The sequence below is a fragment of the Typopeltis vanoorti genome, chromosome 14 (assembly GCF_054136105.1).
Source record: "Typopeltis vanoorti isolate ZY-2024b chromosome 14, IOZ_Tvanoo_1.0, whole genome shotgun sequence".
In the NCBI taxonomy this organism is placed as follows: Eukaryota; Metazoa; Arthropoda; class Arachnida; order Uropygi; family Thelyphonidae; genus Typopeltis; species Typopeltis vanoorti.
In genome coordinates, this window is record NC_143562.1 from 52,044,751 (window position 1) to 52,116,839 (window position 72,089).

The 72,089-nt window shown below is 35.2% G+C and overlaps 1 protein-coding gene across 1 annotated transcript; it reads right to left on the bottom strand.

Moving 5' to 3' along the window:
- Nucleotides 1–8,892: 8,892 nt before the first annotated feature.
- On the bottom strand, nucleotides 8,893–52,881 carry LOC150099474 (chymotrypsinogen A-like). The gene is made up of 9 exons (XM_090404071.1): nucleotides 52,760–52,881; nucleotides 43,981–44,123; nucleotides 34,001–34,232; nucleotides 29,692–29,805; nucleotides 21,350–21,566; nucleotides 18,936–19,059; nucleotides 17,133–17,289; nucleotides 16,880–17,022; nucleotides 8,893–9,190 (listed from the first exon to the last, which is right to left on the bottom strand). Exons 1-9 carry the CDS (start codon nucleotides 52,824–52,826, stop codon nucleotides 9,011–9,013), a joined length of 1,377 nt encoding a protein of 458 aa, XP_090260197.1. The 5' UTR covers nucleotides 52,827–52,881; the 3' UTR covers nucleotides 8,893–9,010.
- Between the last annotated feature and the right edge of the window lie 19,208 nt (nucleotides 52,882–72,089).

The window sequence follows — 72,089 nt, forward strand, 5'->3', positions numbered from 1 at the left end:
GAACTTGAGAAGGATAAACAGCTTTCATTTCTAGATACTTTAATTAAAAAACAAATGGATGGACGTATCAGCCTTGCAGTTTACAGCAAACCAACCAACACAGGTCGATATTTGCACTTCACTTCTTCGCACCACATTTCTCAAAAACTGGGCATCGTACAGATGCTCAAAAATAGGGCTACTCGTATCACAATAGAAGAAAAAGATCTCAAAGATGAATTATCCCATTTATCAAAAACCCTGATAGACAATGGTTATCCAAAAAATCTGATCCATAAGATACTTTTCTGCGACCCCCACAACAACAACAATCTGAAGAAACACGTTACAAATCCTTCGTTGCCATTCTTATGCTGGGACAGTTTCAAAAACGTTTGCTACACTCCTCAAACCATTTGAAATACTAGTGACTTTCAAACCTATAAAGACAATCCGCCACTATTTAAGATCTCCGACAGAGAGTAATGCCTTCTTCAAATACGGCGGTGTCTATAACATCCCCTGTTCATGTTAATTAAACTACATGGGTCAGACCTCAAGAAGTTTGGAAATAAGGAAACGAGAACACATCGGAGATGTAAACAACAACAGAGAAGACAGCTCTGGGTTAGCCCTTCATTTCTCGAGTACTAACCATATCATCGAATGGGAGAAAAGCTCCATACCTATCTAGAGGAAGATTTACGCTCCCGAACGAAGCTATAGTAGTCATCCGTTCTAAACACAACCACAATAGAAATCAATGATTAATTCTAGCTGATATTTGCAAGACCCTCATCAGATCACTCGGTATGCCAGAGTTTAATTCTCTGCTAATTACAGAACGTTCCTACGTAACAATAATTGATATCATACACGCTCCATGCGTTTGATGTACGCGTTCTTTTGAATTTGTAAAAAAAAATACATTTGTATTCGGTTTACTCCTTCACAAACAGTTTAAGTTGTTTTGTATCACTTTTATACGCCCTGACGAAGCCAAACAACTAAGTTGGAAACTTGTCGGTGTTTTTTTACTTTATTTCTATTATTAAAATTCTTCGGACAATATGCAACCAAGTTTATGTTCATTTCTTGCATGAATGCAAGAAATGATCGCTATAAAATTCATGTTTTCTTTATTTATGTTGTGTCGTGTCTTCTATCATTGCAGATGCTCATTCAAAGGTCGTGCGTGGTGCATAGTGTGTATTCTCAAATCGTCTACTCAACCCCCCCCCCCAAAGATTAAATCCTGAGTGCGCTAGTGAATGAAGCCATGTTTACAAATGGTGCCCAGACATGGAATATCGCTACCCAACGAGCAGTTAATATCATCAATAGCTTTACGACAATATGCCTTCGAACTATGGCGAGGTTACATTCCTAATATTATCTTTCTTGAAGAAAGCCTAATAGAAACAACTCAGAAAACAAAACCGAGATAACTTTAAAAAAAAAAGCAAAAAAAATGTAAAACATGTAAACAACAAAATATGTGGGTGATGCAGGAAAAAGGAAGCACACATCATTGATTAATGATGTAAAAAACGCAAGCATAGCGACGAAATAGAAAAATAAATTAAAAATAAAATATGAAACCACATGCCAAGAACAAGCAGTCAGAATATATATATATATATATATATATATATATATATATATATATATATATATATATATATATATATATATATATATATATATTTAAATTCTGACATGTTTTTAAATGAAGTATTATTACACATATTTTTCAATTTTTTTATTTTATTATGCAATTTGGCCGAAGCATGATGAATTAAATTTTACAAACATTTGCTTTGAGCAAAAAAATATGGGCACGTTAAAAAGTTTTATCGGTTTTTGATGAGGGTATTTTGCTTCTGGTGAATATTCAGTATTTCGGACAAAATTCATACCAAATATTCGGTCTTCGGTCAAATCATACTTCTCCTGTTTATCATTATCGGGAAAGTCACTTCACTTTTTTTGTTGTTTTCAGTATATAAGGATTAATGTAAGAGAATTAATTGTTTGCATTTTGTCCCTAGTTAAAAGTATAACAAAACCCTCGATTTTGTTCGTTAACTTCGGAGTTAACGAACAAAATTTCCGGTCCGTATGTCACATGAAATTAACATCCTGTTAAGTTTAAAATGCTTTTAACCAAGATTTGCTTATAATTAAATTAACAGGTTATTTTTTGTTATTAATGAATCATTTGTTTTGTATATAAGAATAATTTAATTATAGTTTGCCTCTTACTCAATAGATGGTACTACTTGTCTCCTGTTTCTCATTATAGGGAAAGTCGCTTGACGTTTTTTTGTTTTTTGTTTTTTTGTTTTTTTTTTTTAGATAGTGCCGTCTGACATTCATATATTGGGATGCATAATATTTTCTCTATTGGTCTTTTGATTAGTTCTTATTTCTTTTCCCTACTCAAGGTCGACATTCTCTCAATGTCTGAGCTATTTCTTCTTTCTCATCTTTCATAATTTATTCATGATCTTATTTCTACATCGGTATTTTCATTTTCTGTTTTGTTTGACCACACCTTATGAATTCACAGAACTCTGAATACATCATGATGATTCCGTAGGCATGTTTGTTTCATAAAGTTATTTTAAATTTTTTTTTCAAAACATCTTTAAAAATGTATTTAAATTGAATATACTTGTTCAAATAATTTGAAAATATGACCAATATTGATACTTTAATAAATATATTTAATATTTATAAAAACACCTTTTTATTAATGACATATTATGCTATGGCATTGTTTATGTTAGACGATCATCGTTTATATTTTAACGGTAGCTATTGCAGAAAGCAAAGTTGTGAATTAAAAAAAAACTTTACCAGGTGTGAGATTCGTTCAGCGAAAGGTTAGGTTTCGCCATTATCGCCATTATTAATTTTCAGTCTTAGTAATTGACTAACCTCCCACCCCCATCAAAACCTACTAGATGTAATTATGGCCGAAATAGACACCGCCGCCCTGATAGAAACATTAGACATAGGACTGGCGCTAAGCCTACTCAAAAAATTACTAAAAAAAATTGAAGTGGAATGGCCAGGCTACTTGAACCTGTGTTCCACAACGAGGGACGATAAGAAAAGCGAGGAATACTGCTAATACAGAGGAAAAACTGGATTTGGTGGTTCCCCCCCCCCCAGGAACAAGGAGAGATCCACCCGCGGAAAAAACGCAAAACACAGACGACAGAACCACCCACAGATGAAGGCATGAAGGAAGACGGACAAAACTCTGCCTCCACTAAAGAGAAATTGCCCCCAATTATCTTAAGAGAAAAGAACAGGTGGACGGAACTAAGGGCCACTATGACTAATCTACAGATAGCATGCACAACAGCAAAGAATTTAGACGATGGTATCAAAATTCAACCTGCCACTATAATAGACTACCGCAGACTCACAAAAGAGCTAGACAATAAAGGTGTACAATACCACACCTTCTCCCTCGACTCCGAGAGGAGCCTGAAGGTGGTTCTCCGTGGAGTATCAGAGCACATACATACAGAAGACATAGCCTCTGATCTCTCCTACCAAGACCTACCACCCATCAAGGTCAGCAGAATGACCAGAGCAGACAAAAGTCCGATGCCACTCTTCTTAGTAGAGATCCACCAGGCATACAAAAACATATATGATCCAACATCAATTTGCGGGCTAAAAATCAGCCCACAACCATTAAAAAAAGGACCTCATCAGGACAGTGCCACAGGTGCCAAAAGTATGGTCATGCCCAGAGATTATGTAAAGCTGAATACAAGTGCTTAAAATGCTGTGAGAGCCACCCCACAAACACCTACACCAAGCCAAAATCCTCCCTGGCTAAATGTGCGAACTGCAGGGGCCCGCATCCAGCAAACTACAAAGGATGCATACAACACCCAAAAAACAGACGATCTGCTCCCTCTACTAATCTACAAAAACCAGTAACAGTAGCCCCAGCTCCTCAACCCACCAGAGGTCGACAAAACAATATAGAGAACCAACTGCCACAACCAGAAGCCCCAATCGAAGCAAACCACAAACGGCAGACGAAGACCTACGCAGATGTAGTCCACTCAACAAAGGCCACTCAGAAACAATACCACCCAAATTTAGCAGCCGTCATCAGAAACTCCCTCGCAAATATGCTGCAAGACTTCAGTAAATCTAACCCCACATCGGACTCCAGAAAAAGATTTCTACAAGAAACCCAATCCATCCTAGCAGCTCTCATAAATGCATAAAAACAAAAGCACCCCAGTTTCCCTACAGATCATCGCGTTTCACGCGATGATCTATAGGGAATTATGGAATTATGATTAGGGAAAAATAGGGATTATGAGAGAAGACTTAGAAAAAACAAGATTCTGGAACTCCAAGAATTCGTAGTGAGATACAACCCTGATATCATTCTAATCAATGAATCCCATTTAAGACCAGCAGACAAGCCCAAAGTTAGAGTATACCTCCTCCACAGAAATGACAGAATAAACTACAGAGGAGGTGGCACCGCCATTTTCATAAAAAGCCACATCGATGAGGGGCTGGTTACCACTCTGTAACCAGCCCCTCAACCGGAAATCTAGAGCTCACAGGAATAGTAGTACCCACTACCTCAGCTGGGAAACTAACACTTTATGCAGCTTACAATTCTCCACCAAAGAATCTGCTACATTCAAACCTGGATGCCGTCCTAGGTAATAAAGAGCAGGTCATCATTGCGGGTGACCTAAATGCGAAACACCCTGCATGGAACAGCAAAACCACCAACAGAAACGGCTACACCGTCTTCAGCTACTCCAGCTCAAACTATGCAGTGGCAGTAGGTCGCGCAGAACTAACACATCATAGTACGTATGGCACAGACGACATACTTGGCATTGCTATCCTACACAATATTAAGCTACAGTATAGCCTAGACTCTTTGAACGAGCTGACATCCGATCACAATCCAATCCTGCTCCAGCTGGGAAAGCAAGAACAACTGCTGCCTCCCCACCCCCACTCAATCATCTCATGGTTAAAACTACCAGAAGTACTGTCGGAACACATTGGACCTGTCCCTCACATCAGATCCATAAAAGAAATTGAAAATGCTGACAAAAGCCTGACTCAGCAAATCAACACAGCCATAAAGGTTGTCACCTCTACCAAAACCACTCTTAAGCCAAACTGACTACACGAAGACATCGTGGATTTAATTAGGGACAAAAACAAAGCAAGGAAAAGGTACCACAACACCCGTCCACCTCATGACAAAAAGATCCTCAACAAACTGAACAATGAAGTTAGAGAAGCACTTAAAGCTCACAGGAACGGAACATGGGAAGCCAAACTAGCCTCTATATCACCCGGCGAACACTCCATCTGGAACATATTAAGAAGCCTCAGAAACAAAAACCAAATCTCTTCCCCCACTCAAGTCAGGGGCCTAGTACACACGTACGCAGAAAAAGCTGAAGAGATAGCAAAGAACCTAGAAAAACAGTATAGCCTTGCATACGACAACTTGGACAACAAGCATGTCTATAAAATCCACCTCCATGTCAGACATGCACTGAAACTCACCGACACCTGCAACAACAAACCAGCAAACACCTCACCAGCTGAAATCTATGAAGTTCTAAAGAAGCTAAAGAATAAAAAAGCCCCTGGCCCAGATGGCATAACAAATAGAATAATTAAACTGCCCCGAAGAGCTGTCGTACATCTCACCACCATAATCAACGCCATGTTCTGATTTAGCTATTTCCTCAGCTATTGGAAAGTCTCAGATGTGGTCCCAGTGCATAAACCAGATAAAGATCCACACCTGCCTGACAGCTATCGACCCATCAGCCTAATCTCAAACTTAGGCAAAATTGCCGAAAAAATCATCCTCTCCAAACTTCAAGCCTCAATAAACGAGTTAAATATCCTTCCAAAGGAACAATTTGGCTTTCGACAACATTACAGTATTACTCAACAGATTCATAGGATAATTGAGTACATCACCACCGGCTACAATTGCCACCAACACACTGGAGCAGTTTTCCTCGACATAGCAAAATCTTTTGATAAGATATGGCACTTCGGATTACTACACAAACTCATCTCAGCAGGCATACCATTAAGAATTGTTCACCTAATTAAATCTTACCTCCACAAAATAAACGGAACAGTTTCAAGTCAGGGATGGATCTCTGCGGGAGTTCCCCAAGGTTCCCTGCTGGCACCGATCTTATTTTTGATATATATGGCAGACATCCCACACAACCCAAGTGAATCCGCAAAAGAGTATAGCGATACTTTTCACCAGAAGATTGGCAACTCCCAAGATCCTTTATCTATTCAACACCAAAATCCCCTGGTAAACAGAAACAAAGTATCTTGGGTTAATTCTAGACAAAAGATTAACGTTCAACGCACACATCAAAGCCTTATGCGCGAAAGCATCTAAAATCATCGCACAACTTTACCCTCTAATAAATAGAAAAAGGAAGCTAAATACCAGACTCAAAGTACTCCTCTACCTGCCAACGATCCGCCCCATAATAACATATGCATCTCCAGCCTGGAGCCACACATCCAACACCAACATCCTCAGGCTGCAGAGTGTGCAGAATAAGTGTTTGCACATGATCATGGATGCACCGTGGTTTGCGAGAAACGTCCAACTGCATAGAGATAAACATCCCTTACATCTATTCCTTCCTACAAACTACAGCGGAAAAATTCTTCTCAAAGATCTCTACACACCCCAACGATTTAGTTAAACAGGCAGCAAACTATCATGAAACTGACCTCTTCAAATGCAAGAGGCCAAAAGCCATCCAAAAGCAATCTAGACATCTTATTTGCTGTTTTTAGCAAAATTTAGCAACTCTGCATTTTTTCTGAGTCCGCGTTGTTTCTGATCGCTACAGTAATAGAATAAATACGTACATTCCTTGCTATAACAGCATGAAACTACAAGGGAGAGCTTACAGCTCATAAATCTTTCCTTCAATTCGTCCTCCCTATCAGACAACGGGGAATAAAAAAGTATTTTGCTTCACCCTTCTGTCCAGTGATGTTATGTTATTATTTTTCGTTTGTAGGTATCCCCGTGTGGTTTCCGGGATAAGAATAGCACCAATGTAGCTCATGCATGTCGTACGAGGCGACTAAAATTGCTACCCAGGGAGGGTAATGGATGGCAATGCTGTAGTCAATGAAGTTCTAACTGAGGCTCGGCTATTGCTGTTACCCTCTTTCCATGATAAAAGCTTTATAACTCAATAACACCGTATCCTTAAAGTGTCCTCTACAGATAACGGGGAAGATGAAAAGCATTCTTGCTTCGCCCCTTTAAGCCAGTCCTTATAAGTACTATCATCGTTTGTAAGCGCTTACTATGTTTGCTTCCTCCTAGCTGCTTTGCTAGTTTTTGCACCAATCTTTTATATTAAATAGCGATGTTCTGTCTTTTGGAGAAAAACACAAAATGTGCCGTTTTCATCTGCTGTCTTGTATTTTCTAGATAGTCCATTGTACAGAAAATTTTAACGTCGTTCTTTCTCTTACTATATGTGCAATCTAGACATCTTATTTGCTGTTTTTAGCAAAATTTAGCAACTCTGCACCTTTTCTGAGTCCGCGTTGTTTCTGATCGCTACAGTAATAGAATAAATACGTACATTCCTTGCTATAACAGCATGAAACTACAAGTAGCATTTGAGTGTTTCACTCACTTTTTTCCTCAACGTGATTCGATTATAATCGTCGTTAATTCTTAATGTCCTACTTTGATACCATAACAATCCGTTATTTATATCCTTGTTGGCACTTGGTGGAATGCGGAATCTTAATCTCTTCTCTTAGTGTCTAGAACAAGCAGGACAGGTATCTTTATGTACGTGTTTTTTCGGTGACAAGTTTTCTTGCTTTACATTTACGGACAGCTACAAATAAAATTAAAATAGCGATTTTGCGTTTTATTTTATTGTTTTATTTTCGTGAGAAATAACTTTTATATGGGTTTTCATGAATGTTTATGTAAAAGTAAATAAAAGATTTTTCCGTAAATTAAATAAAAAAAAAAGTTGTATAAAGGGGTGGCAACTTAAACCTTTAAATTACACTCTAATAAATGTCCTATCTTTCCCATTTGATAAACGTTTCTAATAAATATTTGCTGCCCTTTGTTACACACTTTCTAAACTCATTCTCCATGATAATGTGATGCTGCTGTTCTTTGATAATATTTGGGCATTGTTAAGCCTAATTTTATTTTTCAAGAATATAATAGTCCACGAATATAATTGAATTTCTGCATTTTCCTTGTCACGTTTGTATCCGTATTATATTTTATCTTAGGTAGTTAAAATGACATAATTATATAATTACGTTTTAGACTTCTGTCTGAAATGTAATTACTGGTATATAATTATTTCATATATAATTAATTAATAATATAATTAATAATTATAACAATATAATTATAATAATATAATAGTGTATTATTAATAATAATAACATAATTAATAATTATAATATAATTATTAATTATATTATGAAATTACTGCGAAAATATAAACTTCTGTGAGATATTTTTCGCCTTTTTGCCTGGGAAGTTTTTGTTGTTGTGTCTTGTATATTTTAGTATTCCTTTGATGTTTTAAAGATTTTTTATTGTTTTTTTTTATTTACAGATTTCTTGCAGTTTGCTCAATGATCATGCAATTCATATTATATACGCAACATTTGTGTAAGTATCTTGTAGCTATGGTTTCATCAGGTTACTTTAGCGAAAATATAAGATAAGCTTTTCCCACAGAATTATGTGTTGTAATTCCGAAAACTCTAAATAATTGTGTATTTCGTAATTATTTTATTTAAAACGTAATAACCAACAAATGGTTTTATTTATTTTTTTTGGCATTTTATTTCTTAATAAAGTTATTTTTGTACAGTTGAAACATCAAAATATATATATACAGTATATATTCAACGTTCCACTTGGTAAAGTTTTTTTAGAAGAATCACATGCAATTTAACTGTACATCCTGATCATATCATTGATCCAGTTTACTTTGGCAGAAATTCTGGTAAAGACTGTGGGAGAAATTGCACAAAGGCCACTTAAATAAGAGAAATCTGCACCAAAACTAACTGCTCCGTACAAATACCATCTATTGCCTTCTTTGTACACCAGAGGGCCTCCACTGTCACCCTGAAATAAAATAAACGGAAATTTTTTAACTAAAATATCCTCATTTATTCAAAAATTCCAATTATTGCTAAGTGTGCTAAATTCCTAAATGGTTGCTCACCAGTATATTAAACCACTGACTCAATTCCATATACCATAAAAAAGATACCACTATCTCACGGATTACCCAGTTGTAATTTAGTTCACTTTGCATGCCTACTTGCCTGTGGTAACGACTAACTTAGGAACTGTATAATAAACATTTTATTGTACAATGAAGCCTGTGGAGAATTCATGACTAAACAAACACACGTAATAACCACAGTCATAAGTTTTAATAAGTAAATATTTCATCCTAAATATCTTAGGACGTCGTCATAACAGTTAATTCAAACAATACTAGGAATAACATACGGATAAGGCGCATGATTACAAAGAATCCCAATATGCGTGCAGCAACGTGTTATAGAATTAAATTAAAACATATCTGGACTAAATAATAATAATAATAATAATAATAAAATAAAATAAAAAGATTATACGATACCGTATATATATATAAAAAAAATATTTTACACAATTTTGTATGACAATTTCCCATACTTTAGGAATAGCAAGAACGTCATTACGGTTTAGATTTGGTCTGTGAAGTAGGTCTTCAGCACTTTCTTTATATAAACGTTCATGTTTATATAAAGATCAATGTAGAAGTTTGGTCTTTTTCCAATGGATCCTATGGTTTGGGTCGTCAACTCCCTGTTGTGCGAGGCCAGATTTCTGTGCTTTGATAAGACGGTTATAGTCTTGTTGTTCCGAAATGAGTTTATGAACAGATCTACCTGTCTGTCCATATATAGTAAGACAATTTACAGGAACACGGAACCTCGTACACGCCAGGTAATAGCAGAGGTGAGAGTTTATCTTTAGGAGAAGGTAGCAAGTTATAGATCTGGTTGATTAGTTTGTAGGTAGCAGCAAGTTTGTATTTCTTCATAATTTTTTTGAAAGACGTTCGGTTTAGATGCCTTTGACATAAGGTATGGAAATTCTACGGGCTTGTTCTTTTCTCGGTTGATGTGTGGGGAAGTGACTGATGATTTTTTTGAGTTGTTTTAAGATTGCATCCATTTAGTATGACTGTATTTTTGATTATTTCCAATTCTTGGTTTAGAGATTCTTCAGAGGAGCAGAATCTGTGTGCTCTGGTTACTAATGATTTAGTGATGGCAATTTTTTGAGATGGATGATGAGCAGAAGAATTGTGAATGTAGTGATCTGAACCATCTTCTTTTCTTTGGATGTGTAAATCCAGAAAGGAGATAACCTGTGGAGTTTCTTTCTCTAGCGTGAATTTGATGCGAGGATGAAGAAGGTTTATTTTATCTAGGAACAGGGTGTAGTTCTTGTTCGGAATAACCCCAGACAGCAAAGAAGTCATTAATATATCGTAGTGAAATTTTTGGTTTGGGTTTAAACGTGAAAATGTTTTCTTCGAGGTATTCTAGAAACAGGTTGGCTACGTTTGGTGATAAGGGAGATCCCATTGCTGTTCCATCCTCTTGCTTGTAAATTTTCTCTTTCCAAGTGAAGTAACCAGAGATAATAACAAATTTGAATAATTCACAATATCAGATGGAAATTTTTGAGTTAAAACTAATAAAAACCTAATCATCACCAGAGCCAATAAGGGAAATACCACTGTCGTTGTAGATACCATATCATATGACCGAAAAATGAATCTACTACTCCGAGATCGAATTACATAACCAAAACTTGATTATGATCCTACAAAAAGACAGATCAAGAAACTCAGCAAGTTACTTAGTGAAACCACTTCCTTAGATGAAGAAACAATAAAAAAAAAAATACTCAGGACATACCATGCTAGGCTTTCTAGAATATACGATTTACCTAAGCTTCACAAGAATAATGTTCCACTCAGACCCGTCGTGGATTCTATCAGCAGCCCATACAAATTATCAATATTTTTATCTAACTTTTCCGTCCTCGCATAGGCCACTCAGCCTCATCAATTAAAAATTCAACAGTTTCACGCAAAAATAAAATACATTAAACTGTTGGAAACTGACATGTTGATTACCTTAGTCTCTCTCTTCACTAATATTCCCCATAAGGAAACGGTAGACTTGTTAACTCAAAAATTTTCATCCGATATTGTCGAATTATTGAAATTTGTTATTACGTCTAGATACTTCACTTGGAAAGAGAAAATTTACAAGCAAGAGGAAGGAAAAGCAGTGGAGTCTCCCTTATCACCGAACTTAGCCAACCTGTTTCTACATTGCCTTGAAGAAAAAATTTTCACGTTTAAACCCAAACCAAAAATTTCACTACGATATATTGATGATTTCTTTGCTGTCTGGGGTTATTCCGAACAAGAACTACACCTGTTCCTAGATAAAATAAACCTTCTTCATCCTCGCATCAAATTCACGCAGAAAAAGAATCTCCACAGGTTATCTCCTTTCTGGATTTACACATCCAAAGAAAAGAAGATGGTTCAGATCACTACATTCACAATTCTTCTGCTCATCATCCATCTCAAAAAATTGCCATCACTAAATCATTAGTAACCAGAGCACACAGATTCTGCTCCTCTGAAGAATCTCTAAACCAAGAATTGGAAATAATCAAAAATACAGTCATACTAAATGGATGCAATCTTAAAACAACTCAAAGATATCATCAGCCACTTCCCCACACATATCAACCGAGAAAAGAACATGCCCGTAGAATTTCCATACCTTATGTCAAAGGCATCTAAACGGAACGTCTTTCAAAAATTATGAAGAAATACAAACTTGATACTACCTACAAACCAATCAACCAGATCTATAACTTGCTACCTTCTCCTAAAGACAAACTCTCACCTCATGCTACCTGGCGTGTACAAGGTTCCATGCTCCTGTAAATTGTCTTACTACGGACAGACAGGTAGATCTGTTCACAAACGCATTTCGGAAAAACAAGACAATATCCTTCTTATCAAACAACAGAAATCTGCCCTCGCACAACACGCAGTTCAAAGCCCAAACCATAGGATCCTTTGGAAAAGGATGAAACTTCTACATTGATCTTTATATAAGCTACTTCACAGACCAAATCTAAACGGTAATGACGTTCTTGCTATTCCTAAAGTATGGTAAATTGTCATACAAAATTGTGTAAAATAATTATATATATATATATATATATATATGTGTGTGTGTGTGTGCGTGTGTGTGTGTGTGTGTATGTGTGTGTGTGTGTGTTATCTTATTATCTTTTTTTTCCTCCCTCCAGATATATTTTAATTTAATTCTATAACATGCTACTGCACGCATATTGGGATTCCTTTGTAATCATGCTTCCTAACTATGTGTTATTCCTAGTATTGTTTGAATTAACTGTACTGACGACGTCCTAACCTACTTAGGATGAAATATTTACTTATTAAAATGCATTACTGTGGTTATTACGTGTGTTTGTTTAGTCGTGGCTGATAAAAAGATCTAGAAAAACTTCCAGTCGCCCTAGAATCGAACTTAAATAATATGTTCAATTATTTATTTATTTCTCAGTTTCATATTGCGCTAAAATTGTACATAATAACATTATTAATCAAATGATTCTGTGGCTAACATCATTAATTGAGTATATAAATATTTATATATTTAAATATATAACTAAATATATAGTTATAAAATATATAACTATATATTTATTTTAAAATAAATAAATATTGAAAAATAGATTTGATATATATATGTTTTATCGTTTTCAAAATATGAGTCTTTGGACTCCCTGGAGGTGTCAAATAATAATAATAATAATAATGATAATAATAATAATAATAATAATTGTGCACTATAAAAAGAATATGCGATCTACTTGAATAACTTCAGCAACAAATTTTTTTTCTAAAACTTTTGTTCTTGAAGTCTCTTGATTAATTATCAAATATATATTGAACTCTACAGTATATTTTATATATTATTAAATTATTAAAAATAAAGACTGATAAAAATTAAATAGAAATATTCATCCATGTATTAGGCATTTTTATTTAATGGGAATTTCTTGAATAAATACAATTTCCTGTTTTGTTTAAGCTGACGGTATTAAACTGTTGACTAGATATAATTTGTTTTTCAACAATTAGTAGAATAGTAATTTTAATCGTATAAACGAATTAATATGCTCTATCTTTTCATATTCGTACACTCACTCTCTTCCCCTAAAATTTTATTTATTATTCATTTAATTATTTTGGGTCCATCAATCTGTAGATTGGTTGGTTGGAGCAGCACTGCTACTTTACTAGGGACACAAATAAACTGTAAGTTTTTGTGTCTGTAAATATGTGTCAATGTTGCAATGTGAAATGTTGAAATTGAAGACGGAGCTCTGGTTCGAACTTTTTTTTATAGAAATATTCGCTGAATATAAATATATGTCCACTAACGTTTCACAAATACGTGCAATTCTTTTAGCTGAACTTTTTTTTTTATTTTATTTTGGAAACTGGTTGTAGCTAAACTCTACCCTAGTCATCTATGATAGCCGAGTTCAAGGTTGTCGATGATTTCTAAGAAGTCGTAACGAGAGTAAAGCAGTCAAGTGCCGCTATTTCGTGACCGAGAAACCTATCAATCATTGTTTCTCCGCAATGGTGCGAATTCTATGGTCGATTTTCTTTAGTTGAGGAATTTCCGAGAGAGAAAAAAGAAACCTCCATGCCTACGACAAAGAATAAACACCATAGAAATTGAAATACAGAAGAGCTAGTAAAGTTCCTTTAGTCAGCAACTGAAATCAAACTTCCACTGGTGGTAGGTTTTTACTCTTTTTTCTGAAAGCCTAGCATTATGGAACAAGCAATGTTACCACAAGGCTACGCAGGTAGTGAGGGTAATTGGACATTAAATAACGCTTCCTCGAGAGAGAGAGAGAGAGAGAGAAACTCTGGTAATAAAAGGTCGGATGTGCTGCATGTTTTATACTGTAAAAGATATCATGTTCAACTGAACTAACAGCAGAACAACTGAACTCTGTAACCCACAAATCTTCAACCTATCCTCTTAGGGAGTATTCCACAGACATATCACCATCTTAGTCACTCGTCTTTGAATTTTTATGACCACTTCCTGGTCCCCAAGAAACCTAGGTGACGTAATCTGTGAGCAGTAGTCAAGATTTGACCAAATCATAGTCTTATAGAGAGGAATAATAACATCCTTATCTTTACTTGTTACCGTGTTTTTCAACATCGAATAATTCGTTGAGCTATTTTACCAACTTTTGCAATATGTCCTCTGAACTTCGACTCTTTGTCCACCATTATCCCCAAATCCCCAGCCTCATCAATTGATTCAAACCAATATCATCAATATGAGATACCATATGCAACCTTTTCAACCCAAAATGCTTAGCCTTACATTTTGCAACATTAAATTGACAATTATTATTCTTTGCCCACAATGTCAATTTATTTAAATCATCCTTCAGGATAACTACATTGCCTTTATCGACTATTGTTCTCCCTAGTTTGCATCATCATCAACATCAGCAAATGATTGATAAAGGGTTCTGTGGAGCGACAAATCACGATTCCAAATGTTTCATTCTGATGGTCGCGTTTTGGAGATTATCCGGGCAACGGTTCCAACAGGACAGCATAATCCAACTATTAAGTTTGGTAGAAGTTAGGTAATGATAAGAGGGGATTCAGTTCGATGGGACTTGGTCCACTGGAGGACGTGCCCAAAATTATGGCGTCTGTTGGACTGCTACCTGAACATCCTGGATAACTTTATGATTGGGCCACTATGGAACTATTTCAGCAGTGACTCTTGCATGTTTCAGCGCGACAATGCTCCATCCCATACTCCACTGCTTGTCCGAGACTGGTTCCTACAAAATTGAAGTATTGGACTGGCTGCTCGGATCTTGTCCAGGCTTCAATCCCATCGAACATCTTTGGGACGAATTAAAGTTGCTGATGCTGATAACGGCCGCTGTGGTCTGCGTTTCAGACCATCGCGGCTGTTATCAGCATCAGCAATAGGGATAGCTTTGTGCAAATAATGGAAGAATTCCTGTTGCGATTGTGTGTGTGTGTGTGTGTGTGTGTGTGTGTGTGTGTGTGCGTGCGTGCGTGCGTGCGTGCCTGCTATCTTTGGAACTCAGCCCGAGTTTTTCAGATGGGTGAGTAATATAACGCTATTACTCAACCATTACAGATAGTGTTATACACAGTGGTTGTTTTGGGACGGTATGGCGTATCAGCACCTTAAGTGACGTGTGATTTTATACAATTCTTAATGTATAAAATCCTATATACAATTTTTATCAAAATTATCTTATACATTTTACTTATTTTATATACCTGGACCATAAATTTATGCTTAATAAACTATGTTGTATATTTAATATCCTTCTTATTGCAGAAATATTATCACACTATGAAGTAAAAATAACCGAATTTTTTTTGTTTTAGTTTTTTTTTTTCCATATTCTTTTAATTTTCGTGTTTCCTGCTGGCAAAGAATGAGGACCAGCTCATATTGTGTTACAAAACAAAACCAAAATAAAAATAAAAATATGCCGGTTAGGCGTAATACATGTTGAAGAATTAATGTGCGTTTATCATCTATCCCATTTGTAGTCAAAGTGCAGGCTGAAATGTTTGCAGGTTGTTACTTCCTGGATTGTATGGCAAGGGTACGTTTTACTTGCTTTTAGGCAATATGAATTTATTTAAGAGTTAATGAGAGACCCTTGCAGAAGTTGTCCAATGACAATGAGTTGAGATTTATTGCTATTTAATAATAATAATAATAATAATAATAATAATAATAATAAATCCAATTACTGATATATACATATATATATATACTCACCCTCACAGCAAGTGTATAGGAAATAATAATAATAATAACAGATGTGTTATGATTAATACAATAACGCACAATCGAGTTATTTCTAAGCATTTCGATACAGTCCTAATATATATATACACTGCTTGGAAAAAAGTCAACGTACACACCCACATGGGCAAGGTGCATCGTGTTATGTAACGAGTCACTTTTTTGTAGCCGGTATTAATTGGAAGAATAAATATATAAATATATCACTTTTAAAACTGTCGATTCTGTTTGTAGGTATTCGTTTAATGAATTGGTCATTCGTTCTCCAAACATGACTGAATCAGGTTCTCTTATTTCTTATAAACAGCAGAATGTTGTGTCATTGAAACAGGTTTAGTAATTATTCCTTATGTCTTTGTTCGATATTTTTCTAATATTTTGATTATAAAATGGTCAAAAATCTTTCCTAATATTCTTCTTTCAAATGTAATAGGTTTTCTGTGACCTGTCTTTATTAATGACCATATCTCATAACTGGTTATTACTAAGCTGTAAATTGGAAGAGATTTTTTAATTTTTTTTTTGATAAAATTCCACATTTTAGAAGTCGTAGGATTATGGAGTAGATACGATTGACATTTTTAATTCTCTCCTGTATCTCTTGATGCATATTACTGTTGTCTTTAATGTTAATTCCAAGATATTCACTATCATCCGCTTGCTGAAAGGTATAATTATCAATAACCAAGTTGGATCGGTCCTGATAGGTTCTTGAATTGCATCTAAAGAAATAAAATTGCAACAGGAAAATCATTTTAAGAATATTGAACAAAATACTCACGTGACAAACACCAAACTTGTCTTCTAGGTTAGCAAGACAAAGCATCGAATCAGGATTTTGAGGAACAGGGTCGGTCTGATTACAGGTAGATGGAGACTGGATATCCATCGTAACCTGTTTTAAAACGTCACTTCCTCCTGTTCCTAAAGAAAGAATGAAATTATTAAATATTATTAAATATTATTAAATGAATTTAATCAATACACACTTCCAGAAATGATTAAACATCTGAAAAATAAAACAAATCACTAACCTCTTGTCATTCCCCATCCTGTAGAAACACACTTCGCACCCACTGGGAGCGTAGCTCCTTGAGTAGGAAGACATATTGGCTTCACGTGTTGGGTGAATTTTACAGGAGCAATCAATTTCATAAGAGCTATGTCGTGACTCATATCTGTTGGACCTACCTGTAGAAATTGCAAGAGAGAGAGAAATCACATGAAAATGCCAGCGTTAGCATTGTGTGGAAATCTGATCTAACAGTAAAAATATCAATTATTAATAAAAGAATAAATTTTTGTTAGATTGTCGATCAGTTTTCTCGTTGTGAGCGAAAGAGCAAAATTGTTAACGTCTGTTGTTGTTATTATTATTTAAACCTTTTAAATGCTGGTATAAATTTGCAATATCGATTTCCATGTTAACGGTGAATATACCGTTCTTTTGGAGATACTATTTCCATGTCAACAAATGCATGCATTTTAGAAATGTCATGTTTTCAAGCTATTGTCGTTTCCAATTTGAAATGGCACGAACCACGGGTTATTCGAAATGCATGCCGGTTAAATTTCAAGTCAAAATAATAGCATACAAAGGAGATAGTTGATATGCTGTGTCAATTTAGTCGGGAATGGCAAAATATCATACTTGTCGTTATTGGTTGCAACATCCTCAAATCACGAACATTGTTTCCCACTTGGAGAAAGATTAAATCATCAGTAATATTTAATACGATAGGGATACAATGAGTTAGTGGAACATTGATTATTTAGTCAAGGAAGATTACAGGAAATGTTTGTAGTTGTGTACAGTACTAAAAGGGGTACGTGTTTTATAGTTAACAAATTTCGAAAAGTTTATTTATCAAATTGTATTGTCCCATCTGCCAAGTATAGCAGCGATGTTATGGTATGGGGATGTTTTTCTTAGTTTTCACTATCGCACCCCCCTCCCCCCATCAGCTCCGAATGCTAAACATCAAACGAGAGTAAATGACATTTTTGGAGAATCTGTGTTGGCAGTGCAATGGCAATTCTATAGAAATCACTCGGCTGAATATTAAGTTTCAGCACCTTGTCTTTAGTGCAAGGGCTTCTCAATAATGTTTGAGGAAATGGGAACGAAGGTTCCCATTTCCTCAAACATTATTGAGAACATCATTTACCGTTACTTGTCTGATATTGTTTTCACTACCCAACCATTGCATCCATCTCTTGCAATTTCTATACGTAAAGGTTGCCATGATGCGAAATGTTAATTAAATTATAATACCATCAATATTTCATTGAAATAACGTGAATACGACGTTAAATATGAATGATATATCTCATCCGCTTGTACGGTTTTAATTTTAATTGAGAATGCTAAAGTACTATCTGAAATTTGATCATTTCCATACCAGCGACATCTATGCAACTGATTATGCAATTAATAAAGTAGCCGCTTTTTAAATAGCAACCGATCTCCTGCTTATTAGACATACCAAAAGTTTAATTAACGAACATTATTCGTTATCTAGTCTCTAGTGAAGCATGAGTCGTCACATTGATTTTTTCCTGCTAAATTGTTTACGCTTTCGGACGGATGGTTAATAAAATTTAATATTAAAAAAAAAGTCTTCTTTTATTTTTTTAATTGTAGAAAAAATCATTTCATAATGAATAAATAAATCTTTCGATATGTAATTTAAGTAAAAATGATTTGATTTGTATTTGCATTTATGCTAAATTACCTATCAGATTTCAGCTTCACCAAGTAGGAGAAACATTCGCTGTGTGCCGGTTAGTAAATATTCAATATAGCGCCATCTATAATATCGGTAAGGCATACTCACCATATTATCTGTATAGTTAGGATAAACAATAATGCGTTCAACTGAACGAGTCTGTTCCGAGGGTTCTGTAATATGTTTTTGATGATTTCCACAAATGACTATCCATTGAGCAGGATGTGTTAGTCTGAAAATCAAATGCAAATAAATAACAGAATATTAAAATAACACACTAATTAAAAACATACTACTAGCAGAGTGGAGTTGGCGCAGATATTTTCAGAAATAAATGTTAAAATATTAAAGTATCTTGCGCTATGCAAACCGCCTCGACCAATACTACTCTAAAATACTCTAAAGTAGAAGATATTAGCTTAAAAAGTTACATCGACAATGCAAAAAACCTGCTTCTCACTCCCTTGCTCACACCCTTCTTATACAGCTTCCATGGATGACCTCTTGTTCTCCTGCTATCCTCACCCATTCTGTGCAAAACCTCCCCGACATTAACCTCGTTATAAGCTGTTAAGAGGTTATCTCTCCTCCTCCTTCTATCCACCAATTTCTGCAAATTGCATTTTGTCAATCTATCTTCATTCCAGAGACCACACTCCAGAGACCAGAAACTACCTTAGTCAATCGCCTCTGAACTTTTTCCAACGCATTTTCTACTTTTTGAAAATCAGGTGACCAGATCTGTGCACAGTAATCCATATGTGGCCTGATCAAAGCCTTATACAAAGGAACCATAACATCCTTACTTCTACAAGTCAATGTGCTCCGCATCATTCCCATTATCCGTTGTGTTGTCTTCACAATTTTAGTAACATGTTCCCGAAATTTTAGGTCATTGCTTACAATCACTCCCAGATCTCTCATCTCCTTTACCTCCTTCAAGATATTTCCACGGACTGTGTATTTTACATCACATCTCTGCTTCCCAAATTTCAAAACCTTACACTTTGAAACATTGAATTGACATCCCCTCTCATTCACCCATTCAGCCAGTGTATTCAAGTCCTCTTACAACGTTACAGCATCCACACTACTCCTGATAGCTCTCCCCAACTTTGCATCATCTGCAAACAGCTGCATATCACGATTCAGACCTCTTCAAATATCATTTACATACAAATTAAACAGCAGTGGATCCAAAAAAGACCCTTGAGGTACACCACTAGTAATTTCCTCTTCTGGAATATCGCTCCTCCATAGACAATTCGATGATACCTATCAGACAGCCAATCTCCAATCCAGCGAATCAATCTGTGTGTCATGTGGCAATTTATCAAACGCCTTTGCAAAATCTAAATATATTTAGATTTTGCAAAGGCGTTTGGATAAGGATATATGCAACATCCTTATCCAAAGCATTTGTCACTTTATTATAAAAAGATATTTAAAAAAAACAGATGGAATTTATTCTAGCAGGAACAGGCATTTCAAACTAATGCAATCAAAGCAAAAATTTTGAACGTAAATAATAAACAGCAAATGCACATTATGATCATTAAAATGAGATTAAATCATCTAATCAGTGCCTATAGCAAGATAGTAGTAGTACGTTTGAACTATCGTAGTAGCAGTACGTTTGAACTATCGTAGTACTAGTATTAGTAACACTGTAGTAGATAGTTCATACGCCATGATCAAATATGGTTTTCCTATTTCTGATAACTGGCGGCAGCATAAAATAGAGACAGTATTGTAAAACGAAATAGCAAATATTCTCTCGGATTTTAGAATACAAACTGATCTGCATTTGGAACATAATAGACCTGACATCACAATTAGGGAACATTGACAAGTTTGGATAATCGATATCTCAGTACCAGTGATAACAACATTAACAACAAAACAACAAAGAACTGGAAAAAAATTACAAAATGTAGAGATCTGGCAATCGAAGTTTGCATGCTGCGGTTTAAACACACCAAAATCATCTCAATAGTTATCGGTGCACTTGGTGCAATTTCAAACAAGCTATTCAACTATTTACTGCAATTAAACATCAACGAAGTGACCCAAATATAATCTACAAAAAAAAAGGCATTACTTCGAACAGTCCGTATTTTACGACGCCATCTGACAGACATTCTTAGATTCTTGGGTAGAATCTGAATTGCTGTGTATCTCTAGTCAAATAGTTGTTTGAAAGATACGTATATTGCTTTGACTGTGTATCAATTATGTGAATAAAGTAATAATAATAATAAATAAAGGATTCTCTTATCCCACCTATCCTACTAATATACTATGGGTTTACAATCTTTCGTGGATAGGCATGACATAAGGGGTTAAAATGACAAATAACAGTCTTATAAATTTGCTCTTATCTGTTTCAAGAGCTAAAATATCACATTATAAAACTAGTGTCTATATTTGACTTGTTCCATTCACGAAAAATAAATTTCGATCTTAAATGACGCCAACTGATATAATAAAAAATAGAGATCGCCTCCAATAACTGAACCTACCCTTCGCAGCAATGAGCTGCTGTTACCACCCATTGAGCATTGACTAATGTTCCACCACACATGTGTCCATTAGGAGACATGAGTTTGCTTTGAAGATCTACTTGCCAAGGCCAGCTGCCAAGCTTAGCTTTTTCTCCACCTACTATACGGTCCATACCATCGATCACAGGTTGTATATCCGGCACACCACACTGTGTTTGTGGTAGAACTACTCCGCCTAGCAAAGGAAACAATTATGTAATACTCTGAATACATGAGTTTATTTTTTACTATATTTTAAAAAGGTATATGTGAAAACAAAAAATAAACAAGGTTGTTGTTGTTTCTATTATTATTATTATATGTTAATATAATAATACGTAGGAAACTAAACGTCAAACAACAAAACTGTTAGGAAGATTCCATTGGAATTCAGCAAAAAAGTTTAAGAGAGTATTACAAACGAATCGCGAAAAAAAGTTTTCAAATATCAAAAACATGATTAACATTAATATTTAATTTTTTGAACTTTGTTAACTTTCAAATAAATCACATGGCATTCTATAAACTTAGGCAACAATATTATAATTTCTTACATGTGATTCATTCAGACTACAGTTAATATCCTTATAATTTGCACAATGTGTTACGATATCAGAATAGTAACAATCACAATAATGGTTTGCAATTATACACTGTTTGGAAAGAAGTCAACGGACATCATACTGTGAGTAACATCTTATTAAGGTAGCGCCCACCTTAATAAGATGTGGGACATCCTTCCGCTGCGATGACTGAGGCAATCCTATGGGCATATTTCCATAAGCGTACAATAGCAATCGATGGGAATTTTAGATCGTTCTTCCTGTATACGTGTAATGTCCTCGACTGTTATGGGGAGGACGTTCCTTGACCTCACACGACGCTTCAGTTCATCCCACACATGTTCATGAGGGTTAAGATCAGGGTTCTGTGGAGACCAGTCAAGTGTGGTGATGTTCATGTCCACAAACTACGCAGTAACAGCAGCAGCGGCCTTATGACACGGTGCATCGTCTTGTTGAAAGAGGCAGCTAAACACAATGCACTGTGTCATAATTAAACATTCCGTAGAACGCAACAAAGTAGGAGACATTGCATTGTCTAGAATGTTCAAATACCTCGCTGAATTCAATGAATTCAATCAAACAGAGATCTGAGGCCAAAGCAGGGCCATACCATCACAACGCCATCTCCGAAATTCATAGTAGGGATTTCGCACTCTGTAAGAGACGTTCACCGGGCATCCTTCTCATCTCCATCCGCATAACGACTTGATGGTAGAGAACGTGATTCGTCGCTCCATAGCACAGCTTTCCAAGCTTCCATGTCTCACTGTTATACGCTTTTTTTTGCACCAATAAAGACGACGCTGTATATTGGTTCGGGTAATATGGGGGATTGCATATTGCTGTCCTACCATGGAAATACATCTTATGAAAATCAGTTCTGAATGTTTTTATGCAGATTTGTGTTCCAGTCGATGCCTGGAACTCGGCATTCAACGTGTAGGCAGACAATTGGCGGTTTTTACATATTATCATTCGTAGCACCTTTTTTTACATATTATCACCTACACCTAATTCCGTGAGCTTCCATCTCAGTATGTATCTGATTATTGACCAAAAATGGCCCAATTTGTCAACAAGTTGCCAAATAGATAGGCCTGCAACATGACATCATATCACAACATCTCTTTCAAACTCGGGTAGTTCCCTTCTCGCAGCTATTTCACCCGAACACAGATGCAGTGACTTGGAAGCAAGATATTCTTCCAAGTTATATCGACTACAAACACGTGACTCGTTACATGGCACGATGCACCTTGCCCATTGGGAGTGTCCGTTGACTTCTTTCCAAGCAGTGTATTGGAAAGAAGTCCGTTGACTTCTTTTCAATCATATTATGTATCTTGTGTAGCACACAGCTACACAAGATACATAATATGATTACATGTTGCATTTTAAATTTCTTTTTTTTTAAGTTTGACAAAGCGTTATCATACATATTATTTTTTACCTTTACATAACGCACATATATTTTATATTTAGTACAAACATACAGTACAAATATATTTGTGTTCTGTATGTTTGTAGACAGCTTCTACTACTACTACTACAAATTACCAGGTTGTGATAAAATTAGGTGTTCATAAAAATTTATTAATGATAAATTTAGTTATAAAGAATACTGATAGATATGAATTAAGGCAAAAACAATATTAAAATATGCACAAAGAGAGTGAAGCATATGTAACCAGTGATGAAACTCATTGTCGTAAAAATAAATAATATCTTTGAAGGTGAAGTACAGGGAGGAGGATGTTCTATAGATGGTTAAGGTAATGTAACCTGGATGTTTACTGCGGTCATAGAGTTATAATGTGACTTAATAATAATAATAATAATAAAGTATAAAATAAAATAAAATAAATAAATAAATAAAGGCGAAGATCGAAAAGATTTGTAATGATAGTAAATGCCGACTGTGCAGAGATAAAAAGAGATGGTGGATCATCTAATTAGTTCTTGCAGAAAGATTGCCCATACGGGATATAAACGGAGTCATGATCAGGTAGCAAAAGGTGTACAGTGGAGCTTATGCAGGAAATATGGTTTCCCAACTTGCAAACTCCCATAGAAACACATAACTGAAAAAGTTATTGAAAATGCCAAGATATTATGGGACTTTAAAATTCAGGCAGAGAGACATCTTGAACATAATATGCCAGACATCACTGTAGTACAATAACATGTGCGGTTTACTGATGTGGCAATACCAAGGAATAGTAGGATAGAAGAAATTGTGCATTGAAAATTGACCAAGTATAGGGATCTAGAGATTGAAATTCAACGACTTTGGAGCAAGAAAGCAATAACAACAGTTCCGATTGTTATAGAAGAGCTGGAAGCAATATCAAGAACATTTATGAAACATCTAGAAATGTTGAGCATCCTAAATAAACACCATTTGAACTCCAGAAAACTGCACGTGTAGGGACATCTCACATTGTACGACGATATCTAGTCGATTCCAAGACCTTTGGATTAGGTCCGAATTGGATTCATTTGCTCGTCAAAGATTTCATTATTCTATTTCATGTTTCTTACCACTCTTTGACTGTGAACTAAGTTAATTGAATATGATAATAATATGTTCTTTTAATTAATCTCACGATCTGCTGAGCTTTATTGCCGAACTTTGCATCATGAACACCGAACTTAGATTATTTAAGAATATGTTGAAGGACAAAAGATCCTAATACCGAATCCTGTGGCACCTCACACGATTTCTGTACCTATCAGAAAGAATCATCTACACATCACCTGTGGTCTATCAGTCAAACAGTTTTCCACCCATCTCTCTCTCTCTCTCTCTGATAATGATGATGATTAATACCTATTTATGTCCCAGTAAGTCGATAGGAGCACTACAAAAATGATTAATGGTGTTGTACCGTGGTTGGAGAAGTTGTTTATTATAATTATTATTATTATTATTATTATTATTATTATTATTATTATTATTATTATTATTATTATTATTGTTAAATAAATATTTTACTTTGTCCAGTCTGTAGTTACTCGTGAGCTTGCAAATTCTACTCGCCACAAGCTGGTGTATTTGTCGAACACTGGTCAATTTGGTCAATCTTATTAAAAAGCTAGCAGTGTTTATTCTACTATACTACATTGTAGTATAACATTGTATTCATTTGGATTTTACTTATCCAAAGAATCCAAAGAATTATAACTTGCCATCCATTTAACATATTTGGTTTGTAACAAAATGAAGTTCAAAATCATCGAGCCTTTTTATTCATAAAATAATTTATTCTAGGTTCCTAAAATAATCAAAACTTTGTCATTTAAATATTGTATATTATCACTTCATTTTCGTTTTAAATAAAGCTGAATGTTGTCAGTATTGTTATTTCATTGTAAAGCAGCCATATAATATAGAACAAACGCTGCAAAAACATTGTAGGTGAACTTATAAACCGATTCAGATAAATTTTGTATTTACTTAAACTAAAATGATTTATCGTGACATCGGATTAATTATGGTATCTCTTTACAAAAAAAGATCTTCGGTAACTAAAAAATGCTCGGTGCGTCACCCATCATGATATATTGAAAATTGCAGCCATGACCATTTTGGTATTGTTTTTGTGTATACATAAACTTAAAAATAAATAGCAAAATGAAAGCATACAGTAAAAAAAAAATAAATAAATAAATAAATATTAAATTTAAAAAAATGAAGAAAGGTAGTAAGTTTTTTTAGGGGAAATTTTGGCGCCTGCGGAGTCGAAGGCAGTCAGATATTTGCAGTAAACGCAGATAAAAAGGATTATGCAAATTTTACTGTGCGTACATGACAGCAGCGTCATCAATTACCGCAGATCATGATAAGCGTTTCTTGCCCGACCTCCATTCGGGCAAGAAACCTTACGTTTCTTGCCCGAATGGAGGTCGACAATGACTGGCCTTGATGAATATTGTGGAGGTAAGGAGGCTCATTTTGATGACACTCACAACTGCAGAATTTGGGCATCTGAACATCCCCAAGCGATCCAGCAAGTACCACTGCATTCTCCAAAAGTAACTGTGGTGTGGCTTCACAGCCGATTTCATAATAGGACTATACATTTTTGAGCGTGTTACCCGTACATGTCCTGTAACCTGCTCCATTACTGGAGAGATTTATCGACCAATGCTGGAAAATTTTGTCATTCCTTCATTGCAGCAAAGACAATGTTTGGACTCCATAATTTTTATGCAGGATGGAGCACGGCCACACATTGAACGTTCAGTACAGGCGCCTTTTACGCCAGCATTTCAGTAATGAGAGGGTTATCAGTCAGTTCTTTCAGACAGCATGGCCGCCTCGATTCCGGGACATCACTCCATGTGACTTTTGACTGTGGAAGTATTTGAAATCCGTTGTGTATGTTTGTGGCGTTCCCAACTTGCATGTCTTGAAAGATAACATAAAACGGGCTGTTATGAACATCCAATCCGACTCCTTACGCTCAGCTGTAGAACATGTCGCACACCGGATGCAACTTGTTGTACACAAGAAAGGTCAGCACATTGAAAATCGTGTATGTAGTCCAGGGACCCTGATTAGGATGAATAAAACATTATATCCTGTGAGTTCAATCACTACCTTAATTTCTGTGTCTCTCGTAAGTTGTTGTTTTAGTTTAATTATTCTTATTATCATTGTAACGCGCCACATATCCAGCTGGAATGAGTGACGCGGCTGTCGCTTACACCGTCGAAATGTTATTATTCCATTTTATCTGCCTTTAATGTAATTATTAATTATCTGCTTGTTTTCGGCTCCGCCAGCGCCAAAATTTCCCCTATCGACGACTTTTGGTATTAATTTTTTTTTTCGCGGAAAAAAGGTTATATATTGTATATATATACACCTTGTGTATATATATATATATCAACTATTAAAAAAATGCAAAACCTATAGCACCACGATGCCATGTGTGAACAAGTGTTAAGGAGAAAGCAAAAATATGTTGATATTTTTGTTGAACAAGTTAGAGTGTGTAGTTTTAGCAGAAAACAGTGTAAGGAAGGCTATTCCAGAGAAGAGCGGTAGATGTAATGAAAGAAGACAATAAGAAGGTAATTTGATTGTTGAATTGTGTATGGAAGTCATTAGCACTACTTGTGATTTTAGAAGCCGAGAGGAAAGTGGAAGAACGGTGGTGACCATGAAAACACCCACAGAAAATACGTATTACAGGAACAAAACATCCATGAGAAAATAACTAAAATGGGTTCGTGAGATGGAGGAAGATCCACCAATCAGATTTCCCCCTTTTGTAAATGTGAGAAATGGTTTATTTAAAATAAAGAGCCAAGAGGCTTCAAAAAAGGTCGAAACCGGTCTGCGTAGTGACCTTCTCTCATAATGTAGAGCAATAACACATCTCCTAGGAGCTGTTGTTTTACATTATAGGTAAATACCAAGAATAGTAATCGGAACTTGCTCCACCTTTGCAACGGGTTGCCCTGGCATTGCACTACCAGGTGTTGGCTTACGCTAGGACTCATCAAACTTTATATAGTTTCTATATTCGGCATGAAACTCTTAGATCAGATTTCTATCTCATCTCTGAGTTTCTTATTCGTCTTTGAAATAATGTGGGATTTAATATCCCCTTAATTTAAAAGTGAGAAATAGTGTTTCGAACGAAAATAACCAAGCTTCTGGGATCATAAATGCAATTTGTTGGAAACAATCGAAGTGTACGTCAGTATTTGATATGAACAGAATTTGATTTTTGTAGATGATGAAGAGTAGTGGTGAACGAATAAGATTGGGTTATTCTATTATTATAGGAAAACCTAACGAAAGAAAAATCATCCGCAATGACACGTAGTGTAAGAGGGATCTTGCGAACGAGTTTTTTTACCAAGTGGTCACCTCCATATCAGACTCAATCAAATGTCTTGGAAATGTCAAGAACGAGCAAATGCGTTTCTCCAAAATGTTTATGTCTTGTATCCAAAGATGGTAATTTTGGGTAAGAGATCTACTGGAGCAAGAGTCGTTGAACACAAATTAGTGGACCCAGCTGGCAGGTGATGATTATTTTCAAGAGAACTCACGTGAGGGAGGTGGTATAATTGGAAAAATGGCTTCCATCTCTAACAGAATGGGCTAGTTCTTTGAATTACTTTATCCTTTCTTTTTATAATGCATTAGCAAGTAAAAGTACATAATGATATAATGTTTTATTTAATATTACATGAATTTATTTTTATTTATCTGTTATTTGTTGATTTCGCCTGGTTACTGAACTTATGATTTGAAATACTTTTAAATATTCAGTTCATTAAAAAGTGAAAATCAATGCAATGCTCGTTAAATATGTGAAACTATAAAAAAAATATATTCATTGATTTCAGCGATATAAATTACGAAAACTAAATATAAATATTAGCATATTCAATACGTGCAGTCGCAAATGCAGAAGAGATTGTTCAACAATCGCTTCATAAAAGTAAAAAAAAAGTCATCAACTTGATGATAATGGAAACTGATGGGATATCAGAATGGATAATTGGCTGTTCCTTTGACCTAGCTCTAAAATTTGAGTCTCAGCACAGGGAAGATTCCACAGGAGCGGAAAGAATGCGTGATCATTCCATTGCACAAGAGTTCCAAAGACTGGTTTGCCCAACTATTTACCTTTCAGTCACTTTGGAATAGTGGTGAAGGTTATCGAAAAGTGGATAAGTGATGGCATACAGAAATGGGTTGATTGAGAATCTATAAGTTTCAATGAGCAACATGAGTTTACTATGGGAGGGTAGTGGACTTTGCTAAGGCTTTAGACAGAATAAAGCATAGAAGGCTGTAGCATAAGTTGGAAGATATGGGATTGAATTATAAATTAGTAGGTTGAATAGAAGGTTGGTTGAGTGACAAATATCAAAATGGGCATACTGGAGATGTGAGTCTACAAGATTTAAGGTAACTAGTGGTGCACCTCAGGGATTAGTCCTTGCTATTTGGTGATGATGCAAAGATTGGTAGGATAATTAGGAATGTGACCGACATGCACTAATTGTGGATTAATTTGAATAAGCTATAATTGTGCGTATGTGAAAAGGTTATCAGTTCAATGTCAGTAAATGGGGCTTTAGTGTAATCAGATATCCAATGGCGAATTATATTGAAAAGATTCTGCTAGAAGAAACTGGCCAGTCTAGAAATCTTCGAGTTTTAGTAGATAGGAAGTTGAAGTTCAGGACTCGGATAGCAAAAATTGTACATACAACAGGATAATTGCAATGCCGAAACGAACAATGGCATGATGTAAGAATAAGGAAGTCATTTTGCCTCTTTATAAGGCTTGGATACGACCTCACTTGGACTAGGTGCACTTATCCGCTCACCAGGTTTCCGAGTTTATGCAGATACAGTAGAGAGTGTGTAAAGAAGATACCGAAAAAACTTTGGAATGTAAATTATCAAGAGAGATTGAAAATTTGTGGACTGCAGACGCTAGACGACCGCTGAAAGAGTGGTGATATATTAGAGACCTACAAACTTTTGAAAGGATTGTACAAGATATGAAGAGATGGAATTTTTCATTTTTTGGAGGGCGGAAAGAGGATGACAGGGCATCGATGGAACTTGAGAATGAATGCAGTCAAGAAAGAGGTGAGAGCTACATTTTTCTCTCACAGAAGAGCGATGAGTGATTGAAATAGCTTGCTTTTAGAGGCTGTTAGTGTGATAGCGTGAATTGATACAATATAATGTTAGAAAATACTACAATTACTTACTACATCCAGCTTCGTCGGATCCATCACCACAATCGTCATTTCCGTTACACCAAGCGCTCTCATGAACGCAGTTTCTATTCTCGCACAGTATTTCTCCAGAGTTGCAGACATCTCCTAGAAATTAAGACAATTTCATTCTTCGCAACTTTGCAATATTAATCAATTAAGCACACAAGATAAACTGCAATTTTAATAAACAGTATAAGGTGATTTTGTAATATGAAGGGTGGGGATGGTCCTATAATATACGTTAACATAAAAATAATGTCAGTTACATAATAGCTATCGAAACAATAAAAGAAATTGCTTTATGAGCTTGGGTTACCTACTGGATTGCGTGTGTGTGGGGGTGGGTAGGTGAGTTTACACAGTGCCATAACGAGGGCGTGGCGAAAGAGGCGCCCGCCATAGGCGCAACTAGGTTTGAGGAGCAAAACATAAAAAATGTAAAAAATAAAAATAAATTAATAGATATAAAAGTCCGCTATTTTATATTTCGGCAATACGCCACTTTAGAAACAAATTCTGCAACACACTGCAACTGATTTTGATGGAGTTAATAGTAAGTATTTAACATATTGCATTTAGTAAAATTTAACTTGTTATATTTAAATTTTTCAAAATTTTTGTCATTTCTGGGTTAGGGGATCGCAAGTTAGACACTTGTCATAGGCACTTCATACCCTCGTTACTGTACTGGGTTCACATTACTCCATTCGCTGATCAATATCGCTTAATTCAATACCTGTCAAAAGCGGTTAAGTAAGTAGAAATATTTTTCACTTGTTACAAATTAAATTAAACTTGCCAAGAAATTATATTCTTTCATTCATTTATCCAAATGCAAACAAAGTTTCCGCTTGAAGTATCTTCACGATGAAGCTGTTTGTATGTAGAGGCTAATGACTTCACATCGATTGCCACAATGCGAAGCACACACTTTCAGACGTGTATAATGTTATGCATTGTGGGAAAAAAAAACAGACCGATTTCTGGGGTTTGGTTCCCATTGATGTGAACTCAATAAAGGTCGAAACAGGTCTGAGTAGTGACACTTCCCATAATGCACAGCATTATACGCATCCGAAAGTGTGTGTGTGTGTGTGTGTGTGTGTGTGTGTGTGTGTGTGTGTGTGTGTGTGTGTGTGTGTGTGTGTGTGTGTGTGTGTGTGTGTGTGTGTGTGTGTGTGTGTGTGTGTGTTTTGCATTATCGGATACCAAGGCAAATGATGTGAAGTCATTAGTCACTGTATACTGTATAAGTAGCCTAATCATGAAGCTTTGTTTGTGTACACTTGGATAAAGGAATAAACAAGAATATAATTTCTAATCAACTTAATGTTGCATGCACTCAAGAAATCACTCAGGGGAATAAGTAGGAGGTACTAAGGCTGTTGCATAAATTGAATATAAATTAGACAATGAAAATTGATGGGATATCAGCATGGATAATTGATTGTTCCTTTGACTGTTCCTAGCTCTAAACTTTGAGTGTCAGCACAGGTAAGATTCCACAGAAGTGGAAAGAATGTGTGATCCTCTCATTGCACAACAGTTGCAATAGGATGATATTTTGATCTTTTGATTTGATTTTGGAGGCTAAATCGATCATATTCTATTGAAAAAAAAATTTACTATGCTCAGAAACAACATATAAGATTGAAATTTTGCTCTATACTATATTGTAGTATTGTACAATATATAAAACATTGCTGTTTCAGCGAAACAAATCAAAGGTATAGAAAGTTTTTTACCTTGGGTATAATATATGTTAAAGATACCAAGGTATTATAAACTTGGTTTTAATCCTTTTTCCCAAGTAAGCAAACAGACAAATAAGTCAAGTTTGCGCATGCACGTAATGCAAGTCTAAGTGACCCGTAAAGTAGAACAAGTCTAGGCAACTCGTGGTAAAGGTGGAATAAGGGTAAACATTAAGGGTAAATATTAAGAATAGTGATCAAAGCTTATTCCACCTTTTCCACGAGTTGCCTAGACTTGTACTACTTTACGGGTCACTTAGACTTGCATTACGGTGCAGGTGCAAACTTGACTTATTTGTCTGTTTGCTTACTTGGGAAATGGAATAAAAAACCAGGTTTATAATACCTTGGTATCTTTAACAAATCAAAGGTAATTAAATACCGTATATACAAGCGTATCCCGGTTATACGAAACATTAGGTTCCATAGAGTGAATCGCTGCAGTTTTTTTTTTTCATTTCTCGATGTAATGGTTTAACAATTTGAAGCAGTCAAATATGTGCTTGAATTATGCAATATACGTAGGCTGTTCAATAAGTAATAAGACTATATTTATACAGAAAACAGATTACCTTTAATCGTAATCATTTACATGATCTTTTTCGAAATAACTACCGTGAGGCGCGATGCATTTGTCCCAACGTTGCGTCCTCTTCTTAAAGACATGTGAAAGTCCGTTTTTTGAGAGTTCTTTCAAAACCGCCTCCGCAGGTTTTACACATGCTTTGTTGCTTTCGAAATGGCGGCCTCTTAGTGATTTCTTGAGCTGAGGAAACAGCCAGAAATCGCACGGAGTGAGATCAGGACCGTATGGAGGGTGTGGTAGGATATCTATGTTGTTCTTCTGTAAAACGTCTACTACACCGCCAGCAATATGCGGCCTTGCATTATCGTGGCAATAAGATGCCATTCTTCAGCAATGGATGCTTCCTTTTCCTTACAAATGGATGCTTCCTTACAAAACGTGCTGTACCATTGTCCGTTAAACATCCGAATAGTAGGAGCCGTTTACAGTATTCCCGGGTTCTACAGCGTGTTGGTAAACAATGCCTTCGTAGTCAAAAAACATTATGGTCATAACTTTACCAAACGATTTTACAGTTTTTGCTTTCTTGGGGGTAGGCGAAGACGGATGCTTCCATTCACTGCTTTGTTGTTTCATTGTAGGGTCATAGTGATACAACCAAGCTTTATCTGCTGCAATGATGCGTTTTAAGAAGTTGTCACCTTCTTGTTCCAGTCTTTCTTTCCATTCTGTGCACACATCCACTCGATGCTGCATTTGCTCCGGTGTCAAGAGTTTGGGAATCCATCAGGTGCAAACACGTTTCAGTTTCAAATGTTCAGCCATGATTCAGTTAAACACTTCCCACAGAAATATTCAAGACAACATGCAGCTGACGTACTGTAATTCTGCGATCCTCCTTGATGATAATTGCTGCTGTGTTGATCATTGTCTCTGTGATGGACGATGAAGGTCTTCCCTCACGTTCAAGATCTTCCACATTTTGCCTTCCTTCCTTAAAAGTTTAATGCTAGCGAAAAACACTTGCCCTCGACATTACTCCATCGTGGAAAGCTTCGCGTATCATGTTAAAAGTGTGCGATGCCGATTTTTGCAAACGCACACAAAATTTAATCGCATAACGCTGTTGCAAGGACGCTTCCATTTCGACGACTGATCGCGGTCGAAGGTGCGCCTAAACAAGCTTGCGTTTAGTCATGTGATACTCTGGCACATCAGCCCGTATACGCCATCTATCAACCTCTTTTATTAATACAGACAGCAACATTTCTTTATTCCACAGAAATGAATATTGTGATGCGTGGTTTCGCGACAGTAAAATTAGTCTTATTACTTATTGAATAGCCCTCTTGTATATATATATATATGTGTGTGTGTGTGTGTGTTAAAAACAATAGCACCTTATCTCCAGGAAAAGGCTGCCGGTTCGAATCACGCCGTAGGCATGGATGTTTGTGATTGTCTGTGAAAGCACTAGTGGTGGTAGTCGGCGATAGATGGCATTAGTGTTGGAGTAGTGACATGAGGAGTTGTAGAGTTGATGCCGTCCCTCGATGAGTCTTTGGACTCTCTGGAGGTGTGATGCAATAACTTTACGCGTCTTCTTCTCTTCATTGCAAACAATAGCACCTTATTTTTAATTTCATCTGCCATTATTAACAACAGTTATAAACAGTTTATAACACAAAGCGAAACTCCAAAACACCGAGAGATACAGACAGTAACGATGTTACAAGCAAAGTTCACGAAAACTGCGCATCGGTTGATTCGCGGCAGCTCAATGAACTAAAACCGTCGTATTAGGGAATGTGGCGTCGTATAAATGAGCACTGTTCATAATTTAAGCGTCGTATGAGTGTATTCTCGTTAAGCGAAACCTCGTAAAGCAGAATATTACCGTACATATATATATATATATATCGCAGAAATTTAAGCATGGAACCACCTCTTTAAGCTAGCTCCCGGCGATTTGTTTTTTTCTTTATCGAATATTTCAGATAAACTGCAAATGTTGAATTACCGTTTGATATTTCCAGTTGAAGATGAAATCCTCGTCTGTTGATCATGAAGTCTGTCTGGAAGTAAATAAAGAGTTGATTCTGCAGAGAGACTATTGGCCTTGGTATTTCACTTGCACAGAACACACCATGTGCTGGACTACGAGCATTGTCTCCTTCGTGAATAGCTAATAAGTCATTCTGGCAATTATCTGATGCCTCGAGATCAAAACTTTTGAATGTTAATTTGATTCTCTGAAATTTTTAAAATTTCTTTTTTATTTGCAAAATATTTTCTTTTCACATTCAATTATTATTAGAACATTTTATTTTAATAGATTACAATACATCGCAATTATTACACAAACGTATTATTATTATTATTATTATTCATTAGATATACTGTAAATATTAAATAATAATAATAACAACAACAAATAAATACCTAAACAAATAAGTAATTAAATGCTGTCCTTAGTGGACCGCGTGGTTAATGTACCTACCCTTCTCTTCAACCAAGATACTGCGGGTTCGAATCCACAGTATCTTGGTTGAAGATGCTGCGGATTCGAACCCGCAGTATGCAAAAATACAAAAATCAATAAAAGTAAAAAAAAAAGGATTAAATTAAATTTAATTATTATTATTATTTATTTATTAGGCCTGCGTATCTCAGTGAAAATGGTGCTTGCATCCTCTGCACTATGCAGCCCGAAGATAGATTTAAGTTCAAGTTTAGTTGTTGACTGGTGGAACTTTTTCTAAGCCTATTCTTTGACTGATTCCTGAGTTAGTCGACCTCTGGCAGTGGCAAGCCGGATTTTTCTCCCGTAAACTCAAGAAAATCGTCCGTAAAACCTACATTTGTTTGCCAGTCTCTTCATCAGTGCCATCTATAATTAGTGATAGACATGGGCCAGTTATCACTGATTGGCTACCAGTGGCGATTGAACTGTCTCCACTCAGTCTCTAAAAGTTAGATAGGGATAAAAAAAACGCCTTGCCTAATTCACATAGGAGAATAAATGGCATTAACTGATTTTTTATTTTATTTTTTTGCATAGATTTGAAATCCTATTCTGCATGCCTAACAGAACTTTTTTCAAGGCTCCAATAAGTAGAGCAGTGGTCTTGCAACGTGCAATAAAATGCATCATTTAATCTAAGTATTGCTCACATGAACTATATATTTAAAGAAGGATCTATAAGTAATTTTAATTATATCATGCTTATCAAAAATCAATGCTCATTTAGGAATGTGATAGGAGCAGAAGAAATAGTTGAGTTATCAAGTAATCACTTTGTTGGGGTGTATCATCCAGGGAAGATTTGGAAATTACCAATGCGAATGCGACTGATATAAGAATTGAGGTATATGGACTGGAAATTCTCGGCATATTGAAAACTGTCAATGTGAATACAGCAGTGAAATTGGATGGCATGTCAGACCGTGTGTTATGAGTATGTGCAAGAGAATTAGCAGTACTTATGACGAAATTGTTTAATGTAAGTCTCAGCTCTGGCAAGGGAGTGGGAAAGAGAACATGGTAGTTTCATTATATAAGGATGACTCCAAGGGGTAAGTGGCCAATTATATACCAGTTAGTATCTTCTAGTTGTAATTAAGTTATTGGAAAAGTTGGTTATGGGTAGAATTCAGGAATGCACAGATAGGAATCAGATACGTTACAGTCCGCAGTATCAAGTAAAGGAAGATCCTGCCTTAGTAATCTAGTCACGTTTTACAACAAAGTGACAACTTAATTGGATAAAGGAAATGACTACAATATGGTACTGCTAAGACTTCGCAAAGGCAATTGATAGAATTCCTCGTGAAAATGTATATCAGGAGTATATCATCCAGGCTGTGATATTGCAGGAATGAGAGAACGAATGCTGATACAGGAAATTGAAATGAATGAAATGGAGGTGAATAGAATATTACAGGACCTTAATGTAAATACATCTGTGGGATTGGATGATATACGACCTCGAGTGTTACGTGAAGCGGCAAAGGAATTTTCAGTTCCCTTGACCATATTGTTTAATTTCAGTCTCAGCTCTGGGTTAGTCCTGAGGGGAGTGTGGAAAGAGGAGAAAATAATTCCACGACTGTTGTACAGGAATAGATAGATGAAAATGGGATACTGTTTGGAGGACAGCATGGTTTGTGAAGGGTAGATCATGCCTCAGTAACTTGCTCACGTTTTATAATACAGTGACGGGTGAATTGGATAAGAGTAATGGGTTTACAGTGATACTGCTGGACTTTGTTAAGGCCTTTAACAGGACACCACATGGAATTCTAATCAGTAAACTGCAGCACATGGGGATGGATATAGGGTTGATGAGATAGATAGGAGGGTGGTTGATGGATATATCAGAGAGAAGTTTATTCAGGAGTGGAGTCCAAAAGAAGGCCTGCTACTAGCGGTGTGCCATAGGGTTCTGTTCTTGCAGCACTGCTGTTTAATTTGTTCACTAATGATATGGAAAAGGATTTAAGAGGAACTGTTCATTTATTTGCCGATGAGGCAAAATTGGGTAGAGCAATAGTGAATGTACATGATATCAGAATTTTACAGGATGATTTGGATAGATTGGCAGTCTGGGCTAATGAGAATGGATGTCAGTTTAATCTAACAAAATGTAAGGTTATGCATTTTGGGGTGAACAAATTAGCAGCAGTATATCGAATTCGTGGAACTGTACTCCAGGAAGTTCATAAAGCCAGAGATTTGGGTGTGTTGGTGGATAGGGAGTTGAAGTTTAGGGGCACATAGCAAAAGTAGCTAAATCAGCTCATCAGATCACTTGGTTACTAAAGAATACTTTGACGAGCAGAGATAAGCAAGTTGTTGTTCCTCTTTATCGAGCCTTGATAAGACCCAATCTTCACTACGTCCAGTTCTGGATCCCTTGGTTTCTTCTTCATGGGGAGGGGGGAGGAGGAAGAGGAGATGGGGAGATAGAGAGGATCCACAGGCAAGTGACCAAGATGATAAAGTTCATTCCATAGCCTATGGAATGAACCTTACAAGAACAGGTTGAAGATCTGTGGGTTAACACAGAAATTGGTTGATAGGCGGAAAAGGGGCGACATGATTGAGACATTCAAATTACTGAAGGGTTTTTACAAGATTAATTCAGAAGAAATTCTTCAGAACAGGTCTGGTGATGGGAGAACTCGGGTCCACCCATGGAAACTGAGCAAGAGTGTAGTTAGCAGGGGTGTTAAAACTAGGTTTTTTACTTGGAGAGTGGTGAATGAGTGGAATAAGCTGCCAGAGTCTGTTGTGGGTGCCATGACTGTAAATGAGCTCAAAGCAAAGTATGATAGATACTGTGAGAATGCCGAGTATTTGTTCTTGGTATATTTAGGGCCTCCTTCGATGAGTCTAAGGACTCCTTGTTGGAGTTGCCCGTAGTAATAATAATAATAATAATCTATTCCATAAGTTGAAGCATATTGGAAGGGAGACGAGGCTGGTGGCATGGAAAGAGGAGTGGATGTCTGATTGACAGACATCAGAGGGTAGTATATGATGGAGAGGCATCTAAGATAATTCGATTAACTACTGGAGCCCCTCACACTTCTGTACTGCCCACTTCTGTTCTTATACCTCATTATAAGGCTTTGACTCAGCCTCAGTTTGACTAGAGGAAACCTCGCTTAGAGCTATTAATTTGTCCATCAATTAATGCACAATAAGCGAAATCGCGTTAAGCGAATACAATCACTAATAGGAATAATTATAATTCTTCCATCAGTTAGCGTAAATTTTCGGTAAATTACAGTATAAGCTACATTAGAGGATAAAAATCAATTGCTTAAATTTTTACTTAATGTCTAAACGTTTGATTGAGGTACTTTTTTTACAAAAAAAATTAAGTAAAGATGTTTGAATCGTATCGACTCTGTCATCTTGTCATGTAATATACGATAGCTGGTTATCGCTTGGTCAAGATTTTGGCTGACTTCGAAGCTTCGTTCCATGTCAGGATCAGCATCAAATAAAATTTCCTTAGAACACAATCAAGTTCTTTTGCAGTTAGCTTCTTAGCCGTAGCATTCTCTTCTTGTTCGCACTCCTTATCTTCTTCATATGCACGCTGTTCTTCTAGTTGAAGATCATTCTCGCTTAAATGTTCTGAATGGGAATCGAGCAAGTTTCTCACTTCTTATCCAGTTCATTAAATTCAATTTTTTTTCCAATTGTGCTGTTTTCTTCAATAATGTTAGATCTTGGATTTTGTGCAGGATAAACTGAAATAAGCTTGAGTTTAAAGTCGCCTTCCGCATTGCCTCCTAATAAAAGCGTAAGACGATCTTAAGATACTTTATATCCTGGTTGAGATGCTTCAGTTTTAGCTAGGAAAGTTTTCGTTGGCATACGCTTTCAAAAGAGACTAGTTTAGTCGAAGTTGAATATTTGCCGGTAGTCAAAATCACCCTCATGAATTATCCTTTGCAATTCTTCAGGAAACGTGGCCAGAGAATCCTTATCAGAACTAGCAGTTTCCTCAGTTATTCTTATGTTATACAGTCCAGTTCGATTTTTAAAACAGTCAAACCATCCTAAATTTGCAGTAACGCTTTCACATTCCTCTTGAAATTTGGTCTCTTTCAATGAGGTAAAATATTGAGAGCTTTTTCCTGAATATTCCCTGTACTAAGAGGTATTCTTTTTGGGTTACAATCCTCAATCCAGAGTAACAGGAAGATACTAAATGGCTCTTTTATTTCGGGTGATCTGCTGCTTAAAGAAACAGTAGCAATTTTTCCTTGTTCTTTGTATTCTTTGCTCTTATTTAATATAGTCCAAACTGTAGACTCGCTGTATCCCAGGTCTCACACAATCATTGTATTATTAGCGCCACTGTCATGTCTCTTAATGACTTCGAGCTATTTTCGCTAACTACAGATTGACGATAAAATTTCGCGTAACGCAAAATTTTGCATAACGTAAAAAATCGCGTTAACTGATTAATCACTCGCATAAAGCGGGAAATGGTATCATTTAACTCAATCGAGCGAACTGATCACCGCGCATATCGGATTCGCGTTAAGCGAGGTTTTCCTGTACTGTGCTCAGATCCAATCACCTGGTTTTTTGGAAATCAGGAAGTGGTGGAGAGAATTTGGAGAGGAATGACCAACATGATAACAGGTCGGTGGATTGCTCCCTATGCAGGGAGACTGAAGGTGTGCAAGCTGCACAGTCTCATTGAGAGGCAAAACGTTATTAAAGGAGTTCTATAAGACTGATGCAAAAGAAAATTTTCAATACATCACAATTATAGGCCAGTGTGCCTCAGTGGAAGTGGCGCTTGCATCTTCTGTGCTAGGCTGTCAGAAGATAGACTTATAGTTCGAGTCTGGTCGCCTACTGGAGGAAATTTTTCTAAGCCTTTCTTCGACCAGTTCCCGAGCTAGTCGATCTCTGGAATGGGCAATCGGGTGTTTTCGCCCGGAAACTCGGGTTTTTCGTCCCGTAAACTCAAGAAAATCGAGTTTACTGAATATGAAATAATGTAGAACTCACATTATTTCAGACAGTAACATATCCTGTTAGTGTTAGGTGCCAAGAGATCACAGCATTTGTTTGTCTGTCTCTTCATCGGTGCTGCCTATAATTAGTGATAGACCTGACTAGCTATATCCGATTGGCTATGAAGATTGAACTGCCCACTCTGTGTCCAGAGTGGGCAGTTATATAAATAGGGTTTAAATGCCTGGCCTACTCCCTATAAGAGAATAAAAAGGTGCTAGTTTATTATTTTATTATGACAAGTAGAGAGAAAACAAGATCCAACTCGAAGTAAAATAGTAATAGCATTTTCTTAACATTAATGTAAGAGTATGATTTCACATGAATTATTCAAATAAATCTTCAATGTAAACTTAAAACAACAATAACAAAAAAGCTAGGCCATTCCTTTAACAAGACTGGCCAACATCTTCTGAAGCCTGAATAATAGTGCTAATAATAATAGTAGTAGCATTCATAATTATAGCCCATTGAAAGATGTGTTTTTAACTTCAACATGCCCCTTAATTTGTGCCCAGATGAGTTCTATGGGGTTCAGTTCACAATGGTATGGTGGAGGACGAATAACTGTGTCCTTTCTGTTCGCCAATACTATCAATGCGATATTCTTGAAACTGACTCTTGACATTTGCCACCAAGTTCAATAGTTCTGTTTTCTCCATATCAGAAGTAAAACCGATTCATTTTTCCTTCAGCCACTTCTGAATGTCCTTTTTTGCGTGTAGCCAGAGATGGCACATTTTCCAGTCGGACAGAATGGTTAGGCGCATTGTCCATTACAATAACGCTGTTAAGCTCAATATTTGGCAAAAACATGTTCGTGAACCACTGTTCATAGTGCTTTCCATCCATTTCCTTATGATAATAGCCTTGTGATTTCTGTGCTCGTAAAATTTCTAGCCCCCCCCCCCCCTGTACAAATCCGTCTTCGCTGCCAGCGTGCGTTATGATTATACGAGACCGCTTTCCACTCGGTGCGTTCAGGCCTGTCGTTAAGCCCAACAAAAATGCTTGATGAGCACTTTTTACTGTCGTGTCCTGGAGAACTTCAGTGCAGGTGTGACCAACATTCACCCAGATTTCTTCTGTATAATAAATTTTGCGTCCTTAGTGACGATATTTCCTGATAGAACGCAAATACTGGCGACGCCATAAAATTATAGCTTGCCTTTCAACTAATGCCATTGATTGCTTTCTTGTGGCGTAAACAAAACCAAGGTCATTCAACAACCGGTAAGTTGTTGTTAATGAAATGCGAGGGAGATCTTCATCATTGTTTATAACAGTCGTTACCTTATACATCGTAGGAATTTCATTATTTTGGAAGAAATCGTGCATTTCTTCTTCTTCTTCTTCTTCTTGGCTTTCCGTATTAAAATCTTCCTCTTGATCGGTGTCCCTTTGGTTTATATTTACAGTCAATATTTGGTCATCTGTCCTCATTCATTCTTTCTACATGGTTCTTCCAGTTCTTTTTATAGTTTTTGTGATGTCTTCTGTTATGTTAATTATGGATAACTGTTTTCCTATTTCTTCATTTCTTATCTTGTCTATTCTTTTATAGCCTGCGAGCGGACTTAGGAACTTCATTTCTGCAGCTTCCACTTGTCTTTTATCTCGTTCTTCCCAAGTCCATGTTTCACTGTCATATTTCAGAATTGCTTTGGCTATTATTTAATATGGTTTTATTTGGGTTGTTCTAAACATCTGTTTACTGAAGTGTCTGTTCAAAGTTCCAATGACTGCTGGGAATTTTTGCATTTTATATGCAATGTCGATTTCTCCATTGGGACCTATGTAATTTCCCAGATATTTAAATTTGTTCACTCGTTCTATTACTTTGTTGTGGATGACTAGTTTGAATCTTTAATTTGCTTACCTTGAAATGCTATTGAGTTCGTTTTATTTATTGAGATTTTCATGTCATACTGTTCTATTGTTTTGTTCAATACGTCTAGATTTTTCTGTAATTGGTCTTCATTTTCAGCAAAAACAATTGATCGTCAGCATACAAAAGGCTGATTAATTCTTTATTTTCTATTTTAATTCCTTTGATTTTGTTTTTTCTCCATTCTCTTGAAATTTTTTTCAATATATATATTGAAGAGTATTGGCGATAATCCACTTCCTTGAATGAGACCTCTATTGGGTTGAATTTTTTCGGTTGTTTCATTGTTCATTTTCATTTTAATATAGCTTTCTTCCATTATATTTTCTATTGCTTTTGTGGTTTGAGGTGGAGCTTTCAATTCATACAGTATGTTGATTAATTTTGTTCTGTTGATTTGATCACATGCTTTCTCATAATCCAGGAAGGTCATATATGTTGGCAGGTTAAATTCTATTCTTTTTTCTATAATTTGAGTATAAATGTGGGATCTGTGCAGGATCTTCCTTTCCTAAAGACGCATTGTTCTCCTCCAATAATTTCCTCTGCGAATGGTGTTAATTTACTTTTATTTATATCTAGATATATTTTATAGCACGTATTTAATAAGGATATTCCTCTGTAGTTTCCGTAATCCTTTCTGTTTCCTTTTTGAATATGTTTATGACTATTGCTGTCTTACATTCTTGTGGGATGTTTCCTTCTTCCCATATTCTGTTTAGGAATTTAATTAATCGTAATTGAAACGGTTTAGAGCTGTATTTGTGTATTTGTATAGTTCTGTATTCATTTCTTCTTCTCCTGTGGCTTTTCTATTTTTTAGATTTTCCAACATTTTCTTTAGATCAGGAGTGGGGAACCTTTTTATTATCAAGCGCGAAAATTGCTAATTTAAAAATTTCCGTGGGCGATTGGTAAATTTTAATTCTTATACATAGTGTATGTAGTGTGCAATATATATCTTACCAGACGTATGACGATCATATTATATGTAATATAGCTATTTTTAGTTTTGTATATTTAATTATTTAAATTTAAATAAATTTAATTATAATAAATTTAAATTATTATAAAATTTTATTTATATGTACATAGGAATGCATCAGCAAAGGGGCGAATTGAAATAGACTCGCGGGCGAGGGGTTCCTCACCCCTGCTTTAGATCATTAACCTGTATTGGTTCTTCATTTGTTTCTTGAATTATTACTTGTTTTATTCCAGTTTGATTACTATTGTTTAAAAACTGGATGTACTGATTGGTTCATTCTTTTGTTTCTTGAGTCATGTTTTTATGATTTTATAGCTGTTTAGTTGAGGTCCATTTAAGTTATGCTCCAATGTTGATACAAATTTCTTCCAGTCTTGTCTTCTGATTTTCCTGGTTTCTCTTCTTGTTATTGCTCCGATTCTTTTAGATTCTATTTCATTTCTTATGGTTCTGTCGTTTAACCATTTAAGGTGGATTTCTTTTTTCTTTCTTATTCAAGATTCTATTTCTGGGTTCCAGGTTCTTAGTCCTTTCCTTTTTCTTCGCAATTTTGTTCCTATGGCTTCATATGCTGTGCACTTTCTGACGAATTGCTGACAACTTAAAGTCGTCGTATTTCACCGAGCGTGTGCGTGGTTCTACGACGCTAGGCATCTTTTACCCCGGCGTACAGTTGACCCGTCATGGTCAGGTCCTTCTTCGTGCAGTATAATGCCGTCTGGCTTACACCTGTCAGTTCTGCTGTTTGCTTCACGATATTGCCCACTGTTTCATCAGGATTCTCGTCCGTAAACCAGCATAAACATTTAGTATGATGCGTTACTAATTTAGGACTATCGCGAGTGGGAATACAAGAACCAACACCACCAGTCATATCTACCTGGTTTAGGGTAAAGTCAACGGTCGTCGGTGACCTCGTGATAGATAATTGCATTTTCCAAAAATAATTTCTCTGTAACATGGTATGAAAGCCAAAAATAATTTCTCTGTATGAAAGATATAATTCTAACATCGGCAAGTAAGGAACTAGTAAAATAATTATATACAAAGTACCACACGATGTGATAACGTAAAAAATTTAAGGAACTCTTTTATGCAGCGTAAGCCAATAGTATGAATGGTAAGAAAAGCCTGAAATGTAGCTTATTCCGCTACTTCCAAGATTAGATTACCTGAAAAAGAGTATAAGCTTGTGGTATACCTTCCATGACATTGGAGGTTTACAGAACCAATAAATTACAGGTTTAATGCCTGCAAGAACTTTTTATGCGTTTGGATATTTTGCAATAAATTTTCTATTGAATTTGTTAATGACATGAAAATATCATGTATTTTTTTCAACCATGTGTATATCTGAAAGGTGTACAGCTACGTTTCAGCTATGCTTCTAGTGTGTAACGAATAAACATCCATAATAATTACCTTGTTAGCAATGGTTATTATTAAAACACACACATTTGTAAAACTGATCGAATAAAAGTGGATTCAAGTTTCAATAAAAATGATCTGTAACAATAATGTAAAGAATATAATTTAAAGAGTATTTATTCATTTTAATATTAAAACTCCACTTACATTAGGACTCGTGATTAAATACGAACACCGAAGGTTAGGTGTGTAGTTCTGCCCCAACTCAAATCCAGGGCTGTAAATATCATATGGAAAACTGGATAATGTTATACGTTTAGGTCCGGACATACCGCACGCAGCTAGGTCACCTAAAAAAAACGAAAAGTTATTGTTATTATTGTTGTTGTTTAATTTTTTAAAAAACTGTACGTATCATTTTAACTCATTTAGACCTTCAAGGTAATTAGGTTATGAAAGATAGAGAGAAAAGGAGGGAGGAAAACCCTTTGATGAAATGTTATGTTCGATAGCTGTTGGAATCCATTTCATGTTATAACATAGTTGTTAATGAGAACTAATCTCCTTCAAGTTGGTCACACTTCTCTAACGGCGTCCCACAGTTTAAATGGATTTGTTCGTTGATTATTCCAAATACAGAAGCTGCGAAGACTCCCCCTCTCCTGGTGGGCGAGTTGTTCGGTTCCTACGATGTAATTTAGGCTTAGTAAGTTAAAGCATTAGCTGCAAATGAAAAAAAAAGAAAAAAAAACAGATTTTTTTTTTTCGTTCTAATGTAAGTTGCTAATGCATGGGTGGGTGGTAGAACGTAATCTCGCACTCAGGCCATTTAGTTCTAACGCAGAAGTTCCCTAATTTATGAGCAAACTTGATGATGTGCAAATGATGCCTTAACTGATTAAGCTTAAGTGAGCCTCACTAAGCCTAAACCTAACGGAGGTTAAGATTTTTTCCCCCTTTCTTGAAAAAATATAATAAGTTTCAGTTGAATATTGCGTTGTACGGTAGAACCTTTAATGAAAGCTTGAACAATTCGCCACAAATCGACAGACAACAGTTTATGTACTTGCATGTCTTCATACAGATTTTTGTTCCCTACACCAAGTTCCTTTCACTGTTGATTATGTATGATCTATAACTGGAGAACAAGATAGAGAATTAAAAATAATAATAATAATAATAAGCATTTTCATTCCTTCCACAGTCCATCCCTACACTAGCAGGCATGCCCACTTCTGTTGTTATCATTTTAAAAAGTATCGCATAAATGCTATAGTTTATTCATTCTGTTTTTTTTTTTTTTGTCTATTGTTTTCCTGTTGATAATGGTATTATGTCTGAAGATGAAGTGCAAATCTTTATTATTATTAGCCAAACATAACTATAAATGATCGGTTTTTGACGACGTAAATAAAAAAAAAATTCCGAAGAGATACATGTTTTAAATTATACTAAAAACAAATCAAGAAAAATCAAGAAAATATAAAGAACTATATTAATTATTTGAGTTTCATCGAGGTTCTGGAACGTGATAGTCATTTCTAGTGCAGCTTTTAAAGATCTTGTGAATTTTCTTTTGTCAAATGGAGACCAGATGGTAATCTGGAATTCGCCATTAAAAAAAAAATAATAATAAATAAAAAAATAAAAAAATAAAAGTTCAGAATGATTTTTCATATCATACGTTAAAGTCATTATTTGTTTAGGCGAATTTCCATATCAATTCCATCTCCTCTTCCTCCCCATCGAAGATTCTGCCGGTACTTTTTTTTCTTTTTTTTTTTGTAAATAACTTGTCCTCTGCTATGTATTTATTTAGTGTATTACTGCGAAGGCATGTGTGTGTGTGTGTGTGTCAGCGGTTCTCAACCTGCGGGTTCGCGACCCCTGGGGGCATCTGATGGGTCCTAAAAAAATTCATTTTTTAAACAAATATTTTATGCTTAATCTGAACAACTCTGATGTACCACCACGGACTGTACAAACCGACAACGCATTGTGGCACCTCCATGTAGGTGCAATGTGTATACCACATAACGGTGTATATTTACAGTTTATCGCTAGAATGCATTTTTTATCTTTTTTTGTTGTATAGACGGAAGCATAGTTAACATACTTCGCGCGGTACTACAATGCGTGCTCAGTCTGTAGTGGGAGAATTGACACGACTAAAGCCGAGTCAAGAAACAGGACAGTCACATTCAAGTAAGAAAATTCGTAAATATAGTGATGATTATCTGTTCTTGGCTTTACTTATATTGCTCCGTTGATAATGAAAACACACAATATGTTATTTGTTATGAATCGCTATCCCACGAATATATGAAACCAGAAAAGATTTTTTTTTTCAAAATAAACCTTAAGAACCACGTACCTGTGAAAAAGAAAAGTGTAACAAAGATTGCAACTGAATCTTTGTTAAGTGAAAAAAAAAAAAAGAGGGGGACCTCACAACATCACAGCAGAACTTATTCCCCCAGCTGCAAACATGATGCCAAAAAAGCATCCAATAATTTAAATAACTAATTATCACAGTACTTATAATCAATATTATTATGTGCAATTTGATGAAAGTGTTATTATAGTATAGTATATTACCACGAGTTACCTCAGACTTGTACTACGTTCAGACGCAAACTTCACTTACTTGTCTGTTTGCTTACTTGGGAAAAAGGATTAAAACCTAGCTTATAAAATTGCTTGGTATCTTTAACATAGTACACCTAAGTTAAAAAAACTTTCTACATCTTACTCTCATCCTAAGATTTTTATTTAATAAGGTCAAAGCACTTTGTGGCAACTTGTTCATATAAAATTTATAAGCTCTGCATTACTTCAACCTTGGCAATTTTTTGGTCTGGCTCCCACTGACGGGGACCTCAATAAAGGTCGAAACCGGTCTGGGTAGGGACCCTTGCCTTTAATGCATAGCATCATACATCTCCGTAAGGGAATGTGCTTTGCATTGGGGGGAAATACTAAGGAAAGTGATCGGAGCTTACTCCACTTTTACCACGCGTTGCCTCAGACTTGAACTATGTTCAGGCGCAAACTTGACTTACTTGTCTGTTTGCTTATTTGGGAAAAGGGATTAAAACCTAGCTTATAGAATTGTACCTTTAAAGTTTATTTGTATATTTGTTAAATTTATCTATTTAAAAAAAAATTTTTTTTGGTGATTTCCACACTATAATGTGTTTTTTTTTTCACAATAACATTCAATATTTTATATGCAGCATGCTTATATATATATATGAAAATGAATTTTTAAGTTGGGGATATTGTATATTAGGATAACCAAGTAATTTTATAAGCTTGGTTATTTTTACTCCTAATCCCAAGTAAGCAAACAGTTAAGTTTGCGCCTGAAACGTAGTTCAAATCTAAAGATGGTACAACACCAGGGCAACTCATTGTAAAGGTGGGTAAAGCTCTGATCACTATTCTTAGTATTTCCCATAATGTAACGCACATCTCACTAAAAGATGTATACTGCAATATACTGCAATACATTATATATAGGTGGGGTCACTACCCAGACCGGTTTCAACCTTTTTTGAGGTCTCCTCAGTGAGTAACAAGACCCTAAATATACCAAGGTTTTAGTAATACAGAGCTTTATCAACTTTACCTATACAAGTTGCTACAAGGTGTTTTTATTTTTAATAAAAATCTCTATATAACTGTGTGTGTATATATATATATATATATATATATATATATATATATATATATATATATATATATATATATATATATATATATATATAATATATATATATATATATATATATATATATATATATATATATATATATATATATATATATATATCTACGCAACATGTAATAAAAGCAAGAGTTTTGAATATAAAATTGAAATGAATTTTGCACTATTGATCTTTATCTGATTTTGCCACCTCTACTGACTTTTTTTACCTTTAAATAACTCTATTGAAAAAACACTTATCCTCACAAAAAGACTCAAGAACGATGCACAGCATAGACATGAATAAGCAAAAAATATCAGAAAACCTGTCCTGACATTTTCGAATGAGAATGAGGTCATGTGTACTACCTAAGAGTTTTTAGACGACCTTGACGAAGTTGAATACAGAAAGCATTTGAAATTTCTTGAAACATATTTGGCTCATTATAAGGAAGTTTCCTTATACTGACATAGTTTCCTTGACTTGCAAGGAAATGTATTGAACTCAACATTATTAATATTTTCTAAGTCAAAATTTGTATATATATTTTCTTAAATAATTTCATTTTCTTCACATTTTTTAAATATTTTTTAAATCGATGTCTGTGTAGTTATTTATTTGTGCCAATTAGTAAATTTCATTTTCTCCTTTGTTGTAGATGTCGGGGATATAAATTTACAATATGTGCACATTTCGTATTTATTAATACTTTACTTGGAATAGAGGATTTAGAAGAAAAAAAAAGAGAGAGAGATAATAGAGGGAAAAAAATCGCGTATAAATAGCGAGATCTTGACGCACATATAATATGTAAAAATGAATTTCACCCTTCTTTTTTTAATAACGCACCAGCGATAATACAAGGTGTTCAAGAATAATATCAGGGATCCAAACATTACTACTCATGACTACCAGTTTACAAAATGTTTTCATTTGTGTGTGAGAAATCGACACAAAATATTTCGTAAAGTTGTAATTTCACATGCTACCACTAGATGACAGCACCAGTGGCAGTTTGCGCATGAGCGACAATCAGATCACTGGGTTTTGTAACTCCTAGTAGGAGAAATAATCGCATGAACGAATAGTACGGCTTCTGAAGAATACAATTTATTCCAATCGACTTTTCTTCTAAGACTGAAAAAGACATCGCGTACGTACAAAGGGAGAAATTACGAAACGGTACAGCAGCAGTCGATCGAAGAAATGACGAAACCTTAGAGCAACAGTCCATCCGATAGATTGAACTGTAATATTATTTTTACGTGTATTATGCTGTTAACGTCGAGTTGTATTACAACTTGGATGAATGCTGATTGTAGGAAAGTGACTGACGTGGTCGAAATAGTGGAATTACTGAGTGATCACTTTGCAAAGGTGTATCATCTAGAGTGGAGATATTGCAGTAATAGATGTAACAAGCGCTGATGTAGAAGCAAAGATATATATGATATTACAGAACCCTGATGAATACAGCTACAAGTTGAGATGGAATATTCGTTCACATATTACGAGAATTTAAATTTATGTAACAGAGTTCCATAATGGATTTGTATCTAAATAGATTTGGATATTAAGCTGGTGATGTGGATAAGAGGGTGACGATCGGATAGACATCAAAGAGTAGTACTGTATTCTATTTATATATAATATAGACATATAAATTACTTAAAGGGTTTTATGAGATTAATATAGAAGACATTTTGGTACTACTACTACTACTACTACTACTAATAATAATAATAATAATAATAATAACCGCGCACTTTGGTTACTGGAAAACCGTTGACAACATGGGGTCTACTGTATAAATCGTCGTAAATTGAACAAACTGAACCCTAAATTCCAGACTCAGTGTCATGAATCGAGGTTATGTTCTTGCAATTAATTTGAGTTTGTAATACCACGTCAAAATGGCACTTAATGAAATAATAAAGAAATACATCATTTTAAGCATACAAAACGTGAAAAACTTTACAGGATTCATTGTCCAGAGTTTTTTACAATAAAAACATGTAATTTCCTCTGAACAAATGAGTTTTTCCTCCCCCCCCCACTTTTTTTTCATGATAAATTTATTGCAGCATTAAAAACAGTACTGATCATGGCTAAGGCCTTCAAGTTCCGTTTTATTTAAAACGGGATCATTAGTTTTTCAAGTTTTTTTTTTTCAAGTCAGTTTTTTTTTTTTTTTAATCATCCTCCTTGGTAGTTCCTGATATTTTCATAAGTTATTCGATAATAGCTTTTCATGCGAATTAAGCAATTTATTTACTTCTTCAGTTGAGATTTCTATACTTAACCGATTTGCTATCAAAACCAGTCTTTATATATATATTTAAAGAATATTGAAAACCTTGAATTCCTCAGTTAAATGTGGTAGAGTTTTTTTATTTTATTACTTTTTTAAAGCTTCCTCTAATTGGATTCAGTGAGTTCATTCTGGGCGTCTCGAACTGTTTTTATAGCATCTAAATGCTGAATTTTTCAAAATTATTGGATCGCTGGGTGATCTTTTTTTTTTTTTTTAAGCAACCGAAAATGTGTATACTATTTTAGGACATGAAACTTAGCTACTGATTTAAATAATAATAAATAAAATAAAATAAAATAAAATAAAATAAAAACATGTTTACTCATTCTTCAGAAACCATTCATACTATAACAATACTTCATCCTCCGCATATTGACAGCATTTCTAATTAGTTTTAATAAATCATAATTTTTATTTCTTAAAAAGTATATTATTTTTACAAGAACTTATATTATTGACTTAATCGATTTTAAAGCATCATCGATATAAATAGGAAAAACACACACACACACACACACACACACACACACACACACACACACACACACACACACACACAAAAAAGATTAGTATTGTATAATTAATTTTTCTAAGTCACCTTTCAGATAAACATTTTTCATTCGAAAAAATATTCAACGTGTACAGTGGCGTCCTCTGCACTTACAGTGGTCAGTATAAATTAAAGCCAATGACAGGAAGGGCTTAAAAGTGAATACGAATTCTCTAAACAATGTGAATCAGTCTTTGTTCTCTCTCTCTCTCTCTCTCTCTCTCTCTCTCTCTCTCTCTCTCCCTCTCTCTGGAAAACGTAAACTGCATTCAAAGTGAATTTATTTTCTTTAAACTGATGATTGTAAATGAATTGTTATTGAGATTTAAATCATCATTTTGAAATTCAAGTCGATCATATAAACTAACGAGAATCTTTTATTTGAAATTATGTACCCGCAAGTCATGTAAGAGCATTTAAAATGTCCTTCCTTTTCTCATCCTTTTACAAAAGAAACTTGGGATTATAAGACTATGTGCTTATAATATCAATCAAACTCTAAGAATGTTTGAGATCTGAAGGGAGCAAACTTTATTTTCCAAACAGAAAATTAACTGACAGCCTTCCATACTCTTTCTTCTCAAAACAAGGATTCTCCAGTAATTTATACCACTAGTTATTCACACCTAGCAAATTCTCCATCACTTTTGAAACTTGATTTGTTTCCCTATTTATAATTGTATAAAAATTAAAATTTTTTGATGATGATGATGATGATATTATCCATTATTGAATTTAGTAATATTAGAAAAATTATTCGCCAACTAGATAATCTGCCAAATACGTTTGCACTTTTCAATTACGATTTGGGAGGAGGATTGAAATGTAGCGGTAAGATACACTTGAGAATAATAAAGCATATTAAAATAACTCTCAAGGTCATCATTACCAGCATACTATACAGTTAAACTAGTCTAAACATATTTCAAGTTGCACTCGTCTATCGTGCTGTCGACTAGTAAATAGCAGGGGCGGCTCGTGTATAGGCATATTGCTGAAATGTATCATCCTCAATTTTTCTCGATATATAAATATATTTATTAATTTATTTATATTTGCTTGTAATATATTTAATTTTATCATCAGCAATCCTATACAAATCTCTTATTTTGTATAAAAAATAATAAAAATCCATCTTGTAGCTTTTAGGAGGGCGAAGGACGCTAGCAGCACTGTGTTTACCACAGTGTCATATTACTACGCGCGCAGGCATATACACGTCATAGTGAGATGCGAGCTATTAGCGTAATACGGCACTGTCCATCGCGCAGTTCCACTGTTGTTTATATGCAGTTTGCGCCAGTAGTAGAGTGTTCGTAGTGCTTATCGTGTTTACTTCGTCTCTTTAAATATTTGGACATTACAAGTTATAGTAATTTTTAAGTAATTTTGAATCATACCAAACTGTATAATTTTATCGATAATAAATGATATTTTAGATGTTTAACTTTTTTTTTTTTTAATTTTCACTTAATTTTGATATTTTATCCAAACACGTATACACTGTACTTACAGTGTGTATGTATATTTCGAAAGTTGCAATACCCTTACGATTTCAAGCCACGGGTTGCCACTGCTGATGGAATCACTGACTCATGAACCTAAATTGGAAAACATTTCCTAAAAATTAGCTAACTCTTTGGCCGAGTGAATACTAGACTACTTTCCAACCTATAAGCCGTAATTTGGAATTCAAATGTTATTTACTTCTTTGTGTGTGTGTGTGGGGGGGGGGGGGTTACATAGTTCGGTTCGCTTGCCTAGAGCGAGGTCTGAAGTGGAACTTTTTATAGCCACTTCAGACCTCCAATAAGCAGGATGGTAGTGGTCTCACTTGGTAACGAAAATTGTCTCCCACTTAAATGATAATTGGACTTGAACCCACATCCTATTGAATGGAGAGCAAGTAAGCTATCCCCTCGACCTGGAAGGTCAAGTATTTTTAGGACTACGTGGTCAAAGAAGCGATACATACTTAGTTGCGGGTACAACTTTTTCCACAGACGCCTGACCGTTTAATAGATGTTTCAAAAAAGCAAAGAAGACTATGGTGGAAAATAATACTAAACGGTTATACTTTACAAATCTAGAACTATTATAAAAAATAAAACCAAGTACTTTTTACTATTTTGATTATTCCTTGTATTTTTGTTATTTTGGACATACCTAAACGTTTTCCATAATAATTTGTCAGTTTAGAAAGCTGCAAAAATATTATCACGAAAGGAAGTGAGTTAAATCAAAGCTTTCATTTGCAATTCAATCATTCATTCTGCTTTCTTATAAAACTCGATTATTCATTTTCAAAATGTATAATGAGTAGCGCAGCATAAAAACCATAAAAGAAATTCTTGCAAAAAAAAAAATGTAATCTGGATATATATAATGAAATCTGAATATATATAATACGTACCATGGACGGCAGCTAAGTTAACCGCAAGAACGGTCACAGCTAACCCTAGATATCTCGCTGAAGACATGGTCTACAGTCTTGTAAATTCAGGAATGAAGATTCAGTGTAGCCACGGCAAGATAAATAGTAATATGGCTCTAGACACGTCATCATATTTTCTTTTCATGCTATCTCCATGCGTGTGAAACTACTGCAAGAGATTCACCTGTAATCATTGATAAATGCTACAGACAAAGCAGGGAAGAACTTTCCAACAGTATGGCGAAACTGACAGAAATCAATCAGATTCCAAGAAGCAAATTATTTATTTATTTTTCTTCTCAACTCACCTACATTTCCCCCCTTTTATGGTATATTTTACTCAGTTTAAATGTGTATAACTTTATAAATGTATATTTATAAGGTCACAAAATATTCACAATGTAGAAACAAAATAATAACAAAACGTAATAACAATATATAATAATAAAATGTCATACGAAGTTGCTTTTTATTTTAGTTTGTCAATACATATTTAAAAGAAATAATTATATCAATAGAATTTTTAAAATTAAATTTAGAAGAAAACAATTGCTGATTAATATAAAAATTAGATTTCATTAAAATAAGAATGTGAAAGAAAAAGTGTATTTTTGAAGAAATTTTTAAAATTTAAAATTATATATTACAACACCTCTTTTTTTAGAGAAGACATAAGAATAAAAGAGTGACAAAGCGTTAGTTGCGTGCGTTATTTAAAGATAAAACATTTGTGTTCATTCATAAATGATGAATATTGATAACAAAATGTGCTACTTCAATATTCATCATTCATGAATGAACACAAATGTTTTATCTTAAAATACGCACGCAACTTATCCTAATAAAGATAACTTGCGTGCGTTATTATTTAAAGATAAAACATTTGTGTTCATTCATAAATAATGAATATTGAAGTAGCACATTTTGTGTTTTGAATATGAATATGTTTCTTGTTATAAATATTTACATCAGTTATGTTGTTTTTTGTTTTATTTATAGATGATTCTTGCTATTTTTTCATTATTATTATATTATATTATATTATATTATATTATATTATATTATATTATATTATATTATATTATATTATGCATTATACACTGCTTGGAAACAAGTCAACGGACATCCCCATGGGCAAGGCGAATCGTGTTATGTAACGAGTCACGTTTTTTGTAGCCGGCATAAGTTGGAGGAATATGATGCTTCCAAGCCAGTGCAACTGTGTCCGGGTGAAATGGCTGCGAGAAGGGAACTGACGGAGTTCGAAAGAGACATTCTGATAGGATGCTATGCTGCAGGCCTACCTATTCTGCAAATTGTTGACAAACTGGCCATTCGAGGTGTGATACCATACTGAGATGGAAGCACAGAGAGTCAATTGCAAGTGCTACCCGCAGTGGACGACCCACCACACTTACCGAACGTGGCCGTAAGGTGCTACGATAATATGTAAAAACCGTCATTCGTCGACCGACACGTTGAACAGAGTTCCAGTCGTCGACTGGAACATGAATATGCACAAAAACATGCAAAACCGAGGATCATAACGTGGATCTCCATAGAGACTTGCATATTAAGGTCCTACTATGGAGATCCATGTTATGGAGCGACGAATCGCGCTACATCCTCTAACGAGCAGGTGGACGGGATGTGAGTGTGTGCAGATGCCCGGTGAATGTATCTTACCAAAGTGCATAATACTAACTATGAAATTCGAAGGTAGCCGTTGTATTGCATAGTCCTTTGGCCTCGGACCTCTCTTTGTGGTGCCACGAACATTGAACTCCAAGAGTATCTGGACAAAGCAATGCTTCCTATTTTGTTGCGTGGCGTTTCTACGGAAATGACTATTGTCTCTTTCAGCAAGACAATGCATCGTGTCATAAGGCTGCTGTTGCTGTTTTTGCGTTGTGTGTGGACATGAACATCACCACACTTGACTGGCCTCCACAGAGCCCTCATCTCAACTTTATTAAACATGTGTGGGATGAAGCAAAGCGTCGGGTGAGGTCAAGAGACGTCCATCCCTACTTCAGTCCTGGACCGCATACATTCCTACAGGAAGAATGGTCCAAAATTCCCATCGATCGCTATCATACACTTGTGGAAAGTATGCTCCGTAGGATTGCTGCAGTCATATCACAGCGAAAGAAAGTCCTACATCTTATTAAAGTGTTTGGCTGTTTGTTCCTCACTCTATTGCAGGAGTTCTCAACCTTTTCTAGTAGCATTCCACTATATTTAATTCAATATATTTGATGTACCAGTAAGGCAGTGGTACACGCATATAGGTTGAGAATCTCTGCTCTATGGTCTCCATTGACTTTTTCGAGGTCCAATTATTTGGACCTTGTCGCCTAACTATTACTGTGTGTGTGTGTGTGTGTGTGTGTGTGTGTGTGTGTGTGTGTGTGTGTGTGTGTGTGTGTGTGTGTGTGTGTGTGTGTGTGTGTGTGTGTGTGTGTGTGTGTGTGTGTGTGTGTGTGTGTGTGTGTGTGTGTGTGTGTGTGTGTGTGTGTGTGTGTGTGAAAGTGAGTGCAATATGCCTCTAAACTTCAACTCTATATTTGTCATCACCCCGAAATGCCTTCTTCTTCTCAACGGGCCCCTGAGCACCACCGACTGTCCAAGCGAGTCTTTATAATTTGTGTGTTCTCCTGACCGGTGTATAGGATGAAAAATTCGAGTTTCCCAAAGAAAAAATTTACCAACTTCGTTTTAGAATAGCTAACTCACCTTTACTTGAAATGCCCTGATAAACGTTCTTCGCTTCCTACATGAAATTCGAACCCAGGTCTTTTCAACCGAAGGGCATCGTTCAAATCGATTGAGCTACGGCGGCATCCGCATAATCCCTATCTTCATCAATTTCCTGGAGTACACGTCCATGTGGTACGCAGCTAGTAATGGTTTTATCCCAAAATGCATAATTTTATATCTTTCCACATTGAAATATTATCCATGATTATTTGCCATTGCTGTCAGCCTATTTAAATCATCCAGCAAGCTCTCTACATCATCTTGATTAACTATTACTCTACCTAATTTTGCATCATCAAACAAACAACTGAATATTTCTCTTCAAATAATTTCCTATGTACAAATTAAATAAGATTTGAGAGAGCATTTTGAGTCTCCAGGCATTGGCGTTTTCCTGCAGGCCTGTATCGGGGCCGTGTTGGTGGGTGCTTTTTCCTGGAATGTGAGCGGTTCTGCTCAGTAGTAGGGCGAGCCTGTCACTGAGTGCAACCAACGCTGAGTAGGACGATCCTTCGGTCACTCGTTTTCTGGGAGGGGGGGGGGGGGAAGTCGCCTAATTTTTTGAAAGAACCTTTACTTAAACAGTGTTCTCCGAAGAGAACCAAGCAGTTCGAAACAGCTGTCAGGCCAGTGAAAAATCTTATCAAAAATGGACCATATTAGAAAGCGACTATATGGATGCCTTTGTGTTCAATGCTTTCTAAGGTGGTCCGCGCTTGGGCGACTCGTATATGCCGGCGAACGTATTCCCGTAAGCTCTCTTATTTTTACGAAACTTTCATAGTTTTTACATTCGGCTTTGAAATAATGCTAGAGCTAATATCCACTTGATTTTTATAAATTCCATGTGGTATCCTATGAAACATCTTTGCAAAATCCAGCAGCATCTTCATGTTGACATTTCTTTTATCCAACTCAGCTGGCAATTTATAAAGAGTAATAGAGATTGACCTGTATTTCACAAAATCATGCTGCCCTCCATATAGTATTGCATTCTTATCCACCCATTTCTGAGTTCTGTCTTTGACCAACTTTTCCAATACTTTTACCACTTCTGTGATGCTGATTTGTCTGTCATTTGCTACCTCAGTCTTGAAGCCGCCTTTATATAACGAAGCTATTTGGACCTTATCGTACTCCCCTTGGAACTTGCAACTTAAGTAAAACAGCTTGGTCTGATGCAATTCCAATTCCTTTGAGCACTCTTGTAATATGACAGCTGGTATCCCATCTAATTTCAATTAATAAATCATGATATCAAAAAAATACCAGCTGTGGCCAATATTCATGACTAGCAATAATTGAAACATGACCAACATTAACAGATCGAACAGAGTATGGGTTACATTTTATAAAGAAAAGGAAACCTGTGAGTTCCAAAGCGTATTCTGTATCGTATTCCTGTTTGGTGATAACATGTTACGATCAGTATTTTATTTAATTATTCTTTTATTTTACTTATTGAATTAACTAAATTAATTAATTTATTTATGTCGTATCTTTTTTTTGTTCCTTAGTTTATATGTTTATTTTATCGTTTTGCTTATTTATTTTTTTATTTTGATTTCGTCGAAAGCTCCATCCATCCATATGCACCACTCAAAACAATACAACGTTGTGAGCTATTTCCCTAACAATCTATCTCTAGTATAGCTTGTTAAATGGCCGTTAAAAAGATTAATTAACCTAATTCGATCAATATGATAAATTCCTTGGTAACCTGATTCTGTTAGAAATTTATTACCTGGCGAAACAAACTATAGAAGGTCTAAATAATTACCAAACTTAACGAGAGAGAAAGAGAGAGAGAGAGAGGGGGGGTATTTTTTTTTTTTTTTGTGAACCAAATGAAAAACATCTGTTATATGATAGAGTCCTTTCTTAACAGGATATTTCTTGTTATTGTCGTAACCTTATTATTATCATAAACGCATCCTTACCGTCATGAGATAAAAACAGCAGTTGTCACAATTCCCCAAAGTACTACCAGATGGTGGACTAAAATATGATAACACAAAGTTTTCCATAACCAACCTAAGATTTTATTTGTCATGAAAGAACTCATGGGGGAAGGGGAATCAAGTATATAATCATAGAAATGATTTGCGCTATGAAAGTTTTTCAGACCATTTTTATGATTCCTTTATTTACGGTATCACATTTATAAGTTTGACTTTGGTTATGTATTTTATTCATTGATTTATTAAAAATAGGTGTTACTTATCTAATAAAGACGCTAAGATTAAAACCCGCTCTGAAATAGAAAGAATTTTGATCCTCCTGAACCGAATTATGCAACAAATTTCAAGCATTGCATGAAGTTTGTTGAAAAATGACAAAAAACAGCTATATAACAAATTTCATCGGAAACCCATTATCAATGTGACCTTTTGAGAGGACGCGATTGGCTGAAATTCTCAGAGCACCTAACACAGCATAAGGAATAACTACGTGAAAATGTTTTGTTAATATCAATTAAATAACGAGGCTTTTAGAGTGAGGTCTGCGAAGGAAGCACTTCCCTCGCATTCATTTTCGTTAGATTAGGCTGCATATCTTAGGAAGTATTCGGTAATCAAAAACAAATAGAACTTAAGAGTCACTGTCATAACTCTTGATTAGATTTTTGTTTATTTGTCTGTTTCTGAAAAACCAAGCTTTTTCTAAAATAAGTGAAACCCCGACAGCGAATGTGATAACTATGGAGAAACACAGCTATGTCAGAGGATTCTCCAATTAGGGTATGTTGAAGACGGCGATGAGGCTGTTATAATAGTGAAGTAAAAGTTAGATGGTGATCTTACTCATATTCAAAAGCGCATTATCTTTCTGCGCACAGATTGGCATCGTAAGCTTCTAATCTTATATCGTTTGATACTTAGTTATACACAACTAGAAATGAGGTTCTCACTCATGCTATAAATAGAGAATCACTATAGACAAATAGACATTGAATATAAATAAAGTATTTTTTTTTTCACCACTCTGTTCTGGTAATTAATTTTTAAACAAATTTATATTATTGAAACTTGTACAGTCAGCCCTCAGAAAAGATGGAGTGTTCGAAAAAAACCATGCCATCCGGTACGTAATGACTAGTGAGTGCAGTCAGAATCATTATTATTCATTACTTATGTATTTTTTAAAAAACAGTAACTTTTTTTAATACAAAGCAATCGCCTTGATAAAAACAGAATAATCCTAGTTTACGTTGTCTTGTCCTTGAAAGCATAAAAATATCTTGTTTCATTGTCACCATGACAACGAGCAGCCATTAGATTCAAACTGGAGTGTTATAAAATACGGCATTGTTAAAATAAAGTGTTTTGATGACTAATAAAAAGAGACTAATTAGAAAATTGCAGAGTGGAACTATTTCCTATTTCACATATAAATAAATAAATACTATTTATTATCGAAATCATCTTCTCTCCATATTATTGAGACATTTCTTCATATCTTTGTGAATTTGACAATTCATAATCCGTAGTGACTAACTTATAAAGAAAACAAGTAGTCTTCGAGGTATAATACACTGCATTTAAAACCAGAAGTTGTTCCGTAAATCCAATTATAATAAACACGTGACAAAATTCAAATGTCAGTTTTTATATATATATATATTTTTATTTTATTTTGTAGAGTATAGAGTAGTGCGTGATCAAATACATTAATCTCTTCTGTGTCGCTTGAAACATTAGTGTGTTTATAAAGGTCACGCATTTCGATATTGTATCGATCAGACAAGTTAACGCGCCATTAAAGATTATAAATAATAAAATGGAAACGTTTGATGGGTGTTAGAATACGTTTATTTTCTTTAAGGTCAAAATGATTTAACTCATTATTAATACGCCTTGATTTGTGTCCTATTAAACCAAGCGGAACAAGATTTTAAAGAAATTATAATATACTTGTCCTCGGGGTGGTCTTGTTAAGGAGAAAGCAATAAAGATAATGGTAAGTGTAGATAAATAATTATTTATTCATTATTTACATACACTTATAACAGCCTTTTCTAATGAAGCCTTAGGTAGTCTAGATCACTGTTTCTCAACCCCTGTGGTCCGCGACGATCCGCAGGCAGATTTAATTAATTAAATAAATACATTTTTTAATTATCTAAACAAATTAAAATTGAATAAGTAAGTAAAAATTATCGAAATCAAATGGAGACATTAAAAAAAAAAATATCGTCTGAATGTTCAAAGGCGGAAGCAAAAAAACTATATTGTTGTTCACTTCACTCCTCTTTTATTATTCGTCATTCTGCCGCTAAATTTGTAGTGGCAGAATGACAATAATAAAAGAGGGGTGAAGTGAACAACAACATAGTTTTTGGCTTCCATCTTCCCTTCCTGTTTTGTCAGATTTGAAGTGAACATGTGTTATCCACATTTCAACCAATGGCTTGTTGTTTATTGATTTTTATTATTGAAGGCTTCCCTCCTTCAATCAAGGCTCAATATATCTTGAGAAGTGCTAAGTGATACTTGGACAAAGTGTGTCCTGAGTTAACTCCAGTATTATATATTTCTATATTTTTCGGAAACATTTTTTAATAATAGAAAAGTGGCTTAGAACTAGGACTTTGAAAAGAAGGGCAAATGAAACAGGTGATGCTAATCCTAATTGTGATACAAGTGTTTTAACGGCGAGTAAATCTGATACTATTAAAGAAGAAGAAACAAGCAGTTCGAAGAAAAAATACAGTACGAAATATAACAGTTCATATTTGGAATTCGGGTTTACTTGGTGTGGAGATGAAAGTGAACAGAAACCTCAATGTGTTTTGTGTTATGAAGTGTTGACGAACGAGTGCATGAAACCTGCGAAACTCCGACGACATTTAGAAACTAAACATTGTGATGTGAAAAATAAGCCAATTGAATTTTTTCAGCGACGCTTAGGGACATTAAATCATGGGACAGATATAGTTTCGGCCATGGGTTCCATTAATAGCAAGGCACTGGAAGCATCCTATGTGTTAAGTTTGTGCATAGCGAAAACAGGGAAATCTCATTCTATTGGAGAAATTTTGCTATTTCCAGCTATAAAAGATGTGGCAAAAACGATGTTTGGCAACAAGTTACTGATAGATGTTGATTTCATTCATCTTTCAATGACACTGTCGGTCGCAGAATTGATGATATGGCAGGTGACGTAGAATCTCAGTTAATCGAAAGAGTTAAGAAGATCCCTTATTATGCATTACAAATAGGCGAGAATACTGATATTACAAGTGATGTGCAGTTAATATGCTACGTAAGATATACGCATGATAACAACATTCATGATGATATTCTGTTTTGTAGAACTTTGCCATCCCGAACAACTGGAGAAGAAATATTTCACACTCTCAGTAATTACATAATACACAAAGGGATCCAGTGAGAAAAATGTATAGACTTCTGTTTGGATGGAGCTCGAGTCCTTACAGGCAGGCATAGTGGGGTTGTTTCTATGGTCAAGGAAGTGGCTCCGGATATGAACTGGGTACATTGTTTCATACTTAGGGAAGCATTAGCCTCCAAAGGAATGCCACCAGAATTTAAAACTGTGCTATACAACGCTAAAGCTAGTTAATTTTATTAAAGCTCGACCGTTAAATAACAGGTTATTTTCAGTACTCTGCGATGAAATGGGCCGTGAATATATACAACTTTTGCTTCATTCTGAAATTCGCTGGCTTTCCAAGTGCAAAGTACTAACAAGGTCATTTCAATTAAGGCACGAAGTTTCATTTTTTGTAAATGAACGTAATTCTGATTTTGCATCACTCCTTGTTGACAAAGCATCAACACTATCCTGTTATCAACACTATCCTGTCTTTCAGACATTTTTTCGAAATTAAATGAACTAAATCTCTCCCTTCAGGGAAAGTTTTTGACTGTTCTTGATGCCTACGACAAAATAAAGGCATTCGATAAAAATAAAAAAAAAACTGGTGTTATGGATTAGTTATGTAAAAGACAGACAATTTGCACCTTTTCCAACATTGGAATCCTCTTTAGTTGAAAATTATATTTTTGTTGATTCTTAGTTTCTGGAAAGCGTTTGTGACCACCTCAAAAATCTGAAACGGAATTTTGAAACATATTTTCCGAATAACTTTTATAAGAAATTTCTGTGGGTTCGCGATTCATTTCAGGCTTGCAGTCACGAGAACGACCTTTCGTTATCGAAAAAAGAACAGTTAATTTAATTGAGCTTTCAAGTAACAGTGGGCTTAAAATGCAATTCCGTGGTCTTGGTTTGGTTCGATTTTGGATCTCGCCTTCAGTGAGAAGTGAATTTCCCGAATTATCTGAAGAAGCATTGAAAATCGTCATGCAGTTCTCTACAGCCTATCTTTGGAGAAAGGATTTTCATCGCTCCTTCAAATAAAAATAAAATACAGAAATCGTCTTCGTGTGTGTGCCGATCTTCGATTGATTTTGACCAATATTGAGCCAGATATCCAGGAAACTCTGCAATGAGTGAGAAGTTCAACAATCTCATTAAAAGTAAGTAGTAACATTATTATAATTATGGATCATATTATTTATTTGTTTAATAAAAAATTAAAACTTTGTTCAATGATGATACACTTTTAATCGTTTACTTCCAATTTAATTAATTATGTTTACATATGTATTGAAAACATGCTTTTAGATTTATTATGTTATAAATGGCACAGTTTTTCCGAAATATTCATAATTCCCTTAGGTTTTTTAAAAAATTACGAAAAGTCAAAATGACATATAGGAAAATAGATTAAAAACACTGTTTATTATTTTTGAAGTAAAACAAGTATTCCAGCATTCTAAAATGCTATTTTTCTTGCTTTTCTGTTCATGAAATCGTCGATGACATTGTCGAAGTTTATTTCATCACTCAGTTGCTGTTTTATAGACCGTATGGCAAGATTTCTTAAACGCCAAAAAAGTGCCGCCAGGACTGAATCTCCCCCTCCTCGTCCCCCTAGCTACACCTCACTGCTCCGTAGAATTGTTTTCAGCATTTTATGGTCCTTGGCCTTAGAAAGATTGAGAAACGCTGGTCTAGATATTACATAATAAGAAAGAAGAAAAAATATTGCAAGTTTTAATTAAAATAATTTGACTCTTTTCTCCTTTTTTTGTTTCAAACTATCATGTTCCAGATGCTAGTGGATAAATTACAAAACAAGTTGGCAAAATGTACTACTATTCAAACCGCAAATTGAAATGGCACGAATTTATCAAAAATCAATTTATAAAGTATACTTTTTTACTTTCTAATATTATAAACTTAGCTTTGCTCCTCTTGTAGATTCTAATTAAATAAATAGTTTATTTATAAAACACACATACAGAAAATACGAGCAATTTTATCATCCTTCTGCATTACATCAGCTTACTTCCTCCTTTTATTTATATTATTTCCCTCTTTGGATTAACGAATAATCCTTCCATGAATGGGGAATCTTGCAAACCACCTGTAGAATTAACCCTAACATAAAATCAAAATAGCCTAAATTCCATATTTAATTATTAACCACTCAGTACATTTGCATAATTTGTATTTTTGCTTGTACATATACCTATTTGTATGTTTATAAGTTTTTTTTATTATTATTATTATTATTATTATTATTATTATTATTATTATTATTATTATTATTATTATATCACACGTATAGGATCAGCACACAGCAAAGAGGTACATGTAACCTGTGGAGTACCGCAAGGAGCTGTCCTATCTCCCATTCTATTTAACATATACACACACGACATAAGCCAACTCCCCCTAAAAAGTAAAATTTTCCAGTATGCAGACGACACTGCCATAGTATCCATTCACAACACTGCAAAAATCGCTTACAAAAATATGCAACACGACATCAATCAAATCACTAACTGGTTAACCGAAAACGAAAAATATATAAACCCTGGAAAAACAAAGCTAATTATATTCAGAAACCCCCAAACCCTGCCCATAGAAACTAAATATCTCACTATCAAACATTCATCCTCCTATACACAAAGTGCAGAACCTAAAATCACAACCATCACACAGGTGAAAACAACACGCTACCTTGGACTTCACTTCGATGCAGATCAAAGTTGGAATAGCCATACAAACTACCTACATACCAAGCTTAGGATAATAGCAAGCAAACTATACAGATTAAAAGACATTGCCCCAACCCACATAAAAATACTAATCTATAAATAATTATGTGAAAACATTTTAAGATATGCAATCACATCATACGCATTCTGCACAGACCACAGACTTAACAGGCTACAATGGTTGCAAGATAAAATGATAAAACTGATATTCTGGGAACAACCCACTCTTATGCAGGAAGCACGGAAAAAACACAAAATATTTAAGGTGAAACACTTACGCCACTACACAGTCATGTTAAAACACTACTATAGTCCAACATATAGAGTAACCAGAACAACATATCAAATAACAAGACCATAGTCAACAAACTACATAACATATAAATACAACAATCACTACGGCAAAGCCACCCGAAACTTCTACGTACCTGACATGATAAACAAACTGCCGTTCGACAACAGAAACCTAGGAACATACAGAGAGCTGAAACAGGTACTATATAAATATTATAGCGAGAATGAAATTTAGAGCAATTCCTGTTTCTCTCTCCCCCACCACACATACACACACACACAAACCTACGACAACCCCCCCTCTCAAAAAACTATCCCTACAAGAACACAAAGAAACAAACACACCATGTCTAAATCCAACCCTACTTGCACAAAAAAAAAAAAAAAAGTTAAACTGTAATAGCAGTCGAAGTCTTTCAAGCACGTACCAACAAACAGTAAACTCAACACCTGGCTTGTGACCACTATAGGAACACAACCAAGAAACCACCACCCTCTGTCATCTATTATCTTCCTCAGATAAGCTCTGCTAAGCTTCGAGGAAGAAAATTACTAACTTGCAAGTATCTGTTATACACACTTGTAATGCGTTATAAATATTATATACATATAATTACTACAGCAACTATGTATGCAATTCATCTGAGACATAAAAAAAAAAATTCTGTAAAATCCTTATTGTAAATACTGTAAATATTACTATTGTATGTAACTTATACTGAGACATAATAAAATGTAAAAAAAAAAAAAAAAAATTATTATTATTATTGAATTGTGTGTGTATGTTGCATTACTGCATTGTATCGTGAATAGTGTGCACATTGGTGAAAATCCATATTTAGCTAGTTTAAAAAAATGTATATTCATATTTATAAAATGTACTCTGCATTTTGTATATCGAATTTTCGTACTGTACAGAAAAGATAATATGTTTTTCATTGTGTGTGTGCAGATACTCTGTGTGATAGTAAACCTTATCATTTTCATGGTAAAAATAAATAAGTCGTTTATAAAAAAAAAAAAAAAAAAAAAAAAAATTATTAGGGCACTGTGTAGGCATACGAGCGGGTGCAATGTGTTCCCGTTTTTTACAGTTTTAAAGTGGTTCCAACTCCTGTTTTTAAATTGAAAGTGTTCCCAATTAACTCTACTTGTCACGCCGAAGACAGTGATATAAAATCCACCGAAATCGGTGGATTTTATATCACTGAAAGCTTTTCAGAAACAACCTTGAAAAGTAAATTCGATGCAACACGCGAGAAATGGAAGTGCGTAATCTGCAGGAGGAACAAAGAAACGCACCTAAGGCAGCTGCATATGATGCAGCTGATTATACCGAGACAAAATCAAACGGCGAACTGAGAAGACAAAATAATACAGGTGAGTCCTATAATTTCAACTCTTTAAATATACTAATAGAAAACGGTCTAGAGACTATAAAAGCCAGTTTAGTAAATTTTGTGCAAGAACTCTTTGACAAACAGAACGTACAAATAACAAATAAATCTTGCGAACATGAAGACATCCGGAGTTCAGATGTCTCTTTCATCAAATTGTGTTGCATGTCAGTTAGTGTGTTAATGCTGATTTTAATGAAAGAGACATCCGAACTCCGTCAAGAACTTGATTCTCTAAAACTAAGATACGAACGTTTAAATCAGAAACAACATAAAGAAGATCTTGTCATAAACGGTCTTCCTGAAACTGCACCTATAGAAAACCTCAGAGACATAGTTTTAAAATTAAGTTATGCGATTGATATCCCTCTACAGGTTAACGTCATTCAGACCATAAATCGGATTCCTGGGAATAGCAAAAAACAAAGCTTGCCACGGCCTGCACCAGTCATAATTCGTCTTACGAGCAAGTCCACAACAGACAATCTCATAAAAGCCAGGAGATAGGAAAAAACTGGTTGCAAAAGGCTTGAATATATTGCTAGAAAATACACCAATCTTCCTATCCGAATATTTAGCACTATTCAACCAGAATCTGTTATACCGAGAAAGAAAAGCCAAAACAGAAACAAAATACCAATTTTTGTGGATCAGAGATGCCAAGATATTCTTGAGGAAGTCACACACCTCAAAGCCGATACTAATTAAAAGCTCAGAAGACATAGAAAGTCTGCCACAGTGAAAAAAAAAAGTATCCTAATCAGTCCAAAAAAGCAGTCCACAATAAAAATGAATGTGAACCATCAAGATAGATGCAACAACACCTGAATATATCGGCAATTTCACTTTGACAGACCTTTCAGATCATTCATTTGACCTCTAAAATAACAGACTACTTCCAATACAGCAATCAAACTGATAAAAAAATATCTAACCAATGTCATCCTCAGATAAGCTTATTACAAAACTTCGAGGATATCTCAACCAAGATCAACTGAAATATATATATATATATATATATATATATATATATATATATATATATATATATATATATATATATATATATATATATATATATAAAATATATATAATATATATGTGTGTGTGTTTGTGTGTGTTACATTGAAGTGCTGTAGTTACAGCACTTAAATACACTAAAAGCAAAAAATTGTAAAAAAAAAACAAACTATAACAACATGTTTTATAAATTTAAAACAAATACAATTATTATTATTATATATATACATATGAATTTTTAGAATTTTTAAATTTAGTAATTTCTATAATTTTATAATGTAATTGTTATATGTATTCAAGGCATAATAATCATTAATATAATATTACAATGCAACATGAAAAAATAATGTAATAAAACATTATTATTAAAAAATTATATAAATAATGAGTTTACTTTGTATGTTTGTGAGAATTAGGAAATATAATATTTTAATTGCACATGTGTAAATACTGTTGTATAATCACACGTTCTCTCAAACTTTGTAAAAAAAAGAAGTAAACTACAATATATAATATTATTTAACTTGTGTAACTCTGAACTATATAATTGGAAATTATTACTGTGATTATTATTTTTAAAAAATAGCAAAAAAACTATCGTCATCATCATTATTTCAAAAATAATGATTATCATCATTATTATTGAAATCTCATCATTGTGAAAAATATATGTAGCACTTGGTGCAGGACTTTATAAAATAATATACTTAATGTTACTCAAGATGATAATTAAATATATGTAAATATTTGAGAGATCAATAAACAAAATTAAAAAAATTATTGTTGTTGTTGTTGTTGTTGTGTTGTAAATGTTAGTTATACTGCCAGTCAAAATAAATAAATAAAATAACATATACAATGATATTTTAATACAGCTTGCTAAGTGAAGGAATTTGATTCTTTTGTTGGATGAAATTATAACATTAAACTAAATTGCATTTTAAATAAATACCTTTAATTTAATTTAAATGAAATTATATTTTAATTATAAATTTATAAGGTATCTGTGTAGCCCTGTGAAAATGACATTCGCTTCCACTCTGCTACACTCCCCGAAGAAAGACTATTAGAGGTTCGATTCTAATCGTCAACGGGAGAAAATTTTCAATGCCTTTATTCAGCTGGTTCTTGAGCGAGTTGATTTTTGGCAATGAAAATAGGAGTTTTAACCCTGCAACTTAAAATATCCCCATAGAACTCTCACTCTTTCGACATATACATGTTAGCTTTTAGGTCACAAGATGCTAACACTTGTCTGCCGTAATTGATCTCTCTTCATTTAAATCTTTGATTCATTGATAGATTGAGCTCACTATCAGTGGTGCTGATAAATGAGTTTGCCTTCTCCTTTTGGGAATAAAAAGAGTTAGAAGATTTATTTATTAATATTTCAGTTATTATTATGATATAAAAAATAATAAAATAAAACATCAGTTAACGCCTTTTTATTCCCATATATATACAGGGAGTAGGTGATGCCGTTTTTAGCCCTATCTAACGTTTTGGAGACTGAGTGGGCAGTTCAGTCTCCACTGGTACCCAAATCAGAGATAGCTGGCCCAAGGCTATCACTAATTAAGTGGCACGCAGTGAAGAGAGATGGCGACTAGTTAGGGACTATGAGATGGCGGCTCTACAAGTGCCGCCATCTCGTAGTCCATAATAATAATAATATTATTATTATTATTATTATTATTATTATTATTATTACAAAAAAGACAAACTACCAACGATCAACAAAAAACTACCAACACAAAGTCAACAACAAACGATGTATTTTCCACCCATAACAAAACAGGAACTGAAAGAAGCACTCCTAACACTAAAACCAAAGACCACTCCAGGAATAGACAAAATAAGACTCACACACTTAATAAATAACAAATAAATCTAATACTTTTGAAACTCATGAACATAATATTCGACACAGGCATTATTCCACAACAACTAAAAACTGCAGTAATTACGCCAATATACAAACACGGCAAGAGAAACGATACTCAGAACTACAGACCAATAGCTACACTACCAGTCATCTATAAAAATTCTAGAAAAAATAACACACACCTGACTACAGCACTATTTACAAAAGTACAACATTATCTCACAAAACCAATACGGCTTTCAGAAAACAAAAAGCACCATTACTTTATTAGAAGACATCGCCGACACAATAAACAAAGCTCTCGACAAAAACAAGTACGCCGTCCTTATACTGTTGGATCTAACCAAAGCATTTGACACACTTGAACATGACATACTACTCACCAAACTATGCTCAATAGGTATAAGAGGAACACTGCATACATGGTTCAAGAGATACCTCTCAAACAGAACACAAGTAACAAAAATTGGTACATGTTACAGTCGGAGTATACAAGTAAAACACGGTGTACCTCAAGGTGCCATATTATCACCCACTCTATTCAACATATACATTAACGATGTTCATAATATATCCATAAGAAGTCAAATATTTCCATACGCAGATGACACTGCACTACTAGCAATCCACACAGACATTAACACAGCTCTCTGCAAAGCACAACAAGACCTAAACGAAATCATAACATACTTCCACCAAAACACAATTCTAATCAACGGCACCAAAAAACAGATGTTGATAATACACAACCCAAGAATCATACGCCCAGCATCACTATCTATACAATGTCACACATACCGCTGCATTAACAACAAAAATACCTGCCAATGTTCCGAAATCAAACCTTTAACACACGCAAAATACCTCGGTCTCTATATAGATTCCCACCTTAAATGGACAAAACATATAGAATACCTACACACAAAACTCCGGATCATCGCAGCAAAACTCTTCCAAGTTAAAGACATTATTCCACCCAACATAAAAAAAAACTCCTATATCACGGTATCTGCGAATCCCTACTCAGATACGGAATAACAGTCTATACAAATACATCAAATAGCCGCCTAACAAAATTAGAAACACTACACAGGAAAATCGTGTCAACAGATCTGGACACGCAACAACCAATATCCGACAAGTACATGGCGATACACAGAATTCTGAGCATTAAAATCCTGAAACACTACATGCAATTAACAACGAATTAATTCAACATCATCTATCGAAACAACAGAGACACATATCGTATAACACGACCTACAACAACACTCTACATCCCCACACCCTTCAACAACTCATAAGGTTCTTTTGTGAGATCACATCAGATACCAACGCAACTCAACAACCTACCGAGAAAGTTAAAACACGTAGATAACTACAGAACATTAAAAAACGAACTCTGAAAAATATACCAACAAAGTTAAGAAACCATTAACACTAATATACACATCACAAATCACTAGCATCCAATGCCTACATCCCATACATAAACAGTAGCAACAACACAAATAGTGAAGGCTAAATCCCACTCTCTTCATAAAAGCTAACCCAAGCTTCGAAGTAGGTGGGATTAACTTGCCTCACTCATCTACAAGTTAGCCTTATAAGCAAATGCACAAATTTGTAAGTATAATCATTCTTTCTCAAACTTAAAAAAATAAATAACTAAATAAAATAAAAAGGGAACCTGGTTCCCTGGTTCGCCAGGGAACCAGGGCGAACAGCGAAAATTCACCTACTGGAACAAATCTGAAAACAAACCCCAACTCAACATCACCAGAGTTAAAGATCGGTACTATCAACGTAAGAAGCCCAAATGGCAAAGAAATGGAGCTAGCTGAGGAAATAGATAAGTACCAGATCTACATAATAGGGTTGACTGAAACAAAAATGACCAAAACTGGTGAGATCTTTCTGAGCAATAAATACAAAATGTTATAGTCAGGCAATGACAATCAAGGAAAAGAAGGAGTAGCCATAGTATTCAACACAAAATACGAGGCTAATCTTCTTGAATGGCAGTCAGCCTCAAGTATAGTAATGTGGGCAAATATGAGAATGGGACTTATTTGTGCCTATGGTCACACAGAAGGTTCTACTAAGGTAGAAGTGGAGGAATTTGTTGAGGCTTTAGAAAAAGCAACTGACACAATAAAAAAGGAAAAGTTGGTCCTTGTTTGGGATCTAAATAGCAGAGTAGGAAATGATTGTGAGACATACAAAAATATTTTGGGAAAATTTGGAGAAAAGAGCAAAGCTAATAATAATGGCAAATATCTGTTGGATTTCTGCTCAGGACATGGACTGGTTATTATTATTACTATTATTACTATTATTAGGGGCAACTCCAGGGAGTCATTAGACTCATCGAGGGAGGCCCCAAATCATATTCATCACAACTATCTGACATTCATACAGTATCTATCATACCTCGCCTTAAACTCATTCACTGTCACAGCATCCACTACAGACTCAGGGAGCGCATTCCACTCATTCACTACTCTAAAAGTAAAGAACCCAGCTCTAACACCTTTACTAACCACACTTTTGCCCAATTTCCATGGATGTCCCCTAGTCCTCCCACAACCAGCCCTGTTCTCAAAAATATCTTCTGAATTGATTTTATAGAAACCCTTCAGTAATTTGAATGTCTCAATCATATCTCCCCTCCTCCGCCTATCAACCAATTTTTGCAACCCACAAATCCTCAACCTGTTCTCATACGGTTCATTCCACAGACCTGCTATCATCTTGGTCACTCGCCTCTGGATCCTCTCCACATCCTCCCCATCAAGAAGAAACCTAGGTGACCAAATCTGAGAACAGTAGTCTAGATGGGGTCTTATCAAGGCTCGATAGAGAGGAACAATAACCTGCTTGTCTCTGCTTGTCAACGTATTCTTCAGCAACCAAGTGATTTGATGAGCTGTTTTGGTCACTTTTGCAATGTGTCCCCTAAATTTCAATTCCCTATCCACCAACACTCCTAAATCTCGTGCCTCATCAATTTCCTGGAGCAGGGTTCCACCAATGCAGTAAACTGCCTCCAATCTTTTCACCCCAAAATGCATAACCTTACATTTTGCCACATTAAACTGACATCCATTCTCCTTAGCCCAGACCTCCAATCTATCCAAATCATCCTGCAAAATTTTGACGTCATCTGCATTCACTATTGCCCTACCCAACTTCGCATCATCCGCAAACAAATGAACTGTTCCTCTCAGATCATTTCCTATATCATTTATGAACAAATTAAACAGCAGTGGTCCAAGAACAGATCCTTGTGGCACACCACTAGTCACAGGCCGTCTTGTGGACTCTACTCCCGAGTAAACCACTCTCTGATATCTCTCCGTCAACCACCCTCCTATCCATCTCACCAACCCTATGTCCATTCCCATATGCTGCAATTTACTGATTAGAATTCCATGTGGAATCCTGTCAAAGGCCTTGGCAAGGTCCAGTAGAATCACCGTAAACCCATTACCCTTATCCAGTTCAGCCGTCACTGTGTTATAATACGTGAGCAAGTTACTGAGGCATGACCTACCCTTCACAAAACCATGCTGTCCCCGATACAGTATCCCATTTTCTTCAATCCAATCTTGTATTTTCCTTTTGACTATTTTCTCTAAGACCTTTACAATGATTCCTGATATGCTAATCGGTCGGTAATTTACAACAGCAGTCTTGGAACCACCTTTATGCAGTGGAACTATTTTCCCCTCTTTCCACCCGCTCGGGACTAACCCAGACCCGAGGCTCAAATTAAACAAAATGGTCAAGGGTACTGACAATTCTTTAGCTGCTTCTCGTACAACACGAGCTGGTATACCATCCAATCCCACAGA

Coding starts and splice junctions, on each gene's coding strand:
- LOC150099474 (XM_090404071.1), bottom strand. CDS start 52,826: ATGTCTTCAGCGAGATATCTAGGGTTAGCTGTGACCGTTCTTGCGGTT. Junction 44,124..52,759: donor TAACTTAGCTGCCGTCCATG/GTACGTATTATA, acceptor CGTTTTTTTTAG/GTGACCTAGCTGCGTGCGGT. Junction 17,023..17,132: donor AGGATGGGGAATGACAAGAG/GTTAGTGATTTG, acceptor TTCTTTCTTTAG/GAACAGGAGGAAGTGACGTT.